Raw genomic sequence first — 72,089 nt, 5'->3', positions numbered from 1 at the left:
ACTTCCTCCTAGTCTGTCCTCCTTTAAATGCTCCCTAAAGACATTTTTGTTTAAGGAAGCCTACCACCCAACTCAGTAACAAACGAATTACACTTGCCTAATAGTTGCCCTTATCTAACAACATTCACCTTTGCAGTCCCCACATCCTGTTTCTCACCCTCCTACCCTTCTAGATTGTAAATTCCCATGGGAATAGGACCCTCAATTTCCATTGTATTTGCTTGGTAAACTCTTGTATCATTATTGTACTTTTATCTTTGTACTAATGGACAGTGCTGCAGAATTTGTTGGGGATTTATAAATAAAGAATAATAATAGTTAAAATAATATGCATCAGATATATGAATACATAATAATTTACATTTTTTAGATAAATGCACTATTAACCCCTTAGCTGCCATAATCTAATCACCTAATCAACCCCCATACAGATATGAGGGGTGGTTAGGAGATTAAGTCCTAAAAATTGGTAACCATCAATAATTACCTAATCAACCCCCATACTGGTATGAGGGGTGGTTAGGAGATTAAGGACTACTAAATACTAACTAACAATAATCACCTAATCAACCCCCATACGGGATTTCAGGGGTTGTTAGGAGATTAAGGTCAAAACCTCCACCTCCCATTGCAAACTACAACAAACTACACTAACACCTACCCCCCTCTAAACTAACGCCACTAAGTTACAACAACAAAAAAAATCTAAAAAAATAAAAATAAAAAAAATACTACATACCCAGTATTATACATAATACTAAACTACATGGCCCATAAAATAAAAAAAGCCCTAAACCCTAAACACTAAAAAAAAATACTATAGCCCTCAAAAGGGACTTTTGTAGAGCATTGCCATAAAGTGATCAGCTCTTTTGAAAAATAAAACAAAATTACAAACCCCCTCATCTAGATTACTACAAGTAACCCCCAAAATAACAAAATCTTACTAAATAAAAAACCCTATTCTTAAAAATAAAATAATAAAAATTCCAAAAAAGTCCTAACTAAGTGGTACTAACAGTTGTTGGGTAATCCGGCTCCTCTTGACCGAGCTATTGTACCCTCCCTCCACCCTTCTTGTAACCAGAAACTGTGCAGTCTCACCATTCTAAACTCCCCATTAACTTGACCTCAACCCCTACAAAATGCCCCTACAAAAGTTTAACCCCTTACATGACTGCTCCATCAAAATATCAACCTGATTCATCCCTCCATCAAAAACTTCTCCAACATTAACCCCTGTGATGCATTGAAAAAACAGTATTTATTTATCATTCCAGCACTGTTGGGCGCCATCAGCAGTAGGCTACTCTTCTTGGTCTTCATTTAGGGGGTATTGGATGATATGTTTAATTGGGGCAGGGATTTTCAGATTAGTAACGTTTGGGTACTTTGCAGTGGGGAAGGTCACAGTTATGGATCATGTGTGTTGTCGAAAGGATCAGAACAATGTAGTAAGCAAATTTTGTAGCAGAGGTTTCTAATTTTTTATGCTTCTAAGGTCAAATTAAGGGTTGAAGTGCAGTGAAGGTCAGGAATAGTTATGTTATTTTAAAAAGAGGGAGCTCATAGTTCATTTCATTTGTATTATTTTTTTTAATATATAAAGGTAATAGGTACCTTGTTTCCTATATTTGTGTCCTGTGTTTTGCAAATTTTGAATGATCACAATCCAAACGATAGCAACTTTTGCATATTGGGAAAAGTTCAACTCAGGTTCAAGCAGATAGCGGGAAAATCACCCACATGATACATGGACAGCAACAGATTTGGTGATTACAATTCTTCTGAACATAACTTACTGAATACATGCACAACAAAATGGCCACATAGGGGCCTAATTATGAACGTGCGAGTGGACATGATCCGATACTGCGGATCATGTCTGCCAAACATCGATAAATGCTGACAGCCTACAGTAGTTTTGGTGAACTGCTGGTTCAATACCACCCCCTGCAGATTCACAGCCAATTGGCCGCTAGCAGGGGGTGTCAATCAACCCGATAGTAGTAGATCGGGTTGATTTCTTGCGAGTTCTGTCCGCCTCCTCAGAGCAGGTGGACAGGTTATGGAGCAGCGGTGTTTAGACAGCTGTTTCATAACTTGTGTTTCTGTACACAAACACACTTGATAAATGATCCATATATATCGAAAACCAATGATAACACACATATGATAAACTATTAAACTTCTGTTTCTGTACGCAAACACACTCAGAGCAGGCAGACAGGTTATGGAGCAGCGGTGTTTAGACCGCTGTTTCATAACTTGTGTTTCTGTACACAAACACACTTGATAAATGATCCATATATAGAAAACCAATGATAACTAGGGATGGGCGAATGTGTTTATATCCGAATTCGAATGTTAGAACGAATGTTATTGTAGAAATTTGATTTATATAATAGAATGTTGATAAGAACGAATATTCTTAAAAATTAGATTTTCGAAAGTTATTTACAGTTTTCGAATGTCACATTCGAATTCGAATGTCACATTCGAATTCGAAAGTTACATTCAAATATCACATTCGAATTTGAATATTACATTTATAAAACACAATTGTAGACTAGAAACACTATTTCGAATGTCACATTCGAATCGAATATCACATTTGAATCGAATATCACATTCGAATTCGAATATTACATTTATAAAACACCGTATTAGACTAGAAATACTATTTCGAATTCGAATGTCACATTCAAATCGAATATCACATTCGAATCAAATATTACATTTAAAACACAGTATTAGACTAGAAATACTATTTCAAATTCGAATGTGACATTCAAATTCGAATGTAGCATTCGAATTCGAATGTAGCATTCGAATTCGAATATTACATTTATTAAACACAGTTGTAGACTAGAAATACTATTTCAAATTTGAATGTCACATTCAAATTCGAATGTCACATTCAAATTCGAATATTACATTTGAAATTGAATGAATACATAGCTAAACATTCTATTATTCGAACGAATATTCTCGAATTTTATTGAAAATAGAATGTTAGAATGTTATATAAACATTCGAAAATTTTATTTGAACGAACGAATGTATCAAAATTCGTTTTAAATGTTGAATTTTTAGAAACATTCGCCCATCCCTAATTATAACACACATATGATAAACTATTATGATACCAGACAACCATATGCACATGCATATATTCCCCAGATTGTTCTCAATAAAATTAACAATATGTGCTCCATATACTAAGCAGCATAAGCTGCTTTGGAGCTGTTGTGGGGCAGGTTCGCACATGCAAGCCTGCTTCCTACAATGTGAGAAGCATTGGTCATTAGACCGCTGCTTCTTAAATCTCTGCCACTTCTGTTTGGGGGAAAACAATTATCCCGGACACTTGCTCAGGGTGATTGACAGGCCCTTCTCTCACATGATTGGTCGTGCAAGAGAAGGAGGTGGCATTACTCACTTGTCAGAGTGTGTTATGATACATACGAAGAGTGGACGAACAGGCTCTGCTGCCCATATGCTCCAAAGGCGTGCAGACAAGTTCTCAAGATGAGAACCTTGTCAGAACGCCATTTAGTACATGGGGGACTATATATCGTTTAGCATTAAAATATTTTATGAATGCTGCTAGCTCATGCTTTATAGCTTTAAAATCTCTATCTAGGGGTAGATTTTTTAAATGACGAGCAGACATGATTTGCTATAGAGAATCATGTCTGCTCGACATCACTAAATGCAGACAGCATACGCTGTCCACATTTATCATTGCACAAGCATTTTGCTCAGCGCAAGCACAAGCCAATAGGCCACTAGCAGGGACTGGATATCATACCGATCGGATTGGGATGATTTCAATCTGTCACCTAAGAGGTGGTAGACAGGTTAAGGAGCAGCGGTCTTATGACCGTTGCTTTTTAACTTTCATTTCAGGCAAACCTGAAACGATGGGCCTCCGAAGCAGCATCTGCTGCTTAATAAATGGAGCCCTAGATGTTCAGTAATTGCTTTGGCCTGTTTTTGTTCAATGATTACTTTGGCCCAAGTCTTAAGAACTTTTTTGCATATAATTGGTCTTACATTTTCATTTAGCAAACGCATAAGTGTCATGTACGGGAGCATATGTACTTGGCAGACTATGGGAATCACAATGGTCTTAGTCACTTCTTTTAAAAGAAAAACATAAACCATATTCATGATGGTAAGTAAGTATTTTATAGTCAGACTTTTTTGTAGTGTTAAATGTTACAAATAAATTACAGTAGAAACTCTGCTTGAAAAAAACACAAATTATCCTCTAACATTACAACCCCCAACACCCCCAAAATAAAAAAACCTAACTAAAAAAAAAACCTTAATTTAACCATTGTCCCGAAAAGGGCATTTGGATGGGCATTGCCCTTAAAAGGACATTCAGCTCTTTTTCAGCCCAATTTTAAAAAATAAAATAAAACAAACTAACACTAATCCCCAAATTGGTACTCACCAATGATGAAGGGCAGCAATCCATCTTCATCCTGGTGGCAAAACATCTTCATCCATTGGTGTAGCATCTTCTCCAATCTTCATCCAGGTCGTGGTCCATCTTCTATCTTCATCCGGTGGTGACGGTCGGCAAAGTCCTCAGCGACATTGGTCCTCCTCTTCAGAGTATCGACACAGAGCTTCGCTTCGTGCGGTCTCCAGCAGCACACTGAAGATTGAATGCAAGGTACCCCTTTTTTACCCCTGACGTTATACAAAACGCATGTCACAGCCATTTGGGAGCCGCAAGCATGAGAGACAAAAAAGGGGGGGGGGGGAGTGGGTTCTTATATCAAAGCTGTAGCTAAATTCTTAATATTCTCTCCCTCTATTCAGTTATTAAAATTCCAACCTCTAATGGCAAGTGGTTTGTCGTCTAAATGGATAGTGCAATTGGAAAAAATGGGGGTATTGTAGAGATGTTATTTAGAGAGCTATAAGGTAGTATTGGGGGGAAAGTGGAAAACCAGCCGGGCAAGAATGCCACATACTATGTAAGTAATAAACAAACAAACAGTGAGAGGGAGGGATATATAAAATGAACTATTAGCGGGTATCGGGGGGACAACTAGGGGAGACCAACACACCTAAAGCTGCCAAAGTCCTGAAATCTAAAAGGGGTTTAAATAAAATGCAGCTATCGCAGTAGATGCTCAGTATGTGGGAATATTAGGGTTAGTGGGGTGAACAAATATATTTGCCATGGTGTCGTGGTAATAGAGCAAGCACAATTAGAATTAAAGAGCAATGTTTCACATAGAGAAAACAAAAAACAAAAACAAAAGATGGATCAGACAAACAACGGCAGAAAGAACTTATACCTTTAAACATACATATAAGTAAACTAGTGTCATTTAGAGAATGCTTTGGTTTGACCATTTTCATTTAAATATTATTCTAATGTGGTATATATGAAATAGTAAAAATGAAATCAGTACGTCAATAAGAGCCACACTAACTTTTCCAAAAGCAATGTGAACCAGTGTGAAAGTCAAACTATTCAAAATACACTGTGAAACCTACGGTTTGGGACTACTTCGAAAATATGATAAAATAGGTAGTAACCCCATATTCTTATTTAGAGTATTGTAGGATTGTTTCTGAGTTTGGGCGGAAAACTCACAATAACAAGATTTTTAATCTCGTAATAGATAAGTTTGGGGATAAGATTTACATATTTAAATATGGTACATTTCCTATATTTCACAACGAGTCTCATTTAAAGGATTTCCAGATATCATTTTTGAATAGACTTTCAAAAAAGAAAAAAAGTAAAAGGTACCAATGCACGGATATAGCAAATAAACACCTTAACAAATAATAGTGCAATCTTTATATAAAACAGTTTGAATATATGCGGAGAGAAGAAAAACTAGCACACAGCTGTCCTACAGAAGTTGTCATGAGTATATGCAGAGTCAACTGCCTTACAAAACTAACAAACATTACGGAGGCAAGGCCACTAGCGTGTTGTGCAAGGTTCCAAATTTAACCTATCAAATATAGATTCATTATTAACGTGTTATAAAAAATGTAATGTAGGTCTGCGTAAGTACCTAGATGTGATGCTAAGATATATGCAAACATATTTAAAACGGTTCAAATCATCACACCACAGTGGCCGAGCCACTCTTACATTAAAGGTATATAAATACTCAGTAATACTTATCGGCATATGTTCCTCAGTATTTTTCACCCAGTGGGCACTTGTTTACATACAGTCCCAGTGTCTCTGACTAAGTTGCAAATCAGGATAAGTTTATGAAGTGTAATCCAAATCTTGTGGCCTTCTCTGTGGTTTAGGCTCCCAAGCATGTGCCCCAACCCATAGCGGGCTTTTAGGAGAAGTGTGGTTCAATGAAGAAAGTTCCCCAGTATCACTAGGTGTAACAGATGTAGAGTTTGAAGGTTCAAGTTCTATGACTGCAATCACTTGGATCCTTGCGCCACATCTGAGACTACATGGTTGTGATCTCCTTTAGTAATAAACAATTTTGTTGGGAAACCCTACTCATACCGAATGTTATGGTGCCTTAACTCCCTGGTTATATCACCAAATGCTCTCCTCTGCTGGAGTGTTTGTGGGGCTAGGTCAGGGAAGATTTTTAGATTAGCAAATTTGCCTGGTAGAGGTAAGTTCAGAGTGCTTGCCTTCTGTATGCGTTCTTTAAACGTGAAGAAGTGGAGACGTACCACTACATCTTTATTTTGCGCAGTTGTAGGACCTCTAAAGTTAGGAACTCTATGCGCCCTGTCAATCATATTTTCTGAATCAGTAAGCGGGGCAAAATCTGGATTGGATGAGACTCTTAAGCGCTTGTGCTTAATTACCCAATAAGGAAAGATAGTCTTACTATGTAGTTGGATTCAATGAGATCTATTTATTTTTAGAATTATAAATACATACAATAAAATTTAAAACAATAGAAATTGATTCTTAAAACAAATCTAACTGGTTGGCCAACCATACAGTGTGAATAAAATGATATAATATGTTTTCCAATCCCTGTTACTTAGTGTATTATACAAACATATCTGTATATTTGAATTTTGGTTTAATTGCAGATATTTTTTATGGTATCAACAATATAATTAAAATAGCGTCAATGGTATCAACATTAGTAACAAATAATAAAAGTGAAACAAAAATAAAGTGATACAGTAAAAATCGTATAAGTTATGAAAGATAAAGTCTTTCTGCCGTGATCGTTAGAGTAATTGTTAATTGCTTTTTGTTAAAAGCGCTGTTGTTAAGTCCTCCGTGGGGATAGTATGTGCGGGCGTGCTGCAACACGTTTTTGTCTAATTGCTATATATATTGCGATTATAAGTCACTGTTAAGTAGTTTTGGTTATCTGTCCTTCACATTAACTTCCTTAGTTGGTGTAGGTATAATAAATCTTACCCGTTGTTTCTTTTGGGATACTTTGTTTCTGGTCTAGTTTCTTTTTGTACCCAATTCAATCTTTACTGTGATGAATGTGGATCGGAAGCCGGGATAGCCGCTGCCGGTGTTGTAGTGGTTTCAGTATGTAGAGTTGGTTTGTCTCTGCGATTACACACACTTGAAGGAGTAGATGCTGGGGTATTGTGGTAGTGTGCTTTAACCGTTAATCCTTTTGTCAGATGGCTGGGCTTTTTGCCCGGTTCAGGTTTTCAAAACCTCTTGAATTGTTGCTAATGTGTTCTGTTTAGATCCGTACTCTATTTGTTTCAGAGTATCCGATCTGCAGGTGTCCACAGGTTTCTTTAGGCCCAATTATTAGGTAAGGTATTTCAGTTGTTCTTGGCGGTCCTTTGAAAGAAGGACTAGGTGCTTTGAAGGTTGTTCTTGAACGCTTCAGAATATCTTTCAAGCGTATTTGTTGGTCCGTGGTTTGATGTAGTCTTGGCGGTCCACTTCAAAAGTGGACTATGAAAATGTTTAGTGTAGCAAGGAGTAGGCAACGCGTTTCAGCTGATTAATACAGCCTTTATCAAGCATATCCTTGCAGTTGTAAACAGTGGGTTTTTGTATTCTGTGATTTGATTCTATTGGATCCCCTAGGTAGTTGTATCTTTACAATCTGGTGATCCTATTGGTTGTTGTGTCGGTGCTTTTGATTGGTCATTCCTTAGCATGTGACCTATTAATGGTTCAGTTTATCACGGTGATGGGGGAATTTTCACTTATTTGTATCAGATGACCAAGTAAATGCATAAAACGTTATGAAAACTTGTTCCAGTAGTAAACACAAATACGAATGTATTGTTATAATAAAAACATAAATAACTTTTTGTACATCAGAGAATCTGTCCTTACAGGGTTTGTGAGTCAGTATAAGGTTTTTGGTATATGCCAATTTGGTTGGTAAATTAGAGGTTTAGTCATTTGTTTTGATGATGCAATTTAATATAACAGTGGAATGGGAAATTTTAATTTTGCGTGTTCTTGTTTGATCTTTAGTAATCATTTGTTAAAAAGCAGGTTTTTTATTAATAATCGTTATTTCCATTATTATTGCTTTGGTGCAAGTATATGAAACATGCATTATTGGTTCTGGAATTTTTATTCCTATTTTTGTAATTTATTTATTTTTAGTGTTTGTTCTTTTATAATCTTTTGTTGAAGAGCAGGTTAATCTTTTGGTATTCATCATTTAGATTGTATTGGTTCAAGGATATAGAACATCCATTATTATTAGTTGTGTATCAACCTGTTGGGTTTCTCTTCCGAATTTGGAGTGGTTGTTTCTCTTTTAGCCTTTGTTGAAGGATTGTATTATAAAACGATTTTTTAAAATTTTTGGTGAAATTTTTAATTGTTTATGAAGTGTTGTTATCAGATTGGGTTTTTGGTGTTGGCATGCAGGATTTTTTGTGGTTCAAGTATTCAAGAAACAGTTTAGACTGAAGTCTATATTCAGACCTTTTGGTCTTAAGGTTTGCATTTCGAAGATCCATTTTGCTTCTTTTTTAAGTAGGTTGTTTGCCTGGTTACCACCTCTTATATTTTGTTTAATTTTTTGTATAGCTGTGTAGTTGAAATATTTTAGATTGCTGTTATTGCAAGTTCTGAAGTGTTTGGGAACTGGCAGGTCTTTATTTCTTTCTAGTTCCGATTTTTCTATTGATAATATGTGTTCCCTTATTCGTTCTTTTATCATCCTTTCCGTTTCACCTATATATTGTTTGTCACATTTTGTGCATATTATAAGATATATTATGTTTGTGTCTGTACATCTTATAATCTCTTTTATTTTATATTCCTTGTTTGTGATGCTGGATTTGAATGATTTAGCTTTTTTTGCATGTCTGCATGCTTTGCAGAAACCGCAGGGATAAAATCCCTGTAATGTTTCACCTTGAACTCCTTTTTAGATTTTCGGTTTGTTATGTTTTATGGTTGGAGCTAGTGAACTTTTTAGATTTTTGGCCTTTTTGTAAATGAATTTTGGGTTTTGTGGTAATTTTTCTCCTAAGTGTGGATCTTGTTGTAGTATTTTCCAAAAAAAGCAACAAAAAAAAAAAAAAAAAGCTAAATCATTCAAATCCAGCATCACAAACAAGGAATATAAAATAAAAGAGACTATAAGATGTACAGACACAAACATAATATATCTTATAACATGCACAAAATGTGACAAACAATATATAGGTGAAACGGAAAGGATGATAAAAGAACGAATAAGGGAACACATATTATCAATAGAAAAATCGGAACTAGAAAGAAATAAAGACCTGCCAGTTCCCAAACACTTCAGAACTTGCAATAACAGCAATCTAAAATATTTCAACTACACAGCTATACAAAAAAATTAAACAAAATATAAGAGGTGGTAACCAGGCAAACAACCTACTTAAAAAAGAAGCAAAATGGATCTTTGAAATGCAAACCTTAAGACCAAAAGGTCTGAATATAGACTTCAGTCTAAACTGTTTCTTGAATACTTGAACCACAAAAAATCCTGCATGCCAACACCAAAAACCCAATCTGATAACAACACTTCATAAACAATTAAAAATTTCACCAAAAATTTTAAAAAATCGTTTTATAATACAATCCTTCAACAAAGGCTAAAAGAGCACAAACACTCCAAATTTGGAAGAGAAACCCAACAGGTTGATACACAACTAATAATAATGGATGTTCTATATCCTTGAACCAATACAATTGAAATGATGAATACCAAAAGATTAACCTGCTCTTCAAAAAAAGATTATAAAAGAACGAACACTAAAAATAAATAAATTACAAAAATAGGAATAAAAATTCCAGAACCAATAATAATGCATGTTTCACCAAAAACCCAATCTGATAACAATACTTCATAAACAATTCAAAATTTCACCAAAAATTTAAAAAAATCGTTTTTATGATACACTCCTTCAACAAAGGCTAAAAGAGAACAAACAACAAACACTCCAAATTCGGAAGAGAAACCCAACAGGTTGATACACAACTAATAATAATGGATGTTCTATATCCTTGAACCAATACAATTGAAATGATGAATACCAAAAGATTAACCTGCTCTTCAACAAAAGATGATAAAAGAACGAACACTAAAAATAAATAAATTACAAAAATAGGAATAAAAATTCCAGAACCAATAATAATGCATGTTTCACCAAAAACCCAATCTGATAACAACACTTCATAAACAATTCAAAATTTCACCAAATTTTAAAAAATCGTTTTATGATACCCTCTTTCAACAAAGGCTAAAAGATAACAAACACTCCAAATTTGGAAGAGAAACCCAACAGATTGATACACAACTATTAATAATGGATGTTTTATATCCTTGAACCAATACAATTGAAATGATGAATACCAAAATATTAACCTGCTCTTCAACAAAAGATTATAAAAGAACGAACACTAAAAATAAATAAAGTACAAAAATAGGAATAAAAATTCTAGAACCAATAATGCCTGTTTCATATACTTCCACCAAAGCAATAATAATGGAAATAACGATTATTAATAAAAAACCTGCTTTTTAACAAATGATTACTAAAGATCAAACAAGAACACGCAAAATTAAAATTTCCCATTCCACTGTTATATTAAATTTCATCATCAAAACAAATGACTAAACCTCTAATTTACCAACCCTAGAATTGAACCAACAATAAAATATGAATTCTTGCACTAAAGGACTAAAAAGAACATAATAAATAATCAAATTGGCATATACCAAAAACCTTATACTGACTCACAAACCCTGTAAGGACAGATTCTCTGATGTACAAAAAGTTATTTATGTTTTTATTATAACAATGCATTCGTATTTGTGTTTACTACTGGAACAAGTTTTCATAACGTTTTATGCATTTACTTGGTCATCTGATACAAATAAGTGAAAATTCCCCCATCACCGTGATAAACTGAACCATTAATAGGTCACATGCTAAGGAATGACCAATCAAAAGCACCGACACAACAACCAATAGGATCACCAGATTGTAAAGATACAACTACCTAGGGGATCCAATAGAATCAAATCACAGAATGCAAAAACCCACTGTTTACAACTGCAAGGATATGCTTGATAAAGGCTGTATTAATCAGCTGAAACGCGTTGCCTACTCCTTGCTACACTAAACATTTTCATAGTCCACTTTCGAAGTGGACCGCCAAGACTACATCAAACCACGGACCAACAAATATGCTTGAAAGATATTCTGAAGCGTTCAAGAACAACCTTCAAAGCACCTAGTCCTTCTTTCAAAGGATCGCCAAGAACAACTGAAATACCTTACCTAATAATTGTGCCTAAAGAAACCTGAGGACACCTGCAGATCAGATACTCTGAAACAAATAGAGTACGGATCTAAACAGAACACATTAGCAACAATTCAAGAGGTTTTGAAAACCTGACAAAAGGATTAACGGTTAAAGCACACTACCACAATACCCCAGCATCTACTCCTTCAAGTGTGTGTAATCGCAGAGACAAACCAACTCGACATACTGAAACCACTACAACACCGGCATCGGCTATCCCGGCTTCCGATCCACATTCATCACAGTAAAGATTGAATTGGGTACAAAAAGAAACTAGACCAGAAACAAAGTATCCCAAAAGAAACAACGGGTAAGATTTATTATACCTACACCAACTAAGGAAGTTAATGTGAAGGACAGATAACCAAAACTACTTAACAGTGACTTATAATCGCAATATATATAGCAATTAGACAAAAACGTGTTGCAGCACGCCCGCACATACTATCCCCACGGAGGACTTAACAACAGCGCTTTTAACAAAAAGCAATTAACAATTACTCTAACGATCACGGCAGAAAGACTTTATCTTTCATAACTTATACGATTTTTACTGTATCACTTTATTTTTGTTTCACTTTTATTATTTGTTACTAATGTTGATACCATTGACGCTATTTTAATTATATTGTTGATACCATTGACGCTATTTTAATTATGTATGTTCAGCTTTAAACAAACGAATATGGTAAATATGGTAATTAAGAATTAATATTGCGAATATTCTTTGTGGATACCATACTTCTTCACAAGTCCACTATATCAAATCCATAAAAAATATCTGCAATTAAACCAAAATTCAAAAATTCAAATATACAGATATGTTTGTATAATACACTAAGTAACAGGGATTGGAAAACATATTATATCATTTTATTCACACTGTATGGTTGGCCAACCAGTTAGATTTGTTTTAAGAATCAATTTCTATTGTTTTAAATTTTATTGTATGTATTTATAATTCTAAAAATAAATAGATCTCATTGAATCCAACTACATAGTAAGACTATCTTTCCTTATTGGGTAATTAAGCACAAGCGCTTAAGAGTCTCATCCAATCCAAATTTTACCCCCACTTTGAAGTTTGTGAGATTACTTCTTCGAGACTCCCTAGCTTTTACCCCCACAGCGCATAGTTTATTAACCCAACACATCAGTAAGCGGGGCAGCCATTAGAGCAAAAAACTCAGTTAAATACTTGGAGAGGTCTGCAGCTGTAGTATCCTCCAAAATACCTTTAATCTTTAGATTATTTCGACGCGACCTGTTCTCCAAATCCGTTATCTTTTCCTCAAGGTCAGACATTTGAATTGCAAGATTTTGTGTGTAGCTAAGGAGGTTAGATTGGTCCACAACCACATCTTCCTGCTTTCTTTTGAGTGTATCCAATCTCTCATTAGTAGTAGTTAAATCTTTCCTGAGTTCCGCAATTGCAGAGGTCAGTTTTTCAGCAAAGGATTCATGATGCGAATCAAGTAACGACTTTAGAGAGTTCAAAATGAACGTTGGAGGTACAGATGTGTGATCTACATTTTGCATATCCTTAATAATCTCCTTGGTCAAAGAGTTATGTTCTGGACTTGAGGGGGTTGAACCTCCGTCCTCTTGGATGTATGAGGGAGAAATTAAAGGTGTATTAAAGTGATCTATCACTGTAAGTTTAACAGAGTTAGCAGCCTTTGCTCTCTTTTTCTGTGACTGAGACATATCAGCTTAAACAAGTGGGAGCAGTATTCGTATTGATATCCCCAGAGTGTAATAAAGTGTCCACTGAACGATAGGATATTAGTCACCAATGTAATAAGTTCAAGTTTCTCACTATTAACGGTGTGTGTAGTCTCCCAAACCGTCCCCTCTTAGGGATTAAATTATGCCATTATATTTATAGTGATCCTCAAAGCAGAAATTCAGAGCTGTGCATTGGAGGGAAAAAGTCCCTTAGAAATTGTTGCAGGCCCCGTTTTTGTATTATTGTGCCTGGATTCTATCTGTATCAATATCGTGTTTGTAGCCCCAAAACAGTATTCACATTTTTGTCTGCAATACTCAATATTTAAAATTTTAAATTTTCCAGACCCTTTCAACTGATGGGTAGTCGAAGCTTTGCAATATGTAAACAGTTGCCAGATCCAGTACAACACCTCTGATCTTCCCACGTGGGTAACAAGGCCTTTGCCAAGCCACTGAGGCACTGGTTATATGGAACCGTATCAGGGTCTGAATATAAGGGTAAAGGTCATTAGGCTCTTCCGATATTACCTTTGGCTTGCTACGAAGTGTTTTCAAGCTCTGGCTAACTACAGCCGTTCTGATAACTCCTCCGCATGGAAGTGCCCTGGCCACCGGTCCACCTCGCTTGCAAAACAGGCCGTCGGCCGAGTGCAGATGAAAAGTCTCTGATCTTAGTGTAGTCTCCGTTATGCACAGACCGCTTCAGAAGCCCTACACAGTCTCTGCTATCTCTCCAGCAGGATCAACAGGAATCGCTGTAGTGAGCTCCAGTGAGGCCATAAAAACAGACCAAGGTATCTCGCGCTCTCTGTGTGATCTCTCCTCACCAAATACTTTTAGTAAGTGCCGCAGATCTTTCTTTCTCCTCCCGCAAGTGTTTCGGTAACTGGGCCACAAACAGTAGATAAGATTAAAACCAAGTAGTCGATCGGAGCTGCTAAAAGGTGCGGCCGCTCTGCTGCCCGGCTGGCTCCTCCCCCTAAGCTTAGGTTTTAATTTTGTTTCACGAGTAAGCTTTTATTTATTTGAGGGTAGTTAGTATATTTTAACTTTAATTTAGGTGTATTTTAATTTTGTTAAAATTAGGGGGTGTTAGGTTTAGAAGTTAATAGTTTAATTTAGATATTTGCGTTGTTGGGGGGTGGTTTGGTGGTTATTAGATTTATTTAGTGTTGGCGATGTGGGGGGATGGCGGTTTAGGAGTTAACAGCTTTATTTATTAGTTGCAATATGGGGGGATGGCGGTTTTGGGGTGAATAGCTTTATTTATTAGTTGCGATGTGGGGAGACTGCGGTTAAGGGGTTAATAGCTTTATTTAGTGTTGACAATGTGGGGGGACAGTGGTTTAGGGGTTATTAGACCAGGGGCTTATGTTAGGGTGTTAGGTTTTTTCTTAAGTTTCTTTTCTCCATAGACTTCAATGGGGAATGCGAAAATGCAATGGCGATTTCGCAATCGCAGGTGTTTCTCTAACATTTTTTCTCCATTGATCTCTATAGTGGTATACGTGCATGAGCACGCCAAGTTGGAACTTGGTTTGTGTGTGGTATGCTGGTTACCGCTCAGAAAAATAAAGTTTTATTGAAACTTGTAATGGCGGAACAATGTAAATTGCGTTAATGTGATGAGTTTGCAACGTATTTACCGCGCAACTTGTAATCCGGGCCAAACTAAGCTCTCATTGCTTTGTGTGGTAAGCTTTCCAAAGCATAAAACATTGCTCTGCTATATTTTTTCTTAACAGATTAAATATTCCAACAGATATAAAATATGAAAGACTTGAATGACATGAATGGGCAGTGGAAATAGACACCGTCTCATCAATACATCACCATTAAAATTTATTTTGGGCTACGTTCATTGGTATTTATATACTGTAAGTTCCACCATCACCCTGTGTACCTGAATCTAATCATAGTCTGCATCTTGCTGTCTATCCTCTGAAACTAATTTGGAGGTATTGGTTTACATGCATCTTGTATACCCCTATTTAATTGTTGTCAATTAATACCAAAATACTGTTCCTCTATCTCATTGACTTCATAGCAAATAGGAATTTATTCCACTATTTCCTTTAAAAAAACGCCCTGTTCCATATGCAAAATGATACTAATGCATTGCTTGTATAGTATGTCATAACATTTCTTCTGCACTTAAAAGCAATTATTTCAGCTTCCTATTACTACTTTACTATATATAGTTTATCTGTGGAAAGTTCCATAAATTATTTCCATTGCATGCTTTACTCTAGCTTGCCATACAATTAAAGGACCCCTAAATACAGTCAAATTGCATAATTAACAAGTGCTTTATAAACGGACAATGTAATAACACTCTCCATTTCACAAAACCAGTTAAAAAAATTGCAAATGTATTGTTCTCCCATTTGCCAGCCCCTGTATCATGTGGCAGATATCAGCTAATCACAAACTAATATACATATACCCTGTGAGCTTGTGCTCAGTAGAAGCTGGGGCCTCAAAAAGTTTGAATATAAAAAGACAACTTTTGATAATGGAGGTAAATTGGAAATATTCTTAAAATTGTGTGCTCTTTCTGAATCATGAAAGTTTAATTTTGACGTGAGTGTCCCTTTAAAATGGTTATACATACAGAATCATGTTTTAATTATGCAATACAATTGTCTTCTATTTTTTAAAAGATAGATCATTCTGAATAAGGGAAGAAGACCTGTGAATATGCAAAGTAGGTGGTAACATTATTGAATAGGACCTTAAATATTGGTAACAAACTACTTAAATTATGTATTTAATAGTTTGAATAAATTTACTTCTGACAATCAGTCTTTGCAAAATAGAAGTACATATTTAGATACTAAAGCCACTAAATGCCACTAATGCTTTTTAAAGGGACAGTCTAGTATAAATTAAACTTTCATTATTCAGATAGGACTTTTAATTTTAATCAACTTTCCAATTTGCTTTTTTCTCTTGGTATTCTTAGTTTAAACTAAACATAGGTAGGCTCATATGCTAATTTCTAAGGCTTTGTGGGCTGCCTATTATCACAGACTTTTTAAATCTCTTTTCAACACAAAGAGACAGAAAGTACACGTGGGCCATATAGATAACACTGTGTTCAGGCACAGGGGGTTATTTAAGATTTAGCACAACACAATGCTAAATTTAAGACAATAGATAATAAACAGTCACAGTCATGTGATCAGGGGGCTGGAAGAAGGTTCCTAGATACAAGGTAATCACAGAGGTAAAAAGTACATTAATATAACTGTGTTGGTTATGCAAAACTGGGGAATGGGTAATAAAGGGATTACCTATCTTTTAAAACAATAACAATTCTATGGTAGACTGTCCCTTTAAACATTGTACATAATTAATGCAAGTTATAACATTGTATAGCTAATGTTATTATTTATTATTATTATCGGTTATTTGTAGAGCGCCAACAGATTCCGCAGCGCTATATTTATCACGTCATGCTAATTGACCATTATTGTACATTTTATGGCTACAATTGTTAGGTATAGATGTAATCTATGTATTCTCCATTAAAGGTTTGATTAGTTTCTTGGTTTATTTAAAGGGACAGTCTACAACAAAATTGATACTGTTTAAAAAGATAAATAACGCCTTTACTACCCATTCCACAGCTTTGCACAACCAACATTGTTATATTAATATACTTTATAACCTTTAAACCTTTCTGTTTCTAAGCCACTAAAGAAAGCCTTTTATCTCATGCTTTTTTATTTGCTTTTCACAAGAGACTGCTAATCCATGTGGACCATATAGATAACATTGTGCTCACTCCCAGAGTTGTAAATAGTCATGTGATCAGGAGGCTGTCAGAAGGGACTTAGATACAAGGTAATCACAGAGGTAAAAAGTATATTAATATAACTGTGTTGATTATGTAAAACTGGGGAATGGGTAATAAAGGGATTATCTGTCTTTTTAAACAATAACAATTTTGGAGTTGACTGTCCCTTTAAACCAATAGAATAGATGCAATTTAATTAAAAATGCATGCTATCATTTTAAGTTTCTTTTGGGGGGGGTTGTATGTTTTTTTTTTTTTGCTTAATTAAAGAGATATTCCAGCCAAATTTGGAATCCACACAGATGCATTTCAGTTTTTAATAGAATTTTTGTAATATACACGTTTTAGCAAAAATGCTTAATTGCTGACATGATACATGTCCCACTAACGTTCTGAGAAGCTGCAGTATTTAAAAATACTGGTGCACTGAGAATATCTAGCTATGCTTCACATGGACATGCAGAGAAAAATGTTAAGCCTGGATTACAAATCACGCGGTATATCTTTTCTGCGCGCGATATAGTCTTTGCGGGCGGAATGGTCATAGATTTGATATTACAAATTGCGTGTCCTGTCATTCCCGCATGCAATATGGCCTTTACCGCAATGATCCATTCTACACTCAAAGACCTGTAGTTGTGTGTTTTGCAAAACAAGAGTTTCACAAAACTCATCAAAAATTAACCCCTAAACCTCCATTCCCCACATTGCAAAGTTTTAAACTAATATCTAAACCCCCTAACCTAACACCCTCTAACTTAACCCCAGTTTAAATACACCTAAATTAAAGTTAAAAAAAGCTACCTAAAAAAAAACTTACCTGTAAAACAAAATTAAAACCTAAGCCTAAATTAAAAAAAACTAACATTACTTGTAAAAAAAAAAAAAAAAATACAAAAAATAAAAAAAACCTACCATTACAAAAATAACTAAATTATCCAAAATAATTTAATATTTTTTTTATTCCTATTCTATTACCACAAAATAAAATAAAAAAACCCTAATTTACAAATAAGCTTCCAATAGGGCCTTTTGTAGGGCATTGCCCTAACGCTAACAGCTATTTTACATAAAAAATACAAAAATATACCCCTAACATTACTACAACCCCCCACCCCCAAAGATAAATAAAATCCTAACTAAAAAATCCCTAATCTAACCATTCCCCTGAAAAGGGCATTTGGATGGACATTGCCCTTAAAAGGGCATTCAGCTCTTTTTATGCCCATTAAAAAAAAAAAAAAATCTGAAAAAAAATAAATAAAAAAAACACTAACCCCAAAATTGGTACTCACCATTGATGAAGGGCAGCGCTCCATCCCATTGCGGTCCATCTTCCCTATCTTCATTTTGGTGCCGGAGGGGAGGTCATCTGCAACGTCAGTCCTCATCTTCAGCCAGGTGAAACGGAGGTCCTCTTCATGCGATCTCCAGCTGCACAATGAAGATTGAATGCAAGGTACCCCTTTTATATAGGGGTGCCGTTGCATTCCTATTGCATTAACCGATGACCTCCCCTCCTTTGCCGCTGCCAATGGGATGAAGATAAAAGCTGGATGAAGATTGAAGAAGATGGTCCCACAATGGATGAAGATGGTGCCCCGCCAGGATGAAGATGGATGTTGTAATGTTAGGGGTTATTTGTTGTATTTTATATGCAAAAGAGCTGTTAGCTTTAGGTCAATGCCCTACAAAAGGCCCTTTAAAGGGCTATTGTTAGTTTATTTGTAGATTAGATTTTTTTTTATTTTGATAATTTTGTGTGTTTTTTAAGGGTAGTATTTTTTAATTGTTGTAATGTTAGTTTTTTTGCAATACAGCTTTTGTTTTTTGTTTTTTGTTTTTTGGGTGTTTTTTTTTTAGATTAGGGATTTTTTATTTTTTAATGGACACTAAAGAGCTGATTGCCCTTTTAAGGGCAATGCCCATATACATGGGTAGCTTAGTTTTTTTAGAGTTAGGTTTTTTTTATTTGGGGGGGGTTGTTTGGGTGGGGGGTTTACTGTTACTGTTAGGGGGTACTCTGTAATTTTTTTTATGTAAAATAGCTGTATAATTTAGGGCAATGCCCTACAAAAGGCCCTTTTAAGGGTAGTTTATTGTTAGATTAGGGGGGTATTTTTTATTTTGGGGTGGCTTTTTTGTTTTTACAGGGGTAATTTTTTTGTAATCTTAGATTTTTTTTATATTTTTCATAATTTTAGAGGTTTTTTTTTATAATGTTAGTTTTTTTATTTTTTCGTAGTGTTTTTTAATTTTGTTATTTAGTTTTTTTTATTTTTAGTTTAATCTTACGCCTAGATTTAGAGTTCTGCGTTAGCCGTCAAAACCAGCTTTAGAGGCTCCTAACGCTGGTTTTGGCCGCCCGCTGGTATTTAGAGTCAGTCAGGAAAGGATCTAACGCTCACTTTCCAGCCGCGACTTTTCCATACCGCAGATCCCCCTACGCCAATTGCGTATCCTATCTTTTTAATGGGATCTTTCTAACGCCGGTATTTAGAGTCTTGGCTGAAGTGAGCGTTAGAAATCTAACGACAAAACTCCAGCCACAGAAAAAAGTCAGGAGTTAAGAGCTTTATGGGCTAACGCCGGTTCATAAAGCTCTTAACTACTGTGCTCTACAGTACACTGACACCCATAAACTACCTATGTACCCCTAAACCGAGGCCCCCGACATCGCCGCCACTCTAATAAAAAATTTTAACCCCTAATCTGCCGACCGCACACCGCCGCAACCTACATTATCCCTATGTACCCCTAATCTGCTGCCCCTAACACCGCCGACCCCTATATTATATTTATTAACCCCTAATCTGCCCCCCAAAACGTCGCCGCCACCTACCTACAATAATTAACCCCTAATCTGCCGACCGGACCTCACCGCTACTATAATAAAGTTATTAACCCCTAATCCGCCTCACTCCCGCCTCAATAACCCTATAACAAATAGTATTAACCCCTAATCTGCCATCCCTAACATCACCGACACCTAACTTCAAGTATTAACCCCTAATCTGCCGACCGGACCTCGCCGCTACTCTATTAAATTTATTAACCCCTAAAGCTAAGTCTAACCCTAACACTAACACCCCCCTAAGTTAAATATAATTTTTAGCTTACGAAATAAATTAACTCTTATTAAATAAATTAATCCTATTTAAAGCTAAATACTTACCTGTAAAATAAACCCTAATATAGCTACAATATAACGAATAATTACATTGTAGCTATTTTAGGGTTTATATTTATTTTACAGGCAACTTTGTATTTATTTTAACCAGGTACAATAGCTATTAAATAGTTAATAACTATTTAATAGCTACCTAGTTAAAATAATTACAAAATTACCTGTAAAATAAATCCTAACCTAAGTTACAATTAAACCTAACACTACACTATCAATAAATTAATTAAATAAAATACCTACAATTATCTACAATAAGAACTAAGTTACAAAAAATAAAAAAATAATTTACAAACATATTAAAAATATTACAACAATTTTAAGCTAATTACACCTACTCTAAGCCCCCTAATAAAATAACAAAGCCCCCCAAAATAAAAAAATGCCCTACTCTATTCTAAAATTAAAATTGAAAAGCTCTTTTACCTTACCAGCCCTTAAAAGGGCCTTTTGCGGGGCATGCCCCAAAGAAAACAGCTCTTTTGCCTGTAAAAATAAACACAATACCCCCCCCAACATTACAACCCACCACCCACATACCCCTAATCTAACCCAAACCCCCCTTAAATAAACCTAACACTAAGCCCCTGAAGATCTTCCTACCTTATCTTCACCACGCCAGGTATCACCGATCGGTCCTCCAGAGGCTCCCGAAGTCTTCATCCTATCCGGCAAGAAGAAGTCCAGAAGAGGCTCCAAAGTCTTCATCCTATCCGGGCAGAAGAGGAGATCCGGATCGGCAAACATCTTCATCCAAGCGGCATCTTCTATCTTCATCCATCCAACGATGAGCGGCTCCATCTTCAAGACCTCCGGCGCGGATCCATCCTCTTCTTCCGACGTCCTAACACAGAATGAAGGCTCCTTTAAGGGACGTCATCCAAGATGGCGTCCCTCGAATTCCGATTGGCTGATAGGATTCTATCAGCCAATCGGAATTAAGGTAGGAAAATTCTGATTGGCTGATAGAATCAGCCAATCAGATTCAAGTTCAATCCGATTGGCTGATCCAATCCAAGATTTATTTAGTGGCGGATGGCGGTTTATGGGTTAATAGGTTTATTAGATGTGATGCGGGGGTGGTGGTTAAGGGGTTAATAGGTTTATTTATTAGTTGCGATGTGGGGGATGGTGGTTTAGGGGTTAATAGTGTAGTTAATGAGTGTACTTTTTATTGTGTTTTGTGAAACGTTTTTGTTTTCACAAAACACATGACTACAGGTCTTTGAATGCGGAATGGATCGTTGCGGTAAAGGCCATAATGATCACGCTACTTGTTATATCAAGTAGGTGACCATTCCGCACACAAAGACCAAGCAACTTGTAATCCGGCCAGTGTCCATTCATGTGTGCCATATATATAACACTTTGCCCACTTCTATGGAGTTAGGAATGAGTCAGCTCTAATTGGCTAAAATTCAAGTTTGTAAATAGCAATGAGATAAGGGACCGCTTCTTGCTGTCAAGAGTTTCAGGAACCCAGTAAAGAGAGTGTCCCTACTCCACTGCATGAACAACCTCATCGCCATGGGCATGGTGGTTCTAGTTCCCCCATTAGAGAGGGGAAAGGGTTCAACTCCAATATCTTTTTGGTCTCCAAGATAGAGGGCACGTTCCACCCTATTTTGGATCTGAAGGGATCTGAAGGGACTCAACAGATTTGTAAAAGTTCACACCATCCTTCCTCTGGTACAAGGCGGGTAACTTTATCCTTGTATACTTTTTTGTCATGGGTCAGCGAGTTATTCTAGGCCTTTACTGGAATTATTTATTTATTTGCGGTCTAAATTTGAACCCTGTTTTAACTCTCTTCAATTGTTTACAGACTGTGAATGATGGCATGAGCAAGCACAATTCACGCTGTGAAAACGCACTGAGCACCTACCGGCATGCTTGCCTGAATGCACCCGATCCTGTTTGATCTCGGAAGTTAAGCAGGGCCAGGCCTAGTCAGTACCTGAATGGTAGACTGCCTGGGAATGCCGGGTGCGGTAGGCATTTTGCTTTGCCTTTTAAAGCAGTGATGTATGCGTGATAGCTCCTGAAAGTAGCGATATTCGTTGACACAACTATATCTTGCAATGACTGAAAAATAGGTATCCCATAAAATAAATATAAATATCTATAATAAGCCGCTAGCTAGGGGTGTCAATCATCCTGGTCGTATCCGATCAGGGTGATTGCTATCTGCCACCTCAGAGGTGGCGGATGAGTTAAGGAGCAGCAGTCTTACGACGGCTGCTTCTTAACTTTTGTTTCCGATGAGCCTGAAGGCCCGCGTGGAAACGGCTGCATTTGCAGCATGGAAAAACGTCCCCTATGTATTTACAGTAAATATTTTACATTCCAATGTTCTGCACATAGGAGAAAATGTTTTATGTATAATGAAATAGATATAGATAACTAGGTATAAATATATATTTGTGCAAAACAAATCAGATATCGGTATTTAAACATTTCTTTAAGAATAAATAAAACATATTCTGCTATGTGCAGAACATTGGATTATGAAATATGCAATATTATCTTCTTATTTTGCAATGTTAAATAACAGCAGTCATGTTTGCTCAACCTATGGGTGTTCTTTTTTTTCTCAACATTTTCAGCTCTATTGAAGTCTATGGGGAACGCTATGTTGCGTTCACGACTTTGTAAATGTGAGTGTGCAAGCTTTTTACATTCAACTTGTAATACGAGCATGAATCTCAGAGCGCAAAAAACATACTTCTATTGGTTTAAATTCTCGAATATAAGCACAAAATACCACTCCACTTGTAATCTGGCCCTTAAAGGGACAGTTTGTCATTTTTTTTTATTAAAAAGAAAAAGATAATGTCTTTACTATCCATTCCCTAGCTTTGCACAATCAACATTGTTATATTAATATACTTTATAAAGTATATTTTTTTCACAGCAAAACACAATCTCCATTGCGCCGCCATTACAAGTTTCAAACAAACTTTCTTTTCGCGTTCATTATGCTGCGGTTACCCGCATACCGCACACAAACCAAGTTCTGACTTGGCGTGCACGTACACGTATTCCCCCATAGAGATCAGTGGAGAGAAAATGATGGAAAGAAAACCTAACACTCCCCATTAAAGTCTATGGAGAAAAGAAAGTTATCAAAAAACACCCTAACATAATCCCCTATTCTAATAACCTCTAAACTGCCGCCCCCCACATCATCAACACTAAATAAAGCTATTAACCCCTAAACCCCACCGTCCCTCACATCGCAACTAATAAATAAAGCTGTTATCTCCTAAACTGCCACCCCCCTGCATCGCAACTACAGAAATTAAACTATTAACCCCTAAACCGCCATCCCCTCACATCACCAACACTAAATAAAGCTAATAACCCCTTAAACTGCCATACCCCCACAACACAAATACCTGTTTTTTTTAAGGTAAAAGAGCTGTTAGTTTTGGGGCAATGCCCTGCAAAGGCCTTTTTAAAGGCTATTGGTAGTTTATTTTTAGATTAGGGTTTTTTGGGGTTTTTTTTTGGGGGGGGGGTATTAGAATAGGAATAATTTTTATTATTTTGGATTGTTTTGTTTGTTTTTTGTTATGGTAGTTTTTATTTTATGGTAATATAAGGTTTTATTATTTTTAGTAATGTTAGTTTTTTTTTGTTTTTTGCATTATTATTTTTTTTAACAATCAATGTAAGTTTTTTTTTTTAGATTAAGCTTAGGTTTTAATTGGTTTTCACAGATACATTTTTATTTAGTTTAAGGTAGTTAGTGTATTTAAACTTTAATTTCGGTGTATTTTAATTTTGTTAATGTTAGGGGGTATTAGGTTTAGGGGGTATTAGGTTTAGGGTTTAATATTTTAATTTAGGTATTTGCGTTGTGGGGGGGATGGCGGTTTAGGGGTTATTAGCTTTATTTAGTGGCAGGATGGCAGTTTATGGGTTAATAGGTTTATTAGATGTGATGCGGGGGGTGGTTTAGGGGTTAATAGGTTTATTTATTAGTTGCGATGTGGGGGATGGCGGTTTAGGGGTAAATAGTGTAGTTAATGAGTGTACTTTTTATTGTGTTTTGTGAAACGTTTTTGTTTTCGCAAAACACATGACTACAGGTCTTTGAATGCGGAATGGATCATTGCGGTAAAGGCCATAATGATCACGCTACTTGTTATATCAAGTAGGTGACCATTCAGCACACAAAGACCATATCGCACGTACCACGCAACTTGTAATCCGGCCAGTGTCCATTCATGTGTGCCATATAGATAACACTTTGCCCACTTCTATGGAGTTAGGAATGAGTCAGCTCTAATTGGCTAAAATGCAAGTTTGTAAATAGCAATGAGATAAGGGACTGCTTCTTGCTGTCAAGAGTTTCAGGAAACCCAGTAAAGAGAGTGTCCCTACTCCACTGCATGAACGACCTCATCGCCATGGGCATGGTGGTTCTAGTTCCCCCATTAGAGAGGGGAAAGGGTTCAACTCCAATATCTTTTTGGTCTCCAAGATAGAGGGCACGTTCCACCCTATTTTGGATCTGAAGGGATCTGAAGGGACTCAACAGATTTGTAAAAGTTCACACCATCCTTCCTCTGGTACAAGGCGGGTAACTTTATCCCTGTATACTTTTTTGTCATGGGTCAGCGAGTTATTCTAGGCCTTTACTGGAATTATTTATTTATTTGCGGTCTAAATTTGAACCCTGTTTTAACTCTCTTCAATTGTTTACAGACTGTGAATGATGGCATGAGCAAGCGCAATTCACGCTGTGAAAACGCACTGAGCACCTACCGGCATGCTTCCCTGAATGCACCCGATCCTGTTTGATCTCGGAAGTTAAGCAGGGCCAGGCCTGGTCAGTACCTGAATGGGAGACTGCCTGGGAACGCCAGGTGCGGTAGGCATTTTGCTTTGCCTTTTAAAGCAGTGATGTATGCGTGATAGCTCCTGAAAGTAGCGATATTCGTTGACACAACTATATCTTGCAATGACTGAAAAATAGGTATCCCATAAAATAAATATAAATATCTATAATAGGCCGCTAGCTAGGGGTGTCAATCATCCCGGTCGTATCCGATCAGGGTGATTGCTATCTGCCACCTCAGAGGTGGCGGATGAGTTAAGGAGCAGCAGTCTTACGACGGCTGCTTCTTAACTTTTGTTTCCGATGAGCCTGAAGGCCCGTGCGGAAACGGCTGCATTTGCAGCATGGAAAATCGTCCCCTATGTATTTACAGTAAATATTTTACATTCCAATGTTCTGCACATAGGAAAATATGTTTTATGTATAATGAAATAGATATAGATAACTAGGTATAAATATATATTTGTGCAAAACAAAAACATCAGATATCGGTATTTAAACATTTCTTTAAGAATAAATAAAACATATTCTGCTATGTGCAGAACATTGGATTATGAAATATGCAATATTATCTTCTTATTTTGCAATGTTAAATAACAGCAGTCATGTTTGCTCAACCTATGGGTGTTCTTTTTTTTCTCAACATTTTCAGCTCTATTGAAGTCTATGGGGAACGCTATGTTGCGTTCACGACTTTGTAAATGTGAGTGTGCAAGCAGTTTAATTCATTTTTTTTTTATTAAAAAGAAAAAGATAATGCCTTTGCTATCCATTCCCCAGCTTTGCACAATCAACATTGTTATATTAATAAACTTTATAAAGTCTAAAACTCTGTTAGCTGCATTTTATTAGCTGTTCACAGCAAAACAGTGGTCCAGATTACAAGTTGTGCGGTGAATCCGTTGCCAACAAATCGGGCACAATGTGGCTGTAACGCAATCTCCATTGCACCACCATTACAAGTTTCAAACTTTCTTTTTGCGTTCATTATGCTGCGGTTACCTGCATACCGCACACAAACCAAGTTCTGACTTGGCGTGCACGTACACGTATTCCCCCATAGAGATCAGTGGAGAGAAAATGTTGGAAAGAAAACCTAACACTCCCCATTAAAGTCTATGGAGAAAAGAAAGTTATCAAAAAACACCCTAACATAATCCCCTAGTCTAATAACCTCTAAACCGCAGCCCCCCCCCCCACATCATCAACACTAAATAAAGCTATTAACCCCTAAATTCCACCGTCCCTCACATCGCAACTAATAAATAAAGCTGTTATCTCCTAAACTGCCACCCCCCTGCATCGCAACTACAGAAATTAAACTATTAACCCCTAAATCGCCATCCCCTCACATCACCAACACTAAATTAAGCTAATAACCCCTTAAACTGCCATACCCCCACAACACAAATACCTGTTTTTTTAAGGTAAAAGAGCTGTTAGTTTTGGGGCAATGCCCTGCAAAGGCCTTTTTAAAGGCTATTGGTAGTTTATTTTTAGATTAGGGGTTTTTCTTTTTTTTTTTTTTGAGGGGGGGGTATTAGAATAGGAATAATTTTTATTATTTTGGATTATTTTGTTTGTTATGGTAGTTTTTATTTTATTTTATGGTAATGTTAGGTTTTATTATTTTTAGTAATGATAGGTTTTTTTTTTTTTGCATTATTATTTTTTTTTAACAATCAATGTAAGGTTTTTTTAGATTAAGCTTAGGTTTTAATTGTTTTTCACAGATACATTTTTATTTAGTTTAAGGTAGTTAGTGTATTTAAACTTTAATTTCGGTGTATTGTTAATGTTAGGGGGTATTAGGTTTAGGGTTTAATATTTTAATTTAGGTATTTGCGTTGTTGGGGGGGATGGTGGTTTAGGGGTTATTAGCTTTATTTAGTGGCGGGATGGCGGTTTATGGGTTAATAGGTTTATTAGATGTGATGCGGGAGTGGTGGTTTAGGGGTTAATAGGTTTATTTATTAGTTGCGGTGTGGGGGATGGCGGTTTAGAGGTTAATACTGTAGTTAATGAGCGTACTTTTTATTGTGTTTTGTGAAACGTTTTTGTTATATCAAGTAGGTGACCATTCCGCACACAAAGACCATATCGCACGTACCAAGCAACTTGTAAATCGGCCAGTGTTCATTCATGTGTGCCATATAGATAACACTTTGCTCACTCCTATGGAGTTAGGAATGAGTCAGCTCTAATTGGCTAAAAGGCAAGTTTGTAAATAGCAATGAGACAAGGAGGTAGTCTGCAGAGGCTTAGATACAAGGTAATCACAGAGGTAAAAAGTATATTATTTAACTGTCTTGGACATGCAAAGCTGGGGAATGGGTAATAAAGGGATTATCTACCTTTTAAACAGCTCAAACACAAACAGTGCACACTGCTTTGAAAGGGAATGCAAACCCAACATGCAAATAGCCTTAAAGCAGCAGGTACACTAATAGGCAGCCTTTAAGTACATGCAAAAAGTCTTAAAGGGACAGATCACAGTGTAGCTAAACATGCTTAAAGCCTTAAAGGGACAGCTCACTCTACACTCATATTTTCTTAAAGGGACAGACACACACATAATGCACAGAGACTTAATGGACAGCTCATACCATGCACACTCAGTCTTAAAGGTACATACACACAGATAACACAAACAACATTCAAAGATACAGATAATTCGGTCCAGGTCTGGACTTTCCTACCACAGGACAAAAAATCTAAGCTTAAGGGTTGTTCAGCGGTAGAGTGAAGGGCAGAAGCACCTAACCTAAGAAGGAGTCCCCCAGGGCAACATGGAAACCCACACAGGGTTGAAATAAGAACTAACAGCCCAAGAAGTCTTCCCAAGAAAATAAGTCAGCATGATGGGATCGGCCCCGACCTGGGACCAGGTTGTGTGGAGGCAGACTTGTTCTCTTTCAGAGGGAATTGTTTCAGTCTGTCCAGGACCCCTGGGTGCTGGACATTATTTGCCAGGGGTACAGAATAAGTCTTGGTTCCCAAGGGACCGCTTCTTGCTGTCAAGAGTTTCAGGAAACCCAGTAAAGAGAGTGTCCCTACTCCACTGCATGAATGACCTCATTGCCATGGTGGTTCTAGTTCCCCCATTAGAGAGGGGAAAGGGTTCAACTCCAATATCTTTTTGGTCTCCAAGATAGAAGGCACGTTCCACCCTATTTTGGATCTGAAGGGATCTGAAGGGACTCAACAGATTTGTAAAAGTTCACCATCCTTCCTCTGGTACAAGGCGGGTAACTTTATCCTTGTATACTTTTTGTCATGGGTCAGCGAGTTATTCTAGGCCTTTACTGGAATTATTTATTTATTTGCTGTCTAAATTTTAACCCTGTTTTAACTCTCTCCAATTGTTTACAGACTGTGAATGACGGCATGAGCAAGCACAATTCATGCTGTGAAAACACACTGAGCACCTACCGGCATGCTTTCCTGAATGCACCCGATCCTGTTTGATCTCGGAAGTTAAGCAGGGCCAGGCCTGGTCAGTACCAGAATGGGAGACTGCCTGGAAATGCTGGGTGCGGTAGGCATTTTGCTTTGCCTTTTAAAGCAGTGATGTATGCGTGATAGCTCCTGAAAGTAGCAATATTCGTTGAAACAACTATATCTTGCAATGACTGAAAAATAGGTATCCCATGGAATAAATATAAATATCTTTGGAAAGACAGACAGAGAGCAGTCAGACAGAGAGACAGACAGACAAAGAGGCTGGTAACTTTATTCTTGTATACGTTTTGGCATGGGTCAGCGAGCTATTCTATAGGCCTTTGCTGGAATTATTTATTAATTTATTTGCAGTCTAAATGTAACCCTTTTTTAACTCTTCATTTGTTTACTGATTGCAAATGATGGCAGGAGCAAGAACAATTCACGCTGTGAAAACACCCAGAGCACCTACCGGCACGCTTCCCTGAATGCATCCGATCCTGTCTGATCTATGAAGTTAAGCAGGGCCAGGTCTGCTCATTACCTGGATGTTCAAATCAGCCAATAGGATTTAAGCAGCTCTCATTCTATTGACTGATTCATCATCCAATAGAATTAGATCTGCTTAAATCCTATTGGCTGATTTGAACAGCCAATAGGATTTTAGCAGCTCTAATTCATATTGGCTGATTCAAACCTTTCATCCAGGAGAAGAAGCCTCCTGGATGAAGACTTCTCGCCGCTTGGATGAGGAATTCTCTGCCGGGATAAAGATTGAAGAGGCCACCTGGATGAAGACCTCTCACTGCCTGGATGAGGACTTCTCCACTGGGATGAAGATCGTTCAAGCGGGACTTTAACAAATGTAAGTGGATCATCGGGGGTTAGTGTTAGGTTTTTAAAAGGGTTTTTTGGGTGGGTTTTATTTTTAGATTAGCTTTTGGGCAGCAAAAGAGCTTAATGCCCTTTTAAGGGCAATGCCCATGCAAATGCCCTTTTCAGGGCAATGGGTAGCTTAGGTTTTTTAGATAGTTTTTTTTATTTTGTGGGTTTGGGGGGGTGGGGGTTTGTAATGTTAGTGGTTATTTGTATTTTTTTGTCACAAAAAGAGCTGATATCTTTAGGGCAATGCCCTACAAAAGGCCCTTTTAAGGGCCATTGGTAGTTTATTCTAGATTAGGTTTTTTATTTTGGGGTGTTTTTTTAAGGTTTATTAGAATGGGAATAATTTTTATTTTGTGTAATGTATTTTTTTAGGGGGTGTTTGTTTTTCTTTTGTAGGAAAAGAGATATTATCTTTAGGGCAATGCCCTACAAATGGCCCTTTTAAGGGCCCTCCAAAATGCCCTTTTAAGGGCCCTTGGTAGTTTGGGGGGTGGGGGTTTGTATACTGTTAGAGAGTGTTTGTTTGTTTTTTGTAGCAAAAGAGCTGTTTAACTTAGGTCAATGCCCTACAAAAGGCCCTGTTAAGGGCCCCCAAAAGGCCCTTTTAAGGGCACTTGGTAGTTTATTCTAGATTAGGCTTTTTATTTTGGGGTGTTTTTTTTTTTTCTAATGGTATTAGAATAGGAATAATTTGTTATTTTTTGGATAATTTCGTTTTTTTGAATGGTAGTTTTTTTGTTTTTTTTTTCTAATGGCAGGTTTTTTATTTTTTGTAATTTTAGGTTTTAGTGTAAGGTAGCTTAGGTTTTATTTCACAGGTAATTTTGTATTTATTTTAACTAGGTAGTTATTAAATAGTTAATAACTATTTACTAACTAGTCTACCTAGTTAAAATAAATGCAAACTTACCTGTGAAATAAAAATAAAACCTAAGCTAGCTACAATATAACTATTAGTTATATTGTAGCTAGCTTAGGTTTTATTTCACAGGTAAGTATGTATTTAGTTTTAAATAGGTATTATTTAGTTAAAAATTGTAAATTTAATTTAGATTTTTTTTAATTATGTTAAAGTTAGGGGGTGTTAGGGTTAGGTTTAGGGGTAGGTGTAAGGGTTAATAGTTTAATTTAAGTTGTTGCGATGTGGGCGGCTGGCGGTTTAGGAGTTAATAGGTTTATTTAGTTAATAATTGTAAGTTTAATTTAGCTATATTTTAATTATGTTAAAGTTAGGGGGTGTTAGGGTTAGTTGTAGGGGTTAATATTATTCCGATGTGGGGGGCTGGCGGTTTAGGGGTTGGTAGTGATGTGGGAGGCCAGAGGTTTAGGGGTTAATAGATTTATTTAGTTGTGGCGATGTCAGGGAGCGGCGGAATAGGGGTTAATAGATTTATTATAGTGTGGGCGATGTTGGGGTGCAGGGGAATAGGGGTTAATACCTTTATTTAAGTGGGGGTGATATCGGGAGCGGCAGATTAGGGGTTAATAACTATAGGCAGACATCGGCGATGTCGGGGGCTTCAGATTAGGGGTGTTTAGACGTGGGGTTTATGTTAGGGTGTTAGGTTTAAACAACTGAAAAGTCCAAAAAGGAAGGATGCCAGTAAACAAAGTAAAATTTATAAACTTTATTTAAGTAATTTAAAAGTAATGGGACAACATATCCCCCCTAGCTAACAAACAAAGACTAACATGTTTCGGCGTGAGCCGTATTCACAGTCCTTAAAAATTTCAATCAATTTACTCATTTAAAAAGCCCACACTGGGCTCCTATTGGTCAAAGAAAATTGCAAACAATTAACCATTAATAGTACTGGGGGGAAAAGAGTATATTCAATGTTTAATATGATCATATACAATATTTAAAGTATATATATATATATAAACCAATTCATAGCCACAATTTGTTGGTTGAAATTATATCATTATTAGACCACCATACATGTTATTCTGACTGATTTTATGTATTTGCAAAAAAACCTTTTCTGAATGTAGGTTTATTTTACTCCCTGTGCAAAATTGTATTCTATTATAGTCTCTTAAGTTATTTAATAGGAGATTCTTTCTGATAGCTGCTATTTATATAGTTTAAACTTTGTCTTTTAGCAAAAGAGGGGGTCTTGTTCACATATCCAAATATTGTGTTGATTCATTATTTATGAACGAAAAGGAGACATTTATTACTTCAGTATGGATAAATGAAGTTGCTGAAGTTTTTTAATCTAGGAAGGGGACCTATTACAAGAGGGGTATATTTAAATGAAAACACATTTTTGTCTAACTCCAAATGGATTCTATCAGATATATTATACCAACTTCTCAAAGTTATAGGGTCAGGAACTCTTATTAGTCCTAGGGGCACTACTCAATGTTGAGTTATTTGTGATTATTAATTTGTAAGTCCGTAATTATTATGACTGTGAAAACAGTCAATCCCAATAGTTGATAAAGTCATATTCAGAGTTCAGACCAAGAGGTATCTTGGTCCGAAGCCTGAATATCCAATACATTTCCTGATGGGACAAAATCTGGAATTTGTCCCCTCCTCTTTTGTGAGGTTTTATCTTTTCTATGATTTTCCATCTCAGGGAATCACAGTTTTTCTCATGTTTATTTACGAAGTGGTCGACCAGGGGTGTGCTGATTTTTCCTACGTTTATAGTAGACAAATGCTCGCGAATACGGGATCTTACCTCCCTGGTGGTCAACCCTACGTATTGCAGATTACATTGAGAGCAGCATACCAGATATATACAGTATGTTGCTCTACAGTTTAAGCATTCTGTTATGTTAAAGACTTCTCCAGTAACTGTGGAACTGAAGGTGGTACCCACTTGGACATGCTCACATGCCTTACAGCTCGAATACCCACATCTAAATGTTCCTGTGTGTCTTAACCATGAGGAGGGCTCTGGGTTTGGTCCTTTCTTTCTCAATTGAGATGGTGATACAACGTTTCCTATCGTTTTACTCCGTCTGTACGAAAACCTACAGCCACTCGTGACTGCTTCTATTAGGGAATCCTCTGCTACTAGTAGCCTAAAGTGTTTGCGTATTATACCACAGATTTGTTGGTACTGGCTGGAATAATCAGTTACAAAAGTTAGCTTGTTTACCTGCTTGCTCTTGTTCTTTTTAACATCCTTTAATAGGTTGTTTCTATCCAAGCTAGTCACCTCACGTCTGGCTCTTTTAATCACACTTTTGCCATATCCTCTCTCCAACAGCCTATTCTGTAAATCATCCGCATGATTTTCAAAACTCTCAGATCGTGTACAATTTATTTTTAAGCGGACAAACTGTCCTTTGGCTATTGAGTAGGGGAAATGGCGAGGGTGGCAACTTCTGGCGTGTAGTAGGCTATTACCAGATATTGGTTTTCTATATACTTCAGAGGTAATTAAACCTGTAGGCCACCCCTTTAATTCAAGGTCCAAAAAGTGTATTTTGGATTCATTGTATTCATAGGTGAAATCCAAGTTCAAATCATTAAAACGCAAGGATTCAACGAATGACACAGCTTGTTCTTCACTTCCCCTCCAAATTATTAACAAGTCGTCTATGAAACGACAGTACAGACCGATGTGAGATTTGAGGGTATCGCCACCTGCATAGATGTGGGACCGCTCCCACCAACCCATGTATAGGTTGGCATAGGTGGGCGCAAACCTGGCGCCCATAGCGGTCCCACATCTCTGCAGGTAGAAATCCCCCTCAAATTGAAAAAAATTATGCGTCAAAAGAAACTTCGTGACTTCCATTATAAATACAATCAATGGCTCGCTGTATGTTGTTTCCCTCGCTAGGAAATAGTGAATAGCTTCAAGTCCTTTTTCGTGTGGTATTGAAGAGTAGAGGGCTACAACATCAACAGTGAGCCATCCTGAGTCTCTACTCCACTCAAATTGTTCCACCACATTAATGACATGTTTCGAATCTCTGATATAACTAGGCAGCTGTTTTACCAGAGGCTGCAAGATGTCATCCAACCATTCGGATAAATGTTCCAGCATTGAGCCCATTCCGCTAATGATCGGTCTACCTTGGACATTTGCTGTCGACTTATGCACCTTTGGGAGATGATGAAAGATAGGAGTCACAGGGTTTTCCACATATAAGTATTTCAAGGAATCATTGTCAATCAGACCCTGGTCCAATGCCCCGTCCAAAAGGTGCATAAGTCGACGCTGGAAGTTTTTGGTTGGATTATGGTTCAATTTTTCATAGCTGGTGGGGTTACTCAGTTGTCTCAATGCTTCAGCAATATAGGAAGATCTATTCATTAGCACAACTGAGCCCCCCTTGTCGGCCTGCTTTATCACCAAATTTTCATTTTTACTTAAATCTTTTAATGCCTTTTGCTGCATTTTAGACAAGTTGTGCTTGGACTGTTGTTGATTCATAGAGAGTTTTCTCAGATCATCCTCTACCCTATTGTAGAATGTTTCTATTATTTTTCCCCTGCTATGCACTGGGTAAAAAGTAGACGGATTCTTGTACTTTTTATTTGATGTTTGTACACTTTCCTGTACAATATGACCTTCACTTTCAAGATCTCTAAGGGTCATCAAGTCGCATATCTCTGAAAAATCTAAAACAACATTATCCTCTGTACTTTCCTGTTCTTGTATACATGCTACATTTGAGTCAGATTGTATATTAGAAAAATGCTTACGTAGGGTTATATTTCGTACAAATTTATTCACGTCCAACATGGTACGGAATGAATTAAAGTTTGTGGAGGGCACAAAACCCAAACCTAAACTGAGGACGTGTTCCTCATCTCTGGTAAGTGTGTGATCTGATAGATTCACGATGGTTTGTACTTGGATGGCACCGGTGTTTGTCTCATTGGGTATCTCCCCTGTTGGGTTTGTTGTGGAGTGATCATAGACCCACCTCCTTCTCTGTGGTGCTGGTCCACCCGAAAAACCTGCTCTAATTGAGCACGTTCTTCATCTACTCCACCAGTAGCTCCTACACTGGAAGAATCTTGAATATATCTATTAGCTTGTGTAGGTTGATATCTACCAGAGACTTGTGCATATGTTGTTCTAGACTGTTGTGTTGCATGTGCTCTGTTAGGGCCCTGCCATGTATTCATTCTTGCACGTGTATTATATCCTCTAGTAGTGCCTCTGTTAAATTCTGTGTTCCTCAATGTTTGTTCTTGTATGGGATTTTCTTCTGATGCTGAATATGATCCCTCATCCCCTGATTCTGATCACTATCTGAGAAGGTTACATGTCTGTTCCCTCTACTCCTCTGTCTGGAACCTCTATTCCTTCTAGGTCCTCTATTTCTATTTTGGTTTCTTCTTTGTTGAAATCTTTGACCCCTGTTCCAGATGTATATCTTGCCAATATCATAATCTGATTTGTCTCTAAGAAACTTAGTGTGCTTAACAGTAATCAATTCATTTTTGGCTTCAGATATTACCATCTGTAACAGGGAATCAAATTTTGGATAGTCTGACAAATTACTAAACTTGTTCAAAAGTAATTGAATCTCCTCTATTTCTGACCTGATTTTTACCAACATATTTGTCTTAATATTAATCAACAACTTCATTAATCTCATGGAACATTCAGTTAAAACCACAATACATTTATCTACAAATTCCTTATCATCAACCTCAAAGGTTGGGAACTTATTGATACGCAATCCTCTAGGTATCATATTAAGGGCAGTATATTTCTCTAATGTCCAGATGTCCCATTTAAGTTACTTTTCTTTAATCAATAAATGTTCCATGTCCTCAAATAGCATTGGTAAATCATAGTGGCTACGATCCAAAGAAAATATATGATCAATGTCCATATTATCATTGTCCCTTTCACTCACTTTTTTCAGAGAGTAATATGGAACCAAAGCATGTTCCTCATATACATTTTCATGCTGCATGATTGTGTCTGTAGTGAATAAGCACTATGCCAGCTGTGCTTAATTTATCAGAAAAAAGCAAAAAGGTTTTCACTCAGGCACTCAGCTAGTTGCACGTCTATAATTATAGTAAAAGTCCAGCTATCAATCCAATAGTTAAAAGTGAGAAAAAATTGGTTGTATATAATGATGTATATGTGCATATAGTTTAATGATTCTTTGAATGCATTTCTCTGCCGGCTGTTTTAACACTCTTGGTATAGAAAGAGGATAAAGATAATAAATCCCCTTAAGTCTGATTTATAAGCTTTCCTGCTTATATATATTAAAGTCATTCAAGTTTCATTGCGGTAGTACTTTAATATCTTAGTGTTCCCTTCAGAACCCCTAGTGTGACAACCGTGCTGTGATAAAGAATACTTGACAAGTTATCTCAACATTTCCGTTGCTTTTTAAACTGTATCTCCTAGTGCTCCCAGACCTCGGTCTGTCCACTGTTTGCGGCTGAGCTGCAAGGTGATATTAACAAATATATATCAAAGCTTCTTACCCGCTATGCTTTCCAGGCTGCTCCCAGACTCCGGTCTGTCCATACTACTTCTGAAGGGCTATTGGTAGTTTAGTTTAGGCTAGGGTTTTTTTTTTATTTTGGGGGGACTTTTTTTATTTTAATAGGGCTATTAGATTAGGTGTAATTAGTTTAAATATTGTGTTATTTGTTTATTATTTTCTGTAATTTAGTGGGGGTTTTTGTACTTTAGCTAATTTAATTTAATTTAGGTAATTGTATTTAATTTTGTTAATTTATTTAATTATATTGTAGTGTTAGGTGTTAGTGTAACTTAGGTTAGGTTTTATTTTACAGGTCAATTTGTCTTTATTTCAGCTAGGTAGTTATTAAATAGTTAATAACTATTCAATAACTATTCTACCTAGTTAAAATAAATACAAACTTGCCTGTAAAATAAAAATAAACCCTAAGCTAACTACAATGTAACTATTAGTTATATTGTAGCTAGTTTAGGGTTTATTTTATAGGTAAGTATTTAGTTTTAAATAGGAATAATTTAGTTAATGATAGGAATTTTATTTAGATTTATTTAAATTATATTTAAGTTAGTGGGTGTTAGGTTTAGGGTTAGACTTAGGTTTAGGGGTTAATAACTTTAATATAGTGGCGGCAACGTTGGGGATGGCAGATTAGGGGTTAATAATTATAATGTAGGTGTCGGCGATGTTGGGGGCAGCAGATTAAGGGTTCATAAGTATAATGTAGGCGGCGGCGGTGTCCGGAGCGGCAGATTAGGGGTTAATAATATAATGTAGGTGTCGGTGATGTTGGGGGCAGCAGATTAAGGGTTAATAAGTGTAAGATTAGGGGTGTTTAGACTCGGGGTTCATGTTAGGGTGTTAGGTGTAGACATAAAATGTGTTTGCCCATAGGAATCAATGGGGCTGCGTTAGGGAGCTTTACGCTGCTTTTTTGCAGGTGTTAGACTTTTTTTCAGCCGGCTCTCCCCATTGATTCCAATGGGAAATCGTGCACGAGCACGTACGACCAGCTCACCGCTGACTTAAGCAGCGCAGGTATTGGAGTGCGGAAATGAGCAAAATTTTGCTCAATGCTCACTTCTTGTCTTTTAACGACGGGTTTCTGAAAACTCGTAATGCCAGCTCTGTAGGTAAGTGAGCGGTGAGGGAAAACTGCTCGTTAGCACCGCATAGCCTCTAACGCAAAACTCGTAATCTAGCCGATAGTATGCAAGCTTGGGTGATTTTTTTAATTGATTTAGTACTATTATAAGAGCTATTATTGAACAATTAAAAACAATCGGCTAGATTACGAGTTTTGCGGTATGAGTGAAAAAGCAGCTTTAAGGCTCTTTTTCACTACCGCTTGTATTACGAGTCTTGCAGGTTCAGCTGCACCGCACACTTTTTTGGCCGTAATGCAACGTAACTACCGCAGCTTTCCAAAAGTCCTTTTTCAATGGGACTTCCTTTACGCCGGTATTACAAGTCTGCCTGGGAGGTCAAAAAGTGAGCGGTACAGCCTATACCGTCAAGATCCATACCGTAAACTGAAAGTCAGTAGTTATGGCTTTTATGTTACAACGCCGTAACATAAAACTCATAACTAAAGTGCTAAAAAGTACACTAACACCCATAAACTACATATTAACCCCTAAACCGAGGCCCTCCAGCATTGCAAACACTAAAATAAAATTATTAACCCCTAATCTCCCACTCCGGACATCGCCACTATAATAAACATATCAACCCCTAATCTGATGCCCCCGACACCTATATTATACTTATTAACCCCTAATCTGCCGCCCCTGACCTCGCCACCACCTACATTACACTTATTAAACCCTAATCTTCTGCCCCTAACATCGCCGCCACCTACCTACATTTATTAACCCCTAATCTTCCGCCCCAACGTCGCCGCCACCTACATTTATTAACCCCTAATCTTCCTCCCCAACGTCGCCGCCACTATACTAAAGTTATTAACCCCTAAACCTAAGTCTAACCCTAACCCTAACACCCACTAAGTTTAATATAATTAAAATAAATCTAAATAAAACCTACTATTAATAACTAAATAATTCCTATTTAAAACTAAATACTTACCTGTGAAATAAAACCTAAGATAGCTACAATATAAGTAATAGTTACATTGTATCTATCTTAGGTTTTATTTTTATTTCACAGTTAAAATTTTATTTATTTTAAATAGGTAGAATAGTTAGTAAATAGTTATTAACTATTTACTAAATACCTAGCTAAAATAAATACAAATTTACCTGTAAAATAAAACCTAACCTGAGTTACACTAACACCTAACCTTACACTACAATTAAATCAATTACATTTATTAAATACAATTAACTAAATTACAAAAAATAACAAACACTAAATTACACAAAATAAAATAGAAATGATCAAATATTTAAACTAATTACACCTAATCTAATAGCCCTATGAAAATAAAAAGCCCCCCGAAAATAAAAAAAAACCCTAGCCTACAATAAACTACCAATAGCCCTTAAAAGGGCCTTTTGTGGGGCATTGCCCCAAAGAAATCAGCTCTTTTACCTGTAAAAAAAAAAATACAAACACCCCCCCCAACAGTAAACCCCACCACCCACACAACCAAACCCCCCAAATAAAAACCTAACTAAAAAACCTAAGCTCCCAATTGCCCTGAAAAGGGCATTTGTATGGGCATTGCCCTTAAAAGGGCATTTAGCTCTTTTTACGTCCAAAGTCCCTAACCTAAAAATAAAACCCACCCAATAAACCCTTAAAAAAACCTAACACTAACCCCCAAAGATCCACTTACAGTTTTTGAAGACTCGACATCCATCCTCAACGAAGCGGCAGAAGTCTTCATCCAAGCGGGCAGAAGTCCTCAACGAAGCCGGGAGAAGTCTTCATCCAAGCGGCAAGAAGTGGTCCTCCAGATGGGCAGAAGTCTTCATCCAGACGGCATCTTCTATCTTCATCCATCCGCCGCGGAGCGGCTCCATCTTCAAGACATCCGGCACGGAGCATCCTCTTCTTCCAACGGCGACTGAAGAATGAAGGTTCCTTTAAGGTTCCTGATTTGAACAGCCAATAGAATGCGAGCTCAATCCTATTGGCTGATTGGATCAGCTAATAGGATTGAAGCTCAATCCTATTGGCTGATTGCATAAGCCAATAGGAATGTTTCACATTTAATTCCGATTGGCTGATAGAATTCTATAAGCCAATTGGAATTCAAGGGACGCCATCTTGGATGACGTCCCTTAAAGGATCCTTCATTCTTCAGTCGCCGTCGGAAGAAGAGGATGCTCCGCGCCGGATGTCTTGAAGATGGAGCCGCTCCGCGCCGGATGGATGAAGATAGAAGATGCCGTCTGGATGAAGACTTCTGCCTGTCTGGAGGACCACTTCTTGCCGCTTGGATGAAGACTTAATAAATTGAAAGTTGCTGTAAAATAAAAATAAATCCTAAGGCCTAGATTTAGAGTTTGGCGGTAGCCGTGAAAACCAGCGTTAGAGGCTCCTAACGCTGGTTTTAGGCTACCGCCGGTATTTGGAGTCAGTCAGGAAAGGGTCTAACGCTCACTTTTCAGCCGAGACTTTTCCATACCGCAGATCCCCTTACGTCAATTGCGTATCCTATCTTTTCAATGGGATCTTTCTAGCTCCGGTATTTAGAGTCGTGTCTGAAGTGAGCGTTAGAAATCTAACGACAAAACTCCAGCCGCAGAAAAAAGTCAGTAGTTAAAAGCTTTCTGGGCTAACGCCGGTTTATAAAGCTCTTAACTACTGTGCTCTAAAGTACACTAACACCAATAAACTACCTATGTACCCCTAAACCGAGGTCCCCCCACATCGCCGCCACTCGATTAAATATTTTTAACCCCTAATCTGCCGACCGCCACCTACGTTATCCTTATGTACCCCTAATCTGCTGCCCCTAACACCGCCGACCCCTATATTATATTTATTAACCCCTAACCTGCCCCCCACAACGTCGCCTCCACCTGCCTACACTTATTAACCCCTAATCTGCCGACCGCAAAGCGCCGCTACTTACGTTATCCTTATGTACCCCTAATCTGCTGCCCCTAACACCGCCGACCCCTATATTATATTTATTAACCCCTAATCTGCCCCCCACAACGTCACCTCCACCTGCCTACACTTATTAACCCCTAATCACCGAGCGGACCGCACCGCTATTATAATAAAGTAATTAACCCCTAATCCGCCTCACTAACCCTATAATAAATAGTATTAACCCCTAATCTGCCCTCCCTAACATCGCCGACACCTAACTTCAAACATTAACCCCTAATCTGCCGACTGGAGCTCACCACTATTCTAATAAATTTATTAACCCCTAAAGCTAAGTCTAACCCTAACACTAACACCCCCCTAAGTTAAATATAATTTAAATCTAATTAAATAAATTATTCCTATTTAAAGCTAAATACTTACCTGTAAAATAAATCCTAATATAGCTACAATATAAATTATATTTATATTATAGCTATTTTAGGATTTATATTTATTTTACAGGTAACTTTGTATTTGTTTTAACCAGGTTCAATAGCTAAAATAGTTAAAATAATTACAAAATTACCTGTAAAATAAATCCTAACCTAAGTTACAATTAAACCTAACGCTACACTATCAATAAATTAATTAAATAAAATACCTACAATTACCTACAATTAAATACAATATCTACAAATAAATACAATGAAATAAACTAACTAAAGTACAAAAAATAAAAAAAGAACTAAGTTACAAAAAATAAAAAAATATTTACAAACATCAGAAAAATATTACAACAATTTTAAACTAATTACACCTACTCTAAGCCCCCTAATAAAATAACAAAGACCCCCAAAATAAAAAAATGCCCTACCCTATTCTAAATTACTAAAGTTCAAAGCTCTTTTACCTTACCAGCCCTGAACAGGGCCCTTTGCGGGGCATGCCCCAAAGAATTCAGCAATTTTGCCTGTAAAAAAACCACATACAATACCCCCCCCCAACATTACAACCCACCACCCACATACCCCTAATCTAACCCAAACCCCCCTTAAATAAACCTAACACTAAGCCCCTGAAGATCTTCCTACCTTATCTTCACCATACCAGGTTCACCGATAGATCCAGAAGAGCTCCTCCGATGTCCTGATCCAAGCCCAAGCAGGGGGCTGAAGATGTCCATGATCCGGCTGAAGTCATCATCCAAGCGGGAGCTGAAGAGGTCCATGATCCGGCTGAAGTCATCATCCAAGCGGGAGCTGAAGAGGTCCATGATCCGGCTGAAGTCTTCTATCAACGGCATCTTCAATCTTCTTTCTTCCGGATCCATCTTGCAGACCTCCGATGCGGAACATCCTGCTGGCCCGACGGACTACCGACGAATGAAGGCTCCTTTAAGGGACGTCATCCAAGATGGCGTCCCTCGAATTCCGATTGGCTGATAGGATTCTATCAGCCAATCGGAATTAAGGTAGGAAAATTCTGATTGGCTGATGGAATCAGCCAATCAGAATCAAGTTCAATCCGATTGGCCGATCCAATCAGCCAATCAGATTGAGCTCGCATTCTATTGGCTGATCGGAACAGCCAATGATGTTTGTAAATATTTTTTTATTTTTTGTAACTTAGTTCTTTTTTATTTTTTGTACTTTAGTTAGTTTATTTCATTGTATTTATTTGTAGATATTGTATTTAATTAATGTATTGATAGTGTAGTGTTAGGTTTATTTGTAGGTAATTGTAGGTATTTTATTTAATTAATTTATTGATAGTGTAGTGTTAGGTTTAATTGTAACTTAGGTTAGGATTTATTTTACAGGTAATTTTGTAATTATTTTAACTATTTTAGCTATTGTACCTGGTTAAAATAAATACAAAGTTACCTGTAAAATAAATATAAATCCTAAAATAGCTATAATTTATATTGTAGCTATATTAGGATTTATTTTACAGGTAAGTATTTAGCTTTAAATAGGAATAATTTATTTAATAAGAGTTAATTTATTTCGTTAGATTTAAATTATATTTAACTTAGGGGGGTGTTAGTGTTAGGGTTAGACTTAGCTTTAGGGGTTAATAAATTTATTAGAATAGCGGTGAGCTCCAGTCGGCAGATTAGGGGTTAATGTTTGAAGTTAGGTGTCGGCGATGTTAGGGAGGGCAGATTAGGGGTTAATACTATTTATTATAGGGTTAGTGAGGCGGATTAGGGGTTAATAAGTGTAGGCAGGTGGAGGCGACATTGTGGGGGGCAGATTAGGGGTTAATAAATATAATATTAGGGGCAGCAGATTAGGGGTACATAGGGATAATGAAAGTAGCGGCGGTTTACGGAGCAGCAGATTAGGGGTTAAAAATAATATGCAGGGGTCAGCGATAGCGGGGGCGGCAGAATAGGGGTTAATAAGTGTAAGGTTAGGGGTGTTTAGACTCGGGGTTCATGTTAGGGTGTTAGGTGCAGACGTAGGAAGTGTTTCCCCATAGATAACAATGGGGCTGAGTTAGGAGCTGAACGCGGCTTTTTTGCAGGTGTTAGGTTTTTTTTCAGCTCAAACAGCCCCATTGTTTTCTATGGGGGAATCGTGCACGAGCACGTTTTTGAGGCTGGCCGCGTCCGTAAGCAACTCTGGTATCGAGAGTTGCAGTGGCGTTAAATATGCCTGTACGCTCCCTTTTTGGAGCCTAACGCAGCCATTCTGTGAACTCTCAATACCAGAGTTATTTAAAAGGTGCGGCCAGAAAAAAGCCAGCGTTAGCTACGCGGGTCGTTACCGACAAAACTCTAAATCTAGCCGTTAGATAGCTAGAATATAATTATTATTTATATTGTAGCTATATTAGGGTTTATTTTAAAGGTAAGTATTTATTTTTAAATAGGATTAATTTAGTTAATAAGAGAAATATTATTTAGATTTATTTAATTAATATTTAAGTAAGGGGGGTGTTAGGGTTAGTGTTAGACTTAGGTTTAGGGGTTAATAATTTTATTACAGTTGCGGCGGTGTAGGGGGGCAGGATAGGGTTAATAAATTTATTATAGGTGGCGACGGTATGGGGGGGCAGATTAGGGGTTAATAAGTTTAATATAGGTTGCGGCGGGGTCCGGGAGTGGCGGTTTAGGGGTTAAACTATTTATTTAGTTGCGGCGAGGTCCGGGATCTGCAGGATAGGGGTTAATAACTTTATAATAGGTGGCGGCGGTATAGGGGGGCAGGATAGGAGTTACTAGGTATAATGTAGGTGGCGGCGTTGTCCGGGAGCGGCGGTTTAGGGGTTAATACATTTATAAGAGTTGCGGCGGGGTCTAGGAGCGGCGGTTTAGGGGTTAATAACTTTATTTAGTTGCGGGGGGCTCCGAGGGCGCCGGTATAGGGGGTCGAACAATGTAGTTAGTGTCGGTGCTTAGTGACAGGCTAGCAATAAAGCTGTCAAAAAGATGAAGAGCAGCGAGATTGGATGAGTGATAACTATCACAGTCCGCTGCTCATCGGCCCGTACTTGGTGCGTGGCTTTTTGACAGCTTTTTTGATAACTTAGGCGAAATTTTGCAGGTCCGCGGCAGCGATGGTAGGCGAGCTTAGGCGGGCGTATTGAACCGGCGAAGGCAGGTAAAGTAGACACGTTGATAACTAGGCCTCAATGTAACTATTAGTTATATTGTAGCTAGCTTAGGTTTTATTTCACAGGTAAGTATTTAGTTTTAAATAGGAATTATTTTGGTAATAATAGAAATTTTTATTTAGATTTATTTTAATTATATTTAAGTTAGGGGTGTTAGGGTTAGACTTAGGGTTAGGGGTTAATAACTTTAGTATAGTGGCGCCAACATTGGGGGCGGCAGATTAGGGGTTAATAAGTGTATGTAGGTGTTGGCGATGTCGGGGGCAGCAGATTATGGGTTAATAAGTGTACTGTAGGTGGCAGCGGTGGCGGAGACAGCAGATTAGGGGTTAATAAGTGTATTGTAGGTGGTGGCGGTGGCGGGGGCGGAAAATTAGGGGTTAATAAGTGTAATGTAGCTGTCGGGAATGTCAGGGGCAGCATATTAGGGGTGTTTAGACTCGGGGTTTATGTTAGGGTGTTAGGTGCAAACATAACTTTTGGTTCCCCATAGGAATCAATGGGGCTGCGTTACAGAGCTTTACGCTCCTTTATTACAGGTGTTAGGCTTTTTTTAGCCAGCTCTCCCCATTGATGTCTATGGGGAAATCGTGCACAAGCACGTAAAATCAGCTCAAAGCAGTGCAGGTATTGGAGTGCGGTATGGAGCTCAATTTTGCTTTACGCTGCAATATTGCCTTCTAACATCGGGTTTTTATAAACCTGTAATAGCAGCGCTGTTTTGAACAGCCAATAGGATTTAAGAAGCTCTCATCCTATTGGCTGATTTGAATTTGAAGAATCAAATCAGCCAATAGGAATGCAAGGTATGCCATTTTGAAACGGCTACCTTGCATTCAACTTCAGTGTACGGCGGCAACCGTATGAAGAGGACACTCCGTGCAGGATGTCTTTGGCTTCCAGGATGGCTCCGTTTCGTGGCACCGGGATGAAGATAGAAGACGCCCCAGGATGGATGAAGACAAAACAAAGGAGGTTATTACTGAGAGGGAAATTGAAACCAAAAAGGGAATTTAAAGGAGTAAATTTTGTCACAAATTATAGTATACAATTTCCTTTAATTGTAGACATAGTGAAAAAACACTTTCCAATCCTGGCCGCAGATGACAAGTTAACAGATGTGGTCAAACAAGGTATAAGGTGCAGCTCAAGAAAATGTCCAACATTGAGGTCACTTTTATCCCCTACAGAATTAAAGACAGGGACAAAACCCAAAGGCACATGGATGACTAGTAGGTACATGTACAATTGTGGTCACAGAAAATGTAGACCCTGTGAGTTTTTAGAGAGAACAAAAACGTTCACGTCCTATGTCACAAGAGAAGTCTTCCAAATAGAAACATGCATGAATTGCATGACTACACATGTGATATATATGTTAATGTGTCAAACATGTGGGGTCCAATACATTGGTCTTACCTCACAAGACATAAAATCACGAATCCGTGAACATATATCTACGCTCTCACGGGGCAGGTCAAAAACCCCACTGGTGCGCCATTTTGTGGAAAACCATAATGGAGACATCCACACATTAAAATAGTGTGCAATTGAAGAAGTGAAAATACCCAAAATAGGGGGAGATATAGACAGGCTACTTGCAAAAAGGGAGGCATTTTGGATGTTCCCTGGGAGTAGGTTTTTTTAACATTTTGACGATAGAGAAACAAAGACCGACCAAAACAGGAGTTGTAATGTATGAAAGTGACATAATTCCCATTATCCAATACCTAGACAGGTAATAGTTAGCTATCTAAGATACAAACTATTACAAATAGATATATAAGTAATAAACTGTTTATAGATTATCTGGCAGGGATACTAGTAAGGGTAATGCAGCACTATTTTAGGGATAGAAAGAAAACCTAGGTGTTCAGATCCATATAGTTTATTAGTAAAGATGCTTCTTACAATAATCACAGATGTACAATATGGATATAAGATATACCAACTATAGAATATAATATAAGTTGAAAAATGTGTGTTCACATTTAAGATTTATCTCTTGTACGCATTTTACTTGTCTGAACCATTTTCTATCAAACATAAAATATGGACATCTGTAATCTTTCCCCCTTTTCTAAGTACAAACACCCTTATAAGGGTATAAGCCAACCCATTTATTAGTGATCCCAAGGTGTTACATACAGGAGGGAGGGTTTAGCGCTTGTTTTAACTAATTAGCATGTTTTGTAAAGTATTTAAGGTTAAGGAAGGAACAGACACATCAGGCTATGAATACGGCAAACTGCCCAAACGCGTAAGCCTGTGTGCTGTGCTTTTCTCTTTCCACAATTTTTATAGGTGGCATGCCGTCATAATTTTAATAATCTAAATAAAGTCAATTGTTTTACTTATTGGAGTGTAGGATCCTGTTTTTGATTTATATATATTTGGCCGCCTGCCCATACTCCATTTATCCTGCTCCTAACCAATCACGGATGAGTTAGACACACACCCCTCCAACATCGTCATCCACCAAGGATTGTACAGACGGACGGTTATCTGGGCCAAGCCAAAGTAATCTGGAGAACTTGAGAATTGGATCGCATCAACAGGTGCATATAGAGAGGTACACCAAACCAGGTTCAAACCAGTATAAATGGCAGGACAAAGGCAAGGTAACCGGCACGGGCTCTCCAGACAATTGGAATACAGAGGAGTCACATACCCACGGAGGCGACGTCACGCAAGTACGGATCAGAGCGGACCGACGAACGGAGTGCAGCAGCAGGAGTATTGAGGGAAACAAAGATGACGGCAGATGTGTTCGTTATTGCACTATTATATATATGCATTAAGCTCTCCCAAGATGGTCATTGACAAATAAAAATAAAAATAAAAAAGGAAGTATATAAAGTACTTAAAAGGGAGTCCCATTATAACCACTCACAAAATGGGCTATTTGTATTGTCATATTTGGAGTCACATTATTGAGATTAGCAAGGGATATATGTAGGCAGTCCTACATGAGTAGTTTAGGAGATGGGGATATCACCATTTTCTGTTATGTTTCATTATGTTATTGATAAATCTATAGCCAATCTTTTCCAAATCTTTGATGTAATTGTGTGCCAATTATTGGGGTTTATATGGGAACCGTATCTAAATCCCTTAGGTAATTTAACTAAATGTATATTTGAATTTGCAAAGGTGCACCTAACAGCACTTTTGAGCTATCTTCACAGGTCCTCTCTCACATGTCTGCAATGATTAAAAAAAAATAAAGAGGGGGCGGAGCCAACAGCCGAGGCGAGCAGTCGCATCTACCCTGAGCTCCGGCACTAAACTAGATGTAAAGCCATTAAAATGCTTTATTATCATTTTTAAAAAACATTTACAATGAGCATGGTTATTTGAGGAGTCAGTGGAGTCTTCAACTTCTCTTTCACGGCTCAAATATTTCTGGAGTGTACGACATAATAACACTGCTTACTGGGACCCACGTGGCACTTCTAGATCTTTTTCTACACAGTGTATTTGGACATTCAGTAAACTCTATTTTTTTCTACCCTAAATGCTTGTTTCCATAAAGCGGAGGGGGTATCTTTCAACCAACCTACATAACCAAGAACAAACCCATAATGGAGTTCACAGATCTCTTATTACAGCTGGCAAACAAGATGGATGCGCACTTTCACTCTCTCACAAGAATACTAGCGGTTGAGCGCTGCAGCGTTCCTGAAGAGGAAGCAGCCGATGCCTTAGCTCAAAGTTTTTCTAGCCCACAAGGAGAGAAGGAACAGGGCAGACTCCCTACTGCTACTTCTGTGAGGTACGCTGACAGCAAGGTAGAGGGGTCACCCCAGGTATGGAGGTAGCATGTACTGAAAACTTTGTGATAGCAGGAGTGCATCCAGATTACATGATAGACTCTGAGGATCTGACTTTTGGTTCCCTAATGATGCGACCGATCGCCGGAGGACACCAAGTTCAGGCTGGTCCTGAGTTACACCCTTTAGTCATCGCGCCATCAAATACAGACTCCAACACATACTTCTCGTGTTCAGACCTCCGGAGGTACATAAAACTCATTGGAGTTGCCCGTCTGTCTTTTCATCAGGGGAACACCGCTCCGCTAATAGAAATCAACGGGGTTTCTATTTTGAAAATCAATTGCAGAGCCCTAATATGTCAGCTCATTACTAAGTATTTCACGGTTCTTATGAAGGTATTACCCAGCCTGGGCATTGGGTGAGTTGCCACATCACCTCCCCATACAAAGAGAGACTGTTGTTGCTGTTTCATGACTCTTTTTTATTCTAAATGCCCCAGAGATTGGAGACTTTTGTTTGTACATAATGCATTTAGGAACTTGATAGAAGGCTCATGCATAATACTATTCTACTTTTCTTAAAGTCTCTCACCATATAGACTTTTGTGCACTTATAATTTCCCTTTATGTATATTATTTGTTACATGTTGAAAACTGTTTTTTTTGCAGACATTAGATTTCAATGCTCATTAGTTATTTAATTGTTATACGCTATTGCATATTATTTCCTGCACCATCTTGACCTGTAAAGAGATGGGTTATTAGCTGGCTCTTGCATGAGAGATTGTTCTCAGAGAGTCTGAGAAGTTTTCCCTAGCAGTCAATGATGAGGCTGTTCGGACTGGCAAGAACCCTCTCCTTAGTTTTATTAACCCTGCAGGACTTTGAAAATGTACTTCATATGGTTATAGCATAAAACAGATTGTATTTGGTTATTATTGTGTTAAGAGTAGCGTTCCAGCTATATTTTATGCCTCGCTCCATTATAAGCTCTGTAAATCTATTATTTGTAAGTAGCCTAGTTACAAAAGAGTTGCACGCTTGCTGTTTCTCATGCCTTAACCCACAGTATAGTTAGTACATGTATTAATTGAAGGTAACTTAGTTACATGAATCGTTGCTGTACAGTTATTTGGTAAGCGCAAATACACTCTGCTTCATTTAGAACCTTATAGACCTATAGCAACACTACTATGTCGTATAGTTAAGCAGCAGGCCTCCTTTTGGTAAAAGGTTTTTATAAAGATGTCTTGAAATAAGATTATATCATATATCATCCCATACACTTTCCCATGGTATTACTTAAGTTGATAATTATACACTATGTATGGTCACCCCCTAAACAGTCTATCACACGTCCTCCTCATGTTAACGTGAGAGAGCTTTCTCTAATTTTGCATTGCATTTAGTCCTCTTTTTCCTCTAGCCGGCAGAGGGAGGAGAGGTTGTTGCAGTAGCTAGTGGCAATGGCGGTTAGTGCTGACTGACGGCATGTCAGATATTTTGTGCATAAGCCTCATTGTATTGTGGTTCTAGCTTTAGGGAAAGTTTTAATTAAAGATCTTAGGGGGTTTGATGTATAGTGATGTTATACTGCCCTGCATCATATGGGATATACCACAATAGCTGGTCAGATGATCAGTTAACCCATATCTTCCCTATGTGTCTTCTGTGGCTTGCTGACTTTCTCTATTAAGGTTTTTTTTTAGGTCAGTGTAATAAAACTTTAATAGCTGTGGCTTAATGTGTTTTATACAGTTTTACTTTATCTTGATCCCAGCTCGTGTCTAGATATATGGTCTTGACATTAGTTTACACTACCTCCAGGCTACTTAAGATTTTCATCATTGATATTTGTTCTTTATTTTATCATGGCTCAGATAAGGTAGTTGCTATTTCTCTACTTTGACACAAATCCAGTAGTAGCTATGCCACTCTATGTTTCTGCTGTAGTATAGCTTGGTAAAACTTATAATATTGACTATTTAAAAGCTGCCATATTTTCTGGCTAACTCCTTACATTTTTGCCCCTCTCCCCCCTCTAATTGCTAACATGAACCCCTTAGTGGGTTTCATCCAATATAGAATTTGATTGTTCTTCATGCTTGTTCTTTTTTTCTACTTTAACTTTTTGGCATGGATGCCTTGAGCGGTGTTTACCCGCTATTGGACTTTTCTTATTAAGATTTAATAGGCCCAAACGGGTCATTAATAGGACTACCAAGGTCTATCACAGATTCATATATCAATTGGTTCATTAGTCTTACTGAAGCTATTATGAACAGGGCCGTCTTTAATATTGACTGGACCCTGGGCGAAAATTTTCTTGGGCCCCCCCCATGCAATTTCGCTCTCCACCCCAACATCCCAAAAAACAACTAAATCTATTTTTTTTTTTAATTATTAGCCCAGCAGTGGATTATCCACTGCTGTGCTAATCATTTAAAAAATGAAATAAATTGCAATATGTGAAACTGGACCTAAGCAGTACTAATAAGTAAATAAATATATAAATTCCTCCACTGTGGATTCATTTAATATTCTTTTGAATGTGATTCTGGTGTGAGGTTAGCTGGTTAAAGAGATTTAGGGCAGCCAACAGGAGCAAAGCAAGGTAAAGACTGAGGAGGAAGCATGGCGGTGCAGTATAAGTTTACTGACTGGAACAGCAGAACTACTATGGGAAGCTATAAAATCTGAGACAGAGAGAAAACAAAAACTATAAAAATAAACCTTACATTAATGTGTGAAGTATCAGCATGACACTATACATCAGCCACAGCAGCACATGTCACTTCTTTGCTAGGAACAAGTTCCCTCTCACCTTGCACTAGACAATGCTGCATGGGGAGGGGTGTGTGTGCACTCACTTATTCCTCCCACTAACACCTTTCTACAAAGCACTGTTCCCCTAACAAACTTCAGTTAGTTGATCTTAGGGCCACAGCAGAAAGAGCGGTGCTAAGGTGGACCAGCAGACTGGATGCTGTCCTTCCAAGGCTGCATGGATACATTGTGAGATGAGTCACACAGCCTCAAGATTGAAGAGAGCAGTGTATGCAGCTGCACAGATGCTCAAATCCTCACGTGCTTGCCGCTCCAGCTTTCTGCTGCATGCACCTACAGTCAGTCCTACCCAGAAACAATCCCTACCACCAGAGCAGTTACCTAATAACAGTGGTAACCCCAGTAGGACCTTTTATGATGCAGTGGGAATGGCTGGATGCCGAGTTAGGGCTTTGCATTCAGTGCTGCACAGTGCACATCTAAAACAGCACATGGCAATAGCTTGGCATGTCACATGACACTGCCACGGTCTGGCACAGTTTAAAAAAAAAATATATATATATATATATAAGCAGAGTACTTTTGACTGTGACAGTATTAGGACAGAATGTGTGTGTTCCCCATGTCAAATCAGCAGTCTGGTATGAACCATTAAAAAAAAAAAAAAAAAAAAAAAAATATATTTTTTTTTAATTCTAGGGCCCCTCAACAGAAACTGGGCCCAGGGCAGCTGCCCCTTTTGCCCTGTGTTAAAGACGGTCCTGATTATGAAATTCAGAAAATGGAGGTTTCATATGATTTTATTTCACCATACATTTTGCTTTTTATTTCGTTTATACCTAGGTATTGTGGTTCATGAAAATGTAGCTATTCATGTTGCTATATATGTTATGTATTTGTCTTTACTTCTGTGAAAAACCTCAATAAAAAAATTAATTTTAAACAAATCTTTATCTTTTTTTTTTTTAATGTTTTATGGAGATGTTTGGGAATGTAGTTGAGGTCAATACATATTTTGTAATATTATCTACAAAAAAAAAAATCAGAATTAAATCACATTACAAAAAATAAATAAGATGTAATAGAGAATTTAAAAAACTTTAGCTGCAAAGAATTTTTCGAAAGTCATGAAATAATTTTAGAAGTGTAATCATTGTAAAAGAAAACACTATAAAAAGCAGTAGAAAATACCTTTCCAATTTTTCATGAATACCCTAAAAAGTTTATTTTCAAATATTACATTTATAAATTAAAATTATATTTTTTCAAATGATTTGTTTTAAATTAATTTGAATTTAATAAAATATATTATATATATATATATATATATATATATATATATATATATATATATATATATATTATTTATGTATATAAATGTTTTTCTTATGCTTAGGATATTGATGTATAGTACTGATAATTATCTCTGTAGCTTAATATTGACACACCTTGTTTCTTTCAGTTAAGGAACCCTGGTATTAATATCAATATTTGATAACACACTTGTTAGCACCCTTCCTCGTAAATTGTAGTTATGAGAACAGCAGAGTTGTTGTGCCTGTATTCACCTTTGACCTTACTCCAATTTTTTTACCAAATGCGTTTGCTGCTAACATAGGCATTAATAATAGATTGCCAAGTGAACCAGCTGCAGCAAAGATTTTTCCACCTCTTAGACAAATCATGTTCTTCTGAAGGGTTAGTTATTGATTTTGATACTGATTCCAACTTCCAAAAAAAAAAAAAAGTTTAACAGACGGTCCTTTAATCACTCTTTTAAAAAATATATAATTCTCGCACCTGCATATTAAATAAATAAATAAATGCTAATTATATTGTAGGTTTTTTGGATACTAAGCTTTAAGTAATTTTTCTCTTTATTATTTCTGTTCCCAAAACATATACATTGCATGTATTAAAAGAAAAAAAGACCTAATTTAGAATATATTATAATAAATAGTTACAAATCAAGTAAATACATTAAAAATATCTAAAATTTAATAAATTAATTTTACTTGTAAGCAAAAAGCATATTTCTCATAAGAGAGGACAAGAAGACCTGGTATAAATCGGATATAAAGTAGGCTGCAGTGGGAATTTCTTAAAATTTCAGTAAGTAAAAGATATTGGCCTCTAGTTATCAAGGTCTGGCGGACCTAATCCGACACTGTGGATCAGGTCCGCCAGACCTCGCTGAATACTGCGAGCAATGCGCTCGCCGTATTCATCATTACACCAGCAGCTCACAAGAGCTGCTGGTGCAACGCCGCCCCCTGCAGACTTGCGGCCAATAGGCCGCCAGCAGGGGGGTGTCAATCAACCCGATCGTACTCGATCGGGTTGATTTCCGGCGATGTCTGTCCGCCTGCTCAGAGCAGGCGGACAGGTTATGGAGCAGCGGTCTTTGTGACCGCTGCTTCAAAACTGCTGTTTCTGGCGAGTCTGAAGACTCGCCAGAAACAGGGGCCATTGTCTCAGTTTCAGTCTATTAGAGTTTGCCATAAAAATGTTTAGAATTCAGTTTAGGGTTTATTTATTTATTTATTTTCTTTCTTTAACATTCCAGTAAATTAAAGGGACATGAAACCCAAAAAATTTCTTTTATGATTCAGATAGAGAATACGATTTTAAACAACTTTCCAATTTACTTCTATTATTTAATTTGCTTCCTTCTCTTGTTATCATTTGCTGAAAGGTTTATCTAGGCAAGTTCATGAGCAGCAGAGAAACTAGGTTCTAGCTGTTGATTGGTGGCTGCATATATATATTGAATGTGATTGGCTCACCCATGTGCTCAGCTAGAAATTAGTAGTGCATTGCTGCTCCTTCAACAAATTATACCAAGAGAATGAAACAGATTAGATAATAGAAGAAAATTAGAAAGTTGTTTAAAATGGTATTCTCTATCTGAATCATGAAAGTTTTTGGGTTTCATGTACCTTTAATGAAGGTGCATTTAAATAAGCTTAGTCACCTAAATTACATATACAATATTAATGGAACATAAGGTTTCCCTATGCTCATATTGCTTAAAACATAAAAATTTGCAAAACAGGCTTTTCCCACAGATTTTCACAAACCTACATTACCAGAGAAAAATAAAAATATTGTTGCTGATTGATTTAACATTTATGATGTCTGTCTAATGGAAGTGGAGGGCCCTCTAGTGGGCCTGTAGCAAAATTAAGGGATAGCTGACTTGAAGTCTGGAGGTTTCTAGAGTGTGTGTATGCTACAATGTTGCAAGTGGGTGGGCGGGTGTACCTCTTGCCTTTATAGGGTCCTGCTCCAGTGGATCCGGCCTCTTCCTGCCTCCAGACTTCGACGAGAAATTTCTGCAGAGCTGGTCTTCTTCCACTTAGGCCTCAGCTGTCATGAAGCGTTCTAGGCGAACTTCTTTGCCTCCCAGGAGATACAGGGATGCTGTGGTGGAGCCTTCAAGGAGGAAGAGACCTGGAGGAGAAAAAGGAACATCAGATCCTGAAAATGTGGTACCCCCTACCCCCCAGATTAGGGCGTCCAATAGGCCCACTATTGCTGCTAAGCAGGCTGCTAGAAGGGAGTTGAGTTTTCCCCCTAAGAGCAGGTGTGGGGCTAGGGCTGGCACTAGGGCCGGGGGGAGTGAGTCTAGGGCTGCGCAGGGAGGGGTTAACACTGAATTAGCCCAGGCCTCTGCTAGGGCTCTGACAGGCGAGGGGACTGTGTCTACTCAGGAGAGTGAGGTGGCAGCTTGGCTGCAGCAGGTTCCGGCGCTCCCGCCGGGTGCTCTAGCCGCCGTTCTGTCCCTTGCGCAATCCCTGGCTTCTAACATGGGGCCGGGCGATGCGCTGCAGGGGCGGGATGTGGCTGGGGGGTCCGGTGGTAGCTGTGGCTTGCCAGGCCAAACGAGCGTTGGGCCTTCTACGTCGGCGGGGCGTGGCCACGCCCCCGCACGTGACGCGCGACGCGACTCCTCCCCTTCTGATGGATCTTCCGTGGGTGAGGAGCGCGGTCGCACGCGAGCCAGACGCCGCCCTGCTTCAAGACCGGGGACGCCGACCGGAGTAGCTCCAAGTAAGTTGGGGAGACTCCGGGTGGCGACGACGGTCGCAGGGGGCAGGGGGGCGGGTGAGGGCCCGGCAGTTCAGCGAGAAGGGTGCATGAGGCGGGAGCAAGCAGACCAGAGAGGTGCAATAGGCGGGGGCGCAGATGACGTCACCGCAGGGGTCAATGCAGTAGTGGTCAATAGGGCACAGGGCCCAGGGCAGCAATCGATCTCCAGCATTCAAGGGGGGGCCACTCAGGCAGGGGTTATTTTAGCTCACGGCTCTGGGCAGCAACCTTTTAGGCAGGCTGGGGCAGCAGAGTTATCTAGACTGAGGGGTATAGGCGCACATGACGCCAACATCATTGTGGCTAGGGAGGCGGTAAGGCCAGGGCCTAGTCAGGGTATGAACAGGAACAGAGGGCAGAATGTGGGCGCAAATGACGCCGGTACCTCTCAGGACATGGGCCTCCTGGGCACCAGGCAACAAGCAGAAGACAGGCTAGGTGCTGGCAGGGGTCAGAATTTGGCATCAAGGCCGGAGACTAATAGGAATGGCCATGGATCAAGTGGGTCCAGTGAATCAGCGAATGTGCAGCAGAGCCAAGCAAGGGGTGTGATTGTTAGCATGGATGGCGCACAAATTGCTGCGACTGTGCAGCGGGAAGTGAGAGAGTGTGTGAGTCAGGCGCTGGGGGCTCAGGAGGACCTGATTAGGAGAGCTGTGGCGTCTGCATTGGGGGTGCATGAGAGGGCAAGGGTTGGCGAAGGGGAGGGCTGTTCCCCATCTGGGGCCCTCATTGCCGCTCAGAGTACTCCCCAGTCTGCTTTTTCTTCACAGGTCCCTACGGTTGAGGAACGCAGGATGCAGGCTGGCACAAGTAGTCAGATGGCAGCTTCTGGAGCCGTTGGGGGGTCTTCTACATCCGCAGCAGTTGCTGGTCCTTCAACACCTTCTAGTACAGTGCAGCTTCCATCATCGGAGGGCGCATCGCTGACGCTACCACAGGCCGGTGAGTGTAACATCACTGACATCACACACACGAACATGGGTTCTTCCTCTAGTGACTCTGGCTCTGATAGTGAGGCAGGGCTGGGTTTAGTGGGAAAGGGACAGCAGCAGATGTTTAGGATGATAAAGAAGTTGGTGGCAGCGCAGGTTCAGGCAAAAGCAGGCGCACAGGGCGTAGTTGAGGGCGATTCTGCAACCCAGGTTTCAGAGGCGGCGGTAGTAGCCGCAGGCCAGGTAGCTCCTCGGAAAGTGGCGGTGCACGGGGACTCGTACCCGTGTCTTGTCCACTCGCTATATGGGCACCTGAAAGCGAAAGTTATCAAAAAGATACAGGAAGGTAGATATGTGAATATCTACGAGCTCTCTCCAGAAGCTTGCAGGGCCAAGGAGAGGGCGGGCGATGGCTCTGGTCCCAAAAAGGTGCGGCGTCAGGAGACGTACGAGGAGTGGCAAGCAGGTTATAGGGTATTGGCGTCTTGCTACGTGGATAGGTGGCCGACTCAGGGGCATAACCTCTTTAAATATCAAGACACTATTGGCGATATTTACAAGAGATTTAAAGAAGGCGCATGGCGGGTATACGATGTAGCATTCCGCAAGAAAATGGTCGGCAATCCTATATTGCATTTTGGGACGCAGGATATGCACCTGTGGTCCAAATTGGGGCGCGAGAGGTCCACCTCGCCACCGGCGGTGGCTAGGCCTGGAGCCCAGCGGTCCTTACCCCGCCAGAAGAGACGCGGGAGGGAGTGCTGGAAATTCCAGGACAAACAGTGTGACAGGGGAGCGAATTGCTCCTTTCGTCACATCTGCAAATTTTGCAGCGGACCACACCCAGGGTCAGAGTGCGCGAAAAGGAGGGACTCTATCGCACCCTTCCAGAGTAGTAGAGGGGGGGCTGGGGTCAAGGGCCCCAACTCCAATAAGAATTGAGAGGATGGCGCCTTGGTTGGCGCTATACCCTGATGGGGAGGCGGCGGTGCTCCTATCGTCAGGGCTAAGGGAGGGTTTCAGGATTCCAGTTAATACCCCGGTAACCGGGTCATGCGTTCACCGCAATTTGAAGTCGGCTTCTGAATTCCCCCACGTGGTGAGGGAAAAACTGGCGAAGGAGTTGAGACTGGGGAGGGTAGTGGGGCCGTTCAGAGAGCGGCCTCTACCGGATCTGGTGGTTTCTCCCTTGGGAGTGGTGCCCAAGAGAGAGCAGGGTAAGTTCAGGCTTATCCATCACCTTTCGTTTCCCAAAGGGGCGTCAGTGAACGACGCAATAGACCCAGACCTCAGCTCGGTGCACTACCAATCTTTCGATGATGCACTGGAGGTGGTTCGGTCACGGGGTCGGGGGGCGCTAATGGCTAAGCTGGACATCGAGTCGGCTTTCCGCTTGCTCCCGCTTCATCCTTCTTCCTTCAGGTTGATGGGAATGAAGTTCGAAGGCGAATTCTTCATTGACAGGTGCCTGCCCATGGGCTGCTCATTGTCGTGCGCCCTGTTTGAGTGCTTCAGCTCCTTCTTACACTGGGTGGTACAGGAGGCATCTGGGGGTGGGGCGGTGGCCCACTATCTAGACGATTTCTTGCTGGTAGGGGGGGCCGGTAGCGACGAGTGCGCCAGGTTGATGAGGGTAATGCAGGATGTTACGGCCGATTTTGGGGTCCCTCTTGCGGGAGAGAAAACCCAGGGCCCGTGCACTTGCCTGACATTCCTGGGCATAGAGATCGACACAGTAGAATCCCTATGCAGGCTCCCCAAGGATAAAGTCGACCGCCTCCTGGAGGCGGTTCAATCGGCGTGCCGCGCGGAGTACATCTCCATCAAGGAGCTGCAATCGCTATTGGGTCTCCTTAACTTCGCAGGCAGGGCCATTCCCATGGGGAGGGTCTTCAATCGCAGGCTGGAGGCCCAATTGAAAGGGCCGCGGGGGTTCAGGCATAGACGCCGGGTGACGGACCAGATGAGGGACGACCTAAGAATTTGGGAGAAGTTCCTGGTTCATTTTAACGGGGTCTGCCTTTGGAGGGCTGGGCCCATCTCTAACCAATCCCTGCACCTGTTTACGGATGCAGCTGGGGGGTTTGGCTATGGCGCCTATCTGGACGGGGATTGGAGCGCGGAAGCTTGGCCAGAGAATTGGTTTGTCTCGGGTCTCACGCGTAATTTAGCACTGCTGGAACTTTTCCCCATAGTCGTTGCAGTCGAGCTGTGGGGGGAGAGACTGGCCAATCGGTCGGTAATATTCTGGTCAGACAACATGAGCGTGGTGTACGCCATTAACAGGTTGTCTGCAGCTTCGCCGGTGGTGGTAACCTACCTACGACACCTGGTCTTGCGGTGCATGCAGCTTAATGTTCGCTTCACTGCTCGGCACGTGCCAGGGGTTAGCAATGTTATAGCTGATGCATTATCTAGATTTCAATGGGATCAGTTCAGGAGGGTGGCCCCGAGGGCAGCGGCGGAGGGTCTAACATGCCCTCCTTTTCTTTGGCAGCTGGCGGAGGTTGGGAGACCGTTCTCCCCCTAATCAGGGCGTCACTCGCTCCTAAGACGTGGGCGACGTACATGTCGCACTGGAAGGCGTGGGAGCGCTTCAGTGAACAGAAGGGTTTCTCAGTCCATCAGGCGTCTCAGGTACACGTTTTAGAATGGTTGGCGTGTCTGAAGCTAGAGGGTGTGTCTAGGTTGTCAACTCTCAGCAGGTTAGCGGCTTTGTCGTTTTTCAACAAAGCCTTGGGCTTGGCAGATTACACTAGTGCTTTCTTAGTAAGGCAGATCTTGAAGGGGTGGGGTCGGCTGGCCCCACCTCTCAAGGATCAGAGGGAACCAATCACGTCTGATAGATTGCGGTTGATGGTAGGCAAGCTGGGGGTCGTATGCCGCTCTGCCTACGAGGCGTGTTTGTTTCGGGCAGCTTTCGCGCTGGCGTTCGCAGGGGCACTCAGAATAGGGGAGGTCGTTTCCGCTTCTACAAAGGCAGAAGGGGGCGGTATTAAAATGGAGCATGTGAGGTCCTCCGAAGACGGTGTCCTTCTGCTCATTCCACGATCCAAGACGGATCAAGAGGGAAAGGGGGCTTGGTTACCTTTAGCCAGACACAAATTCCAGGACTGCTGTCCGGTTCGGAGCGTGGCGGAGTATTGCCGCATTCGCCCGGAGGGAGCGCATCAGTTTCTCGTCCACGAGGACGGTAGCTCACTTTCGGCATTCCAGTTCCGCAGAGTGCTAGCCAAGGTGGCAGCGGCAGCGGGATTAGATCCCTCTAAGATCGCCCCGCATTCGTTTCGGATCGGGGCGGCGACTAGCGCAGCGGCTAGTGGGTCATCTAAGGCGGTCATTAAGAAACTGGGGCGGTGGAAGTCAGAGCGCTATAGGGGCTACATTCGCCCTCTGAAAGACTAGTGGTTGGGGGCGGGGTTGGTTGGTCCTCTCTGTCACCTCCCCGGCCGGGAGGGGGGGGAGGCAGGGGAGGCCTACTGTGGTCATATGGCAGCATTTCATTGTCCCCATCCATGTTGTTTTAGGTAAAGTAAGGACCCCAGTGCGCGTGTGGATTATTGGGCATTCCTTTATCCACTGGGCGGCTATCAGGGCACATCAATCCCCGGGCGGGCAGCAGCTAGGAGTGGCGACTTCCAGGGCTAACATCCGCTGGCTCGGCCGCAGGGGTTTAAATTGGAGCGAACTTCCCTCATTGTTACAGGATGCGCATAGGAGGTGGGGAAAGCCTCAAGTGATTGTTGTGCATTTGGGGGGGAATGACCTGGGATCCATCCCAGTGTTGGATTTGATACGGATTATGATTGCGGACATAAAGTGGGTGTGCACGTGGCTCAAGGACGTGCGGATTGGATGGTCTAACGTGGTTGCACGGCTGCGGTGGCGTCACATCGTCACGCAGAGGGCAGCGTATAACGTCCGCAAGAAAGTAAACAGGGAAGTGGGAAGAGCGGTCACGGCCGTAGGAGGTTTTGTCATCAGACATGACACTATCACGGCCGACAAGAAGGCCCTTTACCGACCGGATGGGGTTCACCTGGCGGACGCTGGGTTGGACATTTTTCTGGCTGACCTTAAGAAAGCCATCTCATTGGTTATTTAAATTGGAAGTTGTCAAGTTCAATAGTTAACTTAGTTGAAGTTCAGGCTATGGTTGGTATCTGACCGTGGTTATATATGTAAAAAAAAAAAAAAAGAATTTTTGTATAATTGTTCTGAGTTTTATATGGTTGATGTTATTTAAGGGCTATGTTGGTTAAGGGTGGCGGCGAGAGTTAATGTTCTCTCGTGGCGGTCGGTCAAGGCCCTGGGAGCGGGTACAGAGAGAGCAGAGTGACGGCCCGAACACAGGGGGAGGTGTCGCCCACTAAGTGCCGGCTTAGGGGTTCCTCTCCCTTTAAAGAGCTGCAGGCCGAAGAGCTCTTTGTAACGAATCTCTCTCGCTGTACCAATGAGCGTGCGCAACCCTGTGCCACGCTGCAGACATCGGAGGGGCCTTGACCGGCAATCAGTAGGGGTTAGTTAGTTAGAAGAAGATGCCGCCACCAACTGGAATGAACTTGTTACAAGTTCATTCAGAGGTTGAAATTTGCTGCCTAAGTATTGGCTAATTTAGGCAGAATTAAATTTGGTTTATTTAATAAACGCGACCGTGACCTGTCTTTTCCCCAAGCAGTTGTGTTGTGTTTTTATTTTATTATTAGAACGTAGGACGTAATAGGAGGTTTATCCCTTATGGAAGTGGAGGGCCCTCTAGTGGGCCTGTAGCAAAATTAAGGGATAGCTGACTTGAAGTCTGGAGGTTTCTAGAGTGTGTGTATGCTACAATGTTGCAAGTGGGTGGGCGGGTGTACCTCTTGCCTTTATAGGGTCCTGCTCCAGTGGATCCGGCCTCTTCCTGCCTCCAGACTTCGACGAGAAATTTCCCCGCCCGCCCGACCCTGGATGAAGGTATGTGGCGGCAGTTAGGTTATGGGTAAGTCTGCCCTCGGCGGGGGTAGGTTTAGTTGAACCAGCCCCATAAGCCCGAGGTTTTAAGATAGTCAACCACCTCTCTCAAACGTGTTGGACGACTCGTTGGGAGGGGACGCCTTACCGGGTTGGTAGAATTGTGCCCTAGCTGGCGGTCGGTCAAGGCCCTGGGAGCGGGTACAGAGAGAGCAGAGTGACGGCCCGAACACAGGGGGAGGTGTCGCCCACTAAGTGCCGGCTTAGGGGTTCCTCTCCCTTTAAAGAGCTGCAGGCCGAAGAGCTCTTTGTAACGAATCTCTCTCGCTGTACCAATGAGCGTGCGCAACCCTGTGCCACGCTGCAGACATCGGAGGGGCCTTGACCGGCAATCAGTAGGGGTTAGTTAGTTAGAAGAAGATGCCGCCACCAACTGGAATGAACTTGTTACAAGTTCATTCAGAGGTTGAAATTTGCTGCCTAAGTATTGGCTAATTTAGGCAGAATTAAATTTGGTTTATTTAATAAACGCGACCGTGACCGGTCTTTTCCCCAAGCAGTTGTGTTGTGTTTTTATTTTATTATTAGAACGTAGGACGTAATAGGAGGTTTATCCCTTATGTTTTGGAAGTTTTTTCTTCACTGAATCAATCATCATAATTGATTCAGTGATAACATAATTGATTCAGTGATGACATGGATGCAATTAAAAATTCAATATCATTTTGCTTGATTTTACAATTCATTTTTAAATGTACAAAGTATTAATTGTAATAATATTTTAACATAAATATGATAATATTTTAGTTGCTTACATGTTTTATAAATAAAAAGTCTGATTTGACCTATATTTTTAACTTTTTGTTTTTTTGCATTGTATTTATGTGAATTGTGCACGTGAACTTAAAAAATGCAAATCTAAAAATCATCTAAAATCCTGGAGGAACAGTTTTTTTCCTGATGAACATTATTACTGTTAATGACAGATCTCCATGTAAAGTATCTGAGACTTTTTTCCCAGTGTAATAATAATGGGGTGGGATATTGGAAGACAATGTGATAAGTGAATTTTACTAATGGATTGGAAAACCTGCAAAACCTATACAAATGATTACCCATGTTTCCTTTGACGGATGAGAATGGATTTAATTGTTTGGGGGTTTTAGATACATTATGTAGAAGATATGTGTCCTTAAACATAATATATAAAATACACAAGCATTAGGATTACCACAGTAGAAAACCCCCCATAAAAATGAATATAAAAAAAATATGGACTCCACAAATAATATGTAATTCCAATCTGTTTACATGTCATATCCCTGCCAATAGCATCACAAATTATTTCAAAGAACAATTTTGAATAATTTGAAGATTAAGAGGAGAGTTGTACTTTTAACAGCAAGTTTATGCAGTTAAAATAACATATATATATATATATATATATATATATATATATATATATATATATATACAGTATATATATATATATATATATATATATATATATATATATATATATATATATTGCCTAGGTACAGTATTGTTAAAGTTTTGTGAACTTTTCACCAGTAGCTTTGTAACATTTACATTTGTTTTTAAAAAAAGTAATGTAAATGTTTAACAAAAATTCAGTAAAAACGAATATCGAATAGTGCAGCCAACGAATATTCGGATAAACAAATTTCCTTGAATATTCGGATCAAAAGTTTCGACTGAAAATAAATTTTATTGGTTGCGCATGTCTAATAAATATGTAATAGATTTTATATTTTGTAATGCTATTAATGACACCATTATTTCTGTGAGTAATCATTTTAATCTTTAACCAGACATCCTCAAACTTGGCCCTACAGAGGTTTTGGAACTACATTTCCCATGATGCTCAGCCAGCTGATATGCTGGCTGAGCATCATGGGAAATGTAGTTCCAAAATCTCCGGAGGGCCAAGTTTGAGGATGTCTGTCTTACACCATTCTAAAACATTACCTGTTCTTTACTTTAAAATGGCCAAATAATTTGCCATACTAAGTATGATTATGAAACGTTTCTTTAGTACATATTGAGTACGCAGATGCTTTACATAGACAGAATTTAAGATGCCTTTGGAGCAACACCAGCTCTTATACCATAGAGTGATGTGTGTATATGTTAAACAGTTGATGTTTACAGTAACAGATCTTATATTCTGCAGAAAAAAATGTGACACTTTTTAAATAAAATTAATTTTAGAGCAATTTAAATCCATGTGGGAAAAAAATTCTTATACTAAAGAATTAAGGACATATAATAAACTGTACAACACATTTAAAGATGTGAGTAATTGATAAATCAAATGTATCCTTTTTTTAACAAAAAAATGTAAACAAAATGTATATAGGGGAATGGGACTTATGTGGTGAACAAGACCAGATGGGCCTACCGGTACACCAGGAGATTTCCTGGTGGGCCTCAGCAGCTCGAGCTAGTTAGCTGCAGTTTAAGGAGGAGGTAGCGGCTGGTGAGGCAATGCAGTTATATCACCTCTCTTTTCTCCTCTGAACTATACGTGTTAAGGACACAAAGTTTTTCCTATTTTCCTATTTCCTTGTAAGTTTTATTTCCTAGGCCATGTACTAGTTTTGTAGCCTTCCTTTGAATGGTTTCTAGTGTCTAGTCACGCTGTGAGACAGAGTGACGCTGTGATGAGTGTCTTCTCTAGATCACACTATGGATAATCACACTTGTGAAAGGGAGTCATGGATGAAATTTGGTTGTAAAATGCCTGTATAACAACAAACTGGCATTTTTTCTACTACAAACAAATATCATCTAATAAAAATATATATAATATATACATATTGAGAAAAATGTTGGGTATGCATTCTTCAGACTACAGGTCTATTCTATAATATTTCGAGGTCTGCTTTTTATTTCCAGTCCTGCCCTGGTGGTGGTGCTGTTATCAGGTTATGTGTACCTGTTTCTGAAGATATTGGAAATATTTTTAATCAACAATTCTCTTCGATCCACTGATATGGTTATTAAATAAACCCCTTAAAATAAATTAGCTCACAAACCATAAATTATTTCAGATTATGTTAAATGGTGTTAAATTTCTAACAGCTAAGAATTTGAAAAATAAAGAAATATCCCTATACCAGTCTGGATATGCAAAGTGTCTGTGGATCTGATGATCACAACTCACTGTCATGGAGAGAAATCTCACAAATCTGTGGAGGATGTTTTTGAGCCTTAAATGGTAATGTATTTGCCTCTACTTCACACCCACAACCTGCATAGCTAGAGAAATAGGTATCAAGCTAATATTTGCCTTTCTAAAATTATTTGAGATACTTTACAGCAGTGGCAAAATTTGTTAGATAATCTCACCAGTGCAGAGTGCTTGAGATCAGCGGGACCTGATTATCTTAAAATGATACAATGAGCATTTATTTTTATATGACAGCAACTTGGAAACATACCTCCAGTCATCCCAAGTACACTGAGTTTATAAGAAGATGACTGATTTCTCTGAAATTCACTACAGAAAAGGCTTTGCTAAAGTGTTATATCATAGAGGGTGAGACTATTTCATGCCATATAGGATGATTTATTTCATATAGCATGCAATTTTAAGCAACTTTCTAATGTACTCTATTTTATTTGTTGTCTTGCTATCATAGTAGCCGGCCCATGTTTGGTTCAGCATCTGGGTAGCACTTGCTGATTGGTGACTACATTTAGCTATCAATCAGCAGACGCAACCCAGGTGCTGAACCAAGAAGTTGCTTAAAATAGCATGCGCTATCTGAATCATGAAATTTGGGTTTTATTTCACTTTAATTTTCCAGTATAAATGTTGCTTTACTCCTAGTTAAGAGTTAAAAACAATATGGCTATCAGTACAGAAATTAGTTTGTAAAAATATAAAAATAATTCACCACGCACATGTAAAGTGCATCAAGTGATCTGCCAGGTATCATTAAAGGGATATGAAACCCAAAATGTTTCTTTTGTGATTTAGACAGAACATACAATTTTAATTTTTTTTTCAATTTACTTTCTTTTGCTACGTCCCCATGATATTCTGTGTTAAAGAGATACCTAGGTAGGCATTTGGAGCACTACATGGCAGGAAATAGTGCTGCCATCTAGTGCTTAAACAAATGGATAACATTCTTGCAAAACTGCTGCCAAATAGTGCTCTAGCCGGCTTCTAAGCATATACATCCCTGCTTTTCAACAAAAGATACCAAGGTAACGAAGAAAACATGATAATATAAGTAAATTAAAAAAGTGTTTAAAATCGTATGCTCTATTGGATTCATGAAGGCAAAAATATATTCATATTCTTAAAACCCCTTAGTGACCAGAACATTTTAAAATTTTCTTACCCTTAAAGGGACACTAAACCCAATTTGTTTCTTCAATGATTCAGACAGAGCATGCAATTTTAAGCAACATTCTAATTTGCTCCTATTATCAATTTTTCTTCGTTCTCATGCTATGTTTATTTGAAAAAGCAGGAATGTAAGCATAAGAGCCGGCCCATTTTTGGTTCAGCACCTGGGTAGCGCTTGCTGATTGGTGACTAAATGTAGCAAACCAATCAGCAAGCTCTATCCAGGTTCTGAATAAAAAATGGGCCGGCTCCTAATCTTATTTCCTGCTTTTTCAAATACAGATATCAAGAGAATGAAGAAAAATTGATAATAGGAGTAAATTAGAAAGTTGCTTCATATTGATTGACCCCCAAAATCTGTTACACATCTACAACCACCAAAAAACACCCATGCTAAATAGTTTCTAAATTTTGTCCTGAGTTTAGAAATACCAATGTTTACATGTTCTTTGCTTTTTTGCAAGTTATAGGGCAATAAGTACAAGTAGCACTTTGCTATTTTCAAACCTTTTTTTTTTCAAAATTAGCAATAGTTACATTGTAACACTGATATCTGTCTGGAATCCCTGAATAACACTTCACATGTATATATATTTTTTTTTAGTAGAAAACCCAAAGTATTGATCTAGGCCCATTTTGTTAAATTTCATGCCCCCATTTCACCGCCAAATGCGATCAAATAAAAAAAAAATCGTACATTTTTTCACAAACTTTAGTTTTCTCACTGAAATTATTTACAAACAGCTTGTGCAATTATGGCACACATGGTTGTAAATGTTTCTCTGGGATCCTCTTTGTTTGGAAATAATAGACATTTATGGCTTTGGCATTACTTTTTGGTAATTAGAAGGCCGCTAAATGCCGCTGCGCACCACACTTGTATTATGCCCAGCAGTGAAGGGGTTAATTAGGTAGCTTGTGTGGTTAATTTTAGCTTTAGTGTAGAGATCAGCCTCCCACCTGACACATTCCACCCATGTTCCTTCCCTGACCCACCTCAAATAGCTCTCTCCCCTCCCTCACCTCACAATTGTCACTGCACACTCCAGGAAACACAGAGGGGACAGGATCCGGATATCCACCAACGAGGGGCCGCCCACCCGCTTCCCTGCTATGGCTCCCACCCACCAATGATCATCACCATCGCTGACCGATGGAGAGAGGGCCACAGAGTGGCTTTCTCTGCATCGGATGCCTAAAAAATGTTGTTGCAGGAGGCATCACTGCAATAACATGATCTAGGCCCATTTTGTTATATTTCATGCCACCATTTCACCGCCAAATGCGATCAAATAAAAAAAAAATCGTAATTTTTTTCACAAACTTTTTCACAAACTTTAGGTTTCTCACTGAAATTATTTACAAAAAGCTTGTGCAATTATGGCACAAATGGTTGTAAATGCTTCTCTGGGATCCTCTTTGTTCAGAAATAGCAGACATATATGGCTTTAGCATTACTTTTTGGTAATTAGAAAGCCGCTAAATGCCGCTGCACACCACACTTGTATTATGCCCAGCAGTGAAGGGGTTAATTAGGTTGCTTACAAAGCTTGACGTCCTTGGTCATTAAGTGACAGTTTTTGTAGGATGTACCATGTACGTCCTTGGTCCTTAAGGGGTTAAGGCATTTGTATTCAGCAGCTTCGTTAGCTGCTAAATGCGGAAGAAGGCAGCCACTTGTGGCCTTCAGCTCTTTTCGTAGCCGTATTTCTGCTTTTGAAACACACTAAGATCTGGACTTGAACAGATCTTAGCGAGTTGCATCTGAAAACAGCTGAAGGCCACGGCCGGCCGCTTTCTTCCGCATTTGGCAGCTAACAGAGTTGTCGATGGCACATGCCTAGTATCAATGCTAACATATTTGAAATGAAGAATGATGCAAACACAAGTATATACATTAACCAAAGTAAAGAGGAATATTACTACATTCTTTGTTATACTATAACCATTTAAGGAACAGTGTGCTGTGATTTTTTCTCTCTCCCTTAATGTGATCAATTTTAACTACTGGAATATAGCCAATTGTTTACAGATAACTCCTTTACCTTGTATTTGTCATTTGCTGTTTAACCTGTTCTATCCCCACATATACTAAAAATGTCTATACCGGTTACAGAAAAACTATGTAAACAAGTAGGTTTAGAAAAATGCTTGCTCCCAGTGGGGTTTAGACAGAGAGGTACTAACATTTTCATTTTTCATTGTTCTCTCTGAGCATTAGTCTCTCAGCAATATCTGCTGGTGATCAATAAACGCAACAATTTAGCTGTTTTGTAATTGCACATATTACTTTTGTTGAAATAAGAAAAGGAGAATGTTGTGTAAATAATAGAAAGATAAGATGATCTGGGGGTTGATATATGAAGCAGCGGACGCTGCTTCCGACCCACTCCGCTTCAGGTCCACCTCAAGCGGAAGTTAAGAAGCAGCAGTCCTAAGACCGCTGCTCATTAACTCATCCGCCACCTCTGAGGTGGCGGACAGCAATCAGCCCGAACGGATACGATCGGGTTGATTGACACCCCCTGCTAGCTTGGCCGCAAATCTGCAGGGGGCGGCATTGCACCAGCAGTTCACCAGAACTGCTGGTGCAATGATAAATGCCAACAGCGTATACTGTCTGCATTTATCGATGTGCGGCGGACAGGATACGATACAGCGTATCATGTCCGTCCACACCTTAATAAATTGACCCCCCTGCTAGCTTGGCCGCAAATCTGCAGGGGGCGGCATTGCACCAGCAGTTCACCAGAACTGCTGGTGCAATGATAAATGCCAACAGCGTATGCTGTCTGCATTTATCGATGTGCGGCGGACAGGATACGATACAGCGTATCATGTCCGTCCACACCTTAATAAATTGACCCCATAGTCTGCTTTTTCTGCAATCTCAGCCCATTTAATTGGTTAGGGTTTCAATTAACAGAAACAGCAATAAACATACATGAAGTAATTGAAAAGATATTAATGGGAAACCAATTTTACAGTACATTGTCCCTTTAAATTTGCTGATTTGCGGACAAACGATAATCAGCTATTACAAGTGGCTGGTTATTGCTATTGTGAGTTCACGGTAGCAATAAGCGCTTATAAAATTAACCAGAGATCAGATTAATTTTATTAATGTGACCCAAATGGCCCCAAAATACAGTCTAGTGTATTTTATAACAAAAAAAATAAAGAGAGTAGCATCTTTATTTTTTAATAAAATTACTGCACTAGGCAGTATTTTGGAGGTAAAGTTGGCAGGTGTTAGAAAAAAAAACGGCATTGAAAAGTGCCTTTACATTGCGGTCTATGAGAACTGTGTGTTCCCTGTAAATATCTATGTATATGCTTATATACATGTATATTTATGTGTTATTATGTCTATATACACATATTAACACATACATATATATATATATATATGTATATAATCATACACATATATATTTAAAATTGCTACCATTGCTGCGCTACTTACCCCCTTCGCTGAAGTTCTGATGCCATCTCTGACGAGGCTCCTATAGGAGCCTGTGGAAGCGCACAATGCTTCCCAGCAATGCGAATGCAATTGCCGTGAACTTGTAATATAATATTAACATGCGCTGGTGCACAGTGCAGCGCAAATATTGTTTTCATGAAAGAAATATTTAGTGCTCCACTTGTAATCTGGCACATAATTACTAAAATGGGCTTCAATTGCTCCTTATATGCAAAGTATTTTATATGCTTGCAGGGAATCAATATCATATCAAATCTGTCTGGTATCTGAACCACAGAATTCTTTCATAACCTTTTAGGAGATTCTTTGATATATGATTCTGCTGGTCATACAAGTTTGTAATCAAACCATAACAAGAGTACAACAACCTAAATACTATTCCAAGGATAAGTAGCACATTTCACCCAGTCATTTAGCAGAGTTATAGAATAATGAATCATGCCCTCTTGGTACTCCAGTTTGTTCTAAATTTGTTGTTATGTATCAACAGAGGCATCCAGTATTGTGATTCAAATATTTGTGCTGAAACAAGATGTCCCCCAGCAACATGTGCTGCTCTGGGCATCTGTCTAAACATCATTATAGAACATTTACCCTGGGTTTTCCGGTGTTGCCTTTACCTTTTAATAAGAAACTTTACAATACAAATTTTCTTGTTGAGATGGAGATAAGGTATTGTAGAAATACAACAACTATTTAATGTACCCTAGCAGAAAATGTTTATGCTATGATTGTATGATGCATTGATCTTATATCCCTATAAATTGAACACAGTGTGTACCCCAAATTACTTACATTATTTATTTTAAGCAATAAGGAGGTAAGTTTGATAACAAACTTACTATGCATTGCAATTTTATTTTGATACAAATCTTGTTGTAGACTTGTTGTAGACAAGAACTGAAACCTCAAATGTAATCTTTGGTGAATAAACTAGATTCACTTAAAGGGACACTCAAATCAAAATAAACTTTCATGATACAGAAAGAGCATGCAGTTTTAAGACACTTTCAAATTTACTTCCATTATCAAATGTTGCACAGTCTTTTTATATACACACTTTCTGAGTAACAAAATCCTACTGAGCATGTGCCCAAGCTCACAGGGTATACGTATACTAGTCTGTGATTGGCTGATGTCTGTCACATGATAAAAGTGGCTGGAAAATGGGTGAAAAAAATAAATTTGTCAGAAAAAAATCTACTGCTTATTTGAAATTCAGAGTGTTCTTGCATTGTCTTTTTATTATGCACTTGTTAATTATGCAATTTTACTGCATTGAGTGGTCCTTTAACTCTTTAATGAGAAACTAAAATATGGTAACTAAGCCATACTTTACAAAATAATCTTGAAAAGAGGGATGCTATAAAAAAAGGGGTGGTCTTGAATCTTGAGGTGGCTTTGTGATTGTTACTTTTATTTGTTTTTGAACAACACAAGATAATACACTATGTGACGCCTTGGTTTAGTTTTATTCTTGCAGATGATCCTCTGATTTCTAAACCGGATCATATACCCAAGAGCTGCCTGAGTGTCGATCACGTAAATTAACTGTCATCTTTCAAAGAAATAACCTCTAATTACAATTACACCAGTTGTGATATTGATAGTATGCATGTTATGTAATGCATAAATCAGATAGTTAAATTAACTTCTATTTTCAAATGCACTTTGCTCTCTTGGTATCAATCATTGAAAAATAATATGTACGTATCCTATACTAGTGGGAGCTATCTGGTGATTGGTGCTTGCATTCATTTGTCTTTTGTGATGACTAGATGTGTTCAGCTAGCTCTCAGTAGTGCATTGCTGTTCCTTCAGCAATGAATATCAAGGGAATTTGATAATAGAAGTAAATTGAAAAGTTGTTTAAAATTGATATGTTCTATCTGAATGCTGAAAGAAAAAAATGGATTTCAATGTCTCTTTAACATTACCTTTTTTCTTTATCTTAGTGAGTATTGGTACAGAGGCTGGTTGCTCACACCAAGCACACATAATCTGCGTAAATTGGTTACAGCATATAATCAGTCCCACTGCCAGACCATCTCTGTGACTGATTTATCCTGTCTGGGCCATTCCATGGGTGTTTTACAGTAATGTGTCCAGAAGATCATCAAACTTGGAATAGTATGATGGCCTTTGGACTGATCCTGATTATGAAGAAGAGCCAGAATATCCCTGTAAAGCATTTGAACAATATGAGCTCTCACAAAACAGGAATACAGGATGTTAGAGTCATTAATTAATGTATATACTAGTAGTCAGATGATACAGTTACATGACTTTTAATATAGTTTCCGAAAAGACCCAGCACTCCTGGGGTGCGCTCCAATCAAAAGATCCAAAGAAGGCACTTTATGGTGTAAATTATAAATAACTTTACTATTTTAATGTTTTGGGGTTGACCCCGCCCTCAGACTTACCTTTTAATATAAATATTTCATTTTTTATTATGTTTCTGGGCAAACATCATCTTACTGAAACTATCTGCAAATGCAAATTACAGGCTTCAAAGAACACACAAAGCCCACCCCTAGACCAGAAAACTTCTGAAATGGTTGTCATGGTAACATCTCACAAGCATTGTATAGAATACGTAGTATGTGCAACCAAAAGTAATAAACAAAACATGTTACCTCCATTTAAATCAAAATAAATCAACCTAAAAACACAGAGCTACTACAGATTTTGAATTGAACAAATGTCAAGATGGCCGAGTCCAATAAAGACTATATGGCTTACATTAATGACTGACTAAAATTAAAGATAATAATGGGCATTGCTTTAATTTTACTCATTGGACTTGAGTTTCCTTTCTTTTGTTCCTTAAATCAATAATTGATTAAATTAGATATATTTTGTTTTAAACTAATTTTAAACTGAATATATTTTATCTTTGAAGGTTAAGGTTCTGTGTTTCTAGATATCATCGAGGCACCGTCTACTTTGTGTGATTAATCTGTATATTCAGTTCATCTTAAATGTTGTGTAGGACATATCAGAATGTACTTGATTTTGAGGAACTTTGCTTTTTCTAGCTTAAAAAATACTTGAATGGGATACAGAGTACACTGTGTGCAAAAAGATATGGTAAGTTTAACATATGCTTTTTAGCTTGTACTTTGTAAGGAAGTGTAAAGCTATCACATGTAATTAGATTATCTTTCATGTTTTACTCAATAGATTTCCTCTGTATAAATGCCTAATTAAAGTCCTTGGATAGAGAGTAACATATCATTCCTTCTTGCTAATTGAATTCGCTTTCTACAGAAGAGTTCCCACCCTTTTCCTTTGATCACTGTACCACAAGATCCATCAGTTACGTAAGTTAAAGAAACAGTCAAGTCTAAATTAAACTTTCATGATTCAGATAGTACATGCAATCTTAAACAACTTTCCAATTTACTTTGCTCTCTTGCTGTTCTTTGTTGATAGCTAATTTTCAAGCCCTTGAATACTGCTTCTTTTCTTAGTGTATTTTTCAGGTTTTCACATTTAGACAGTGCTAGCTCATGTGTGCCATATAGATAATATTGTGCTCACTCCTGCGGTGTTATTTATGAGTCTGCACTTATCGGCTAAAATGCAAGTTTGCAAACAGCACCAAGCTAAGGGGGCAGTCTGCAGAGGCTTAGATATTAAAATTAATATAACCGTGTTGGTTTGCAAAATTGGGGAATGGATAATAAAGAGATGATCTATCTTTTTAAACAATCAAAAAATCCAAGTAGACTGTCCCTTAAACAGAATAGTTAATCCTGTTTTACACATTCAGTGGACCTTTTGTGAGTTGAAACTTCATACATTATCTGTAATATGAAACCACAATGCCTTTTTTTTATTCTTTACTAGGGTCAGGATTGGCTAAGAAAAAGAGTGAAGCTTGCATGCTTATTGGCTAACACCCAAATGAATCAGCTGACAAGGACATTTGTTAAATGGTTAGTGAG

General features: G+C 38.8%; 3 pseudogenes; all 3 read left to right on the top strand.

Moving 5' to 3' along the window:
- Positions 1-22,372: 22,372 nt before the first annotated feature.
- LOC128646223 (uncharacterized) lies at positions 22,373-22,491 on the top strand (annotated as a pseudogene).
- Positions 22,492-25,260: 2,769 nt separating this feature from the next.
- On the top strand, positions 25,261-25,379 carry LOC128646164 (uncharacterized; annotated as a pseudogene).
- A 3,386-nt stretch (positions 25,380-28,765) lies between these two features.
- Positions 28,766-28,884, top strand: LOC128646197 (uncharacterized; annotated as a pseudogene).
- The last annotated feature ends 43,205 nt before the right edge of the window (positions 28,885-72,089 follow it).

This window comes from Bombina bombina, chromosome 1, assembly GCF_027579735.1.
Source record: "Bombina bombina isolate aBomBom1 chromosome 1, aBomBom1.pri, whole genome shotgun sequence".
NCBI lineage: Eukaryota > Metazoa > Chordata > Amphibia > Anura > Bombinatoridae > Bombina > Bombina bombina.
This window is presented reverse-complemented; position numbering and strand designations above follow the sequence as displayed.